Below are 71,819 nucleotides of genomic sequence, written 5' to 3'. Positions count from 1 at the left end.
GTCAGGAGAGCCTGCTATGTATTTCACATGTTGCAGAGTGTATCAGTTTATGTAGAACACGCACGCGTCGAGAGTGACCAAGATTATGTTAGGGTAGCCTTTTACGTACTTGATGCGTTGCGGAGTGGACCGAGTGGGTCAGTTCATGTAGAATATGCATCCCTCGGGATTGACCAAGGTTAAGTCAGGAGAGCCTGCTATGTATTTCACATGTTGCAGAGTGTATCAGTTTATGTAGAACACGCACGCGTCGAGAGTGACCAAGATTATGTTAGGGTAGCCTTTTACGTACTTGATGCGTTGCGGAGTGGACCGAGTGGGTCAGTTCATGTAGAATATGCATCCCTCGGGATTGACCAAGGTTAAGTCAGGAGAGCCTGCTATGTATTTCACATGTTGCAGAGTGTATCAGTTTATGTAGAACACGCACGCGTCGAGAGTGACCAAGATTATGTTAGGGTAGCCTTTTACGTACTTGATGCGTTGCGGAGTGGACCGAGTGGGTCAGTTCATGTAGAATATGCATCCCTCGGGATTGACCAAGGTTAAGTCAGGAGAGCCTGCTATGTATTTCACATGTTGCAGAGTGTATCAGTTTATGTAGAACACGCACGCGTCGAGAGTGACCAAGATTATGTTAGGGTAGCCTTTTACGTACTTGATGCGTTGCGGAGTGGACCGAGTGGGTCAGTTCATGTAGAATATGCATCCCTCGGGATTGACCAAGGTTAAGTCAGGAGAGCCTGCTATGTATTTCACATGTTGCAGAGTGTATCAGTTTATGTAGAACACGCACGCGTCGAGAGTGACCAAGATTATGTTAGGGTAGCCTTTTACGTACTTGATGCGTTGCGGAGTGGACCGAGTGGGTCAGTTCATGTAGAATATGCATCCCTCGGGATTGACCAAGGTTAAGTCAGGAGAGCCTGCTATGTATTTCACATGTTGCAGAGTGTATCAGTTTATGTAGAACACGCACGCGTCGAGAGTGACCAAGATTATGTTAGGGTAGCCTTTTACGTACTTGATGCGTTGCGGAGTGGACCGAGTGGGTCAGTTCATGTAGAATATGCATCCCTCGGGATTGACCAAGGTTAAGTCAGGAGAGCCTGCTATGTATTTCACATGTTGCAGAGTGTATCAGTTTATGTAGAACACGCACGCGTCGAGAGTGACCAAGGTTATGTTAGGGTAGCCTTTTACGTACTTGATGCGTTGCGGAGTGGACCGAGTGGGTCAGTTCATGTAGAATATGCATCCCTCGGGATTGACCAAGGTTAAGTCAGGAGAGCCTGCTATGTATTTCACATGTTGCAGAGTGTATCAGTTTATGTAGAACACGCACGCGTCGAGAGTGACCAAGGTTATGTTAGGGTAGCCTTTTACGTACTTGATGCGTTGCGGAGTGGACCGAGTGGGTCAGTTCATGTAGAATATGCATCCCTCGGGATTGACCAAGGTTAAGTCAGGAGAGCCTGCTATGTATTTCACATGTTGCAGAGTGTATCAGTTTATGTAGAACACGCACGCGTCGAGAGTGACCAAGATTATGTTAGGGTAGCCTTTTACGTACTTGATGCGTTGCGGAGTGGACCGAGTGGGTCAGTTCATGTAGAATATGCATCCCTCGGGATTGACCAAGGTTAAGTCAGGAGAGCCTGCTATGTATTTCACATGTTGCAGAGTGTATCAGTTTATGTAGAACACGCACGCGTCGAGAGTGACCAAGGTTATGTTAGGGTAGCCTTTTACGTACTTGATGCGTTGCGGAGTGGACCGAGTGGGTCAGTTCATGTAGAATATGCATCCCTCGGGATTGACCAAGGTTAAGTCAGGAGAGCCTGCTATGTATTTCACATGTTGCAGAGTGTATCAGTTTATGTAGAACACGCACGCGTCGAGAGTGACCAAGGTTATGTTAGGGTAGCCTTTTACGTACTTGATGCGTTGCGGAGTGGACCGAGTGGGTCAGTTCATGTAGAATATGCATCCCTCGGGATTGACCAAGGTTAAGTCAGGAGAGCCTGCTATGTATTTCACATGTTGCAGAGTGTATCAGTTTATGTAGAACACGCACGCGTCGAGAGTGACCAAGATTATGTTAGGGTAGCCTTTTACGTACTTGATGCGTTGCGGAGTGGACCGAGTGGGTCAGTTCATGTAGAATATGCATCCCTCGGGATTGACCAAGGTTAAGTCAGGAGAGCCTGCTATGTATTTCACATGTTGCAGAGTGTATCAGTTTATGTAGAACACGCACGCGTCGAGAGTGACCAAGGTTATGTTAGGGTAGCCTTTTACGTACTTGATGCGTTGCGGAGTGGACCGAGTGGGTCAGTTCATGTAGAATATGCATCCCTCGGGATTGACCAAGGTTAAGTCAGGAGAGCCTGCTATGTATTTCACATGTTGCAGAGTGTATCAGTTTATGTAGAACACGCACGCGTCGAGAGTGACCAAGGTTATGTTAGGGTAGCCTTTTACGTACTTGATGCGTTGCGGAGTGGACCGAGTGGGTCAGTTCATGTAGAATATGCATCCCTCGGGATTGACCAAGGTTAAGTCAGGAGAGCCTGCTATGTATTTCACATGTTGCAGAGTGTATCAGTTTATGTAGAACACGCACGCGTCGAGAGTGACCAAGGTTATGTTAGGGTAGCCTTTTACGTACTTGATGCGTTGCGGAGTGGACCGAGTGGGTCAGTTCATGTAGAATATGCATCCCTCGGGATTGACCAAGGTTAAGTCAGGAGAGCCTGCTATGTATTTCACATGTTGCAGAGTGTATCAGTTTATGTAGAACACGCACGCGTCGAGAGTGACCAAGGTTATGTTAGGGTAGCCTTTTACGTACTTGATGCGTTGCGGAGTGGACCGAGTGGGTCAGTTCATGTAGAATATGCATCCCTCGGGATTGACCAAGGTTAAGTCAGGAGAGCCTGCTATGTATTTCACATGTTGCAGAGTGTATCAGTTTATGTAGAACACGCACGCGTCGAGAGTGACCAAGGTTATGTTAGGGTAGCCTTTTACGTACTTGATGCGTTGCGGAGTGGACCGAGTGGGTCAGTTCATGTAGAATATGCATCCCTCGGGATTGACCAAGGTTAAGTCAGGAGAGCCTGCTATGTATTTCACATGTTGCAGAGTGTATCAGTTTATGTAGAACACGCACGCGTCGAGAGTGACCAAGGTTATGTTAGGGAAGCCTTTTACGTACTTGATGCGTTGCGGAGTGGACCGAGTGGGTCAGTTCATGTAGAATATGCATCCCTCGGGATTGACCAAGGTTAAGTCAGGAGAGCCTGCTATGTATTTCACATGTTGCAGAGTGTATCAGTTTATGTAGAACACGCACGCGTCGAGAGTGACCAAGGTTATGTTAGGGTAGCCTTTTACGTACTTGATGCGTTGCGGAGTGGACCGAGTGGGTCAGTTCATGTAGAATATGCATCCCTCGGGATTGACCAAGGTTAAGTCAGGAGAGCCTGCTATGTATTTCACATGTTGCAGAGTGTATCAGTTTATGTAGAACACGCACGCGTCGAGAGTGACCAAGGTTATGTTAGGGTAGCCTTTTACGTACTTGATGCGTTGCGGAGTGGACCGAGTGGGTCAGTTCATGTAGAATATGCATCCCTCGGGATTGACCAAGGTTAAGTCAGGAGAGCCTGCTATGTATTTCACATGTTGCAGAGTGTATCAGTTTATGTAGAACACGCACGCGTCGAGAGTGACCAAGGTTATGTTAGGGTAGCCTTTTACGTACTTGATGCGTTGCGGAGTGGACCGAGTGGGTCAGTTCATGTAGAATATGCATCCCTCGGGATTGACCAAGGTTAAGTCAGGAGAGCCTGCTATGTATTTCACATGTTGCAGAGTGTATCAGTTTATGTAGAACACGCACGCGTCGAGAGTGACCAAGGTTATGTTAGGGTAGCCTTTTACGTACTTGATGCGTTGCGGAGTGGACCGAGTGGGTCAGTTCATGTAGAATATGCATCCCTCGGGATTGACCAAGGTTAAGTCAGGAGAGCCTGCTATGTATTTCACATGTTGCAGAGTGTATCAGTTTATGTAGAACACGCACGCGTCGAGAGTGACCAAGGTTATGTTAGGGTAGCCTTTTACGTACTTGATGCGTTGCGGAGTGGACCGAGTGGGTCAGTTCATGTAGAATATGCATCCCTCGGGATTGACCAAGGTTAAGTCAGGAGAGCCTGCTATGTATTTCACATGTTGCAGAGTGTATCAGTTTATGTAGAACACGCACGCGTCGAGAGTGACCAAGGTTATGTTAGGGTAGCCTTTTACGTACTTGATGCGTTGCGGAGTGGACCGAGTGGGTCAGTTCATGTAGAATATGCATCCCTCGGGATTGACCAAGGTTAAGTCAGGAGAGCCTGCTATGTATTTCACATGTTGCAGAGTGTATCAGTTTATGTAGAACACGCACGCGTCGAGAGTGACCAAGGTTATGTTAGGGTAGCCTTTTACGTACTTGATGCGTTGCGGAGTGGACCGAGTGGGTCAGTTCATGTAGAATATGCATCCCTCGGGATTGACCAAGGTTAAGTCAGGAGAGCCTGCTATGTATTTCACATGTTGCAGAGTGTATCAGTTTATGTAGAACACGCACGCGTCGAGAGTGACCAAGGTTATGTTAGGGTAGCCTTTTACGTACTTGATGCGTTGCGGAGTGGACCGAGTGGGTCAGTTCATGTAGAATATGCATCCCTCGGGATTGACCAAGGTTAAGTCAGGAGAGCCTGCTATGTATTTCACATGTTGCAGAGTGTATCAGTTTATGTAGAACACGCACGCGTCGAGAGTGACCAAGGTTATGTTAGGGTAGCCTTTTACGTACTTGATGCGTTGCGGAGTGGACCGAGTGGGTCAGTTCATGTAGAATATGCATCCCTCGGGATTGACCAAGGTTAAGTCAGGAGAGCCTGCTATGTATTTCACATGTTGCAGAGTGTATCAGTTTATGTAGAACACGCACGCGTCGAGAGTGACCAAGGTTATGTTAGGGTAGCCTTTTACGTACTTGATGCGTTGCGGAGTGGACCGAGTGGGTCAGTTCATGTAGAATATGCATCCCTCGGGATTGACGAAGGTTAAGTCAGGAGAGCCTGCTATGTATTTCACATGTTGCAGAGTGTATCAGTTTATGTAGAACACGCACGCGTCGAGAGTGACCAAGGTTATGTTAGGGTAGCCTTTTACGTACTTGATGCGTTGCGGAGTGGACCGAGTGGGTCAGTTCATGTAGAATATGCATCCCTCGGGATTGACCAAGGTTAAGTCAGGAGAGCCTGCTATGTATTTCACATGTTGCAGAGTGTATCAGTTTATGTAGAACACGCACGCGTCGAGAGTGACCAAGGTTATGTTAGGGTAGCCTTTTACGTACTTGATGCGTTGCGGAGTGGACCGAGTGGGTCAGTTCATGTAGAATATGCATCCCTCGGGATTGACCAAGGTTAAGTCAGGAGAGCCTGCTATGTATTTCACATGTTGCAGAGTGTATCAGTTTATGTAGAACACGCACGCGTCGAGAGTGACCAAGGTTATGTTAGGGAAGCCTTTTACGTACTTGATGCGTTGCGGAGTGGCCCGAGTGGGTCAGTTCATGTAGAATATGCATCCCTCGGGATTGACCAAGGTTAAGTCAGGAGAGCCTGCTATGTATTTCACATGTTGGAGAGGGTATCCGTTTATGTAGAACACGCACGCGTCGAGAGTGACCAAGGTTATGTTAGGGTAGCCTTTTACGTACTTGATGCGTTGCGGAGTGGACCGAGTGGGTCAGTTCATGCAGAATATGCATCCCTCGGGATTGACCAAGGTTAAGTCAGGAGAGCCTGCTATGTATTTCACATGTTGGGGAGTGTATCAGTTTATGTAGAACACGCACGCGTCGAGAGTGACCAAGGTTATGTTAGGGTAGCCTTTTACGTACTTGATGCGTTGCGGAGTGGGTCAGTTCATGTAGAATATGCATCCATCGGGATCGACCAAGGTTATGTCAGGAGAGCCTGCTATGTATTTCACGTGTTGGGGAGTGTATCAGTTTATGTAGAACAAACACGCGTCGAGAGTGACCAAGGTTATGTTAGGGTAGCCTTTTACCTATTTGATGCGTTGCGGAGTGGGTCAGTTCATGTAGAATATGCATCCATCGGGATTGACCAAGGTTCTGTCAGGAGAGTCTGCTATGTATTTCACATGTTGGGGAGTGTATCAGTTTATGTAGAATATGCACCCGTCGAGACTGACCAAGGTTATGTTAGGGGAGCCTTTTACGTATTTGATGCCTTGTGGACCGGTCAGTTCATGTAGAATATGCACCCCTCTGGATTGACCAAGGTTAAGTCAGGAGAGTCTGCTATGTATTTCACATGTTGGGGAGTGTATCAGTTTATGTAGAATATGCACCCGTCGAGACTGACCAAGGTTATGTTAGGGGAGCCTTTTACGTATTTGATGCCTTGTGGACCGGTCAGTTCATGTAGAATATGCACCCCTCTGGATTGACCAAGGTTAAGTCAGGAGAGTGGGCTATGTATTTCACATGTTGGGGAGTGTATCAGTTTATGTAGAATATGCACCCGTCGAGACTGACCAAGGTTATGTTAGGGGAGCCTTTTACGTATTTGATGCCTTGTGGACCGGTCAGTTCATGTAGAATATGCACCCCTCTGGATTGACCAAGGTTAAGTCAGGAGAGTCTGCTATGTATTTCACATGTTGGGGAGTGTATCAGTTTATGTAGAATATGCACCCGTCGAGACTGACCAAGGTTATGTTAGGGGAGCCTTTTACGTATTTGATGCCTTGCGGACCGGTCAGTTCATGTAGAATATGCACCCCTCTGGATTGACCAAGGTTAAGTCAGGAGAGTCTGCTATGTATTTCACATGCTGGGGAGTGTATCAGTTTATGTAGAATACGCACCCGTCGAGACTGACCAAGGTTATGTTAGGGGAGCCTTTTACGTATTTGATGCCTTGCGGACCGGTCAGTTCATGTAGAATATGCACCCCTCTGGATTGACCAAGGTTAAGTCAGGAGAGTCTGCTATGTATTTCACATGCTGGGGAGTGTATCATTTTATGTAGAATACGCACCCGTCGAGACTGACCAAGGTTATGTTAGGGGAGCCTTTTACGTATTTGATGCCTTGTGGACCGGTCAGTTCATGTAGAATATGCACCCCTCTGGATTGACCAAGGTTAAGTCAGGAGAGTCTGCTATGTATTTCACATGCTGGGGAGTATATCAGTTTATGTAGAATACGCACCCGTCGAGACTGACCAAGGTTATGTTAGGGGAGCCTTTTACGTATTTGATGCCTTGTGGACCGGTCAGTTCATGTAGAATATGCACCCCTCTGGATTGACCAAGGTTAAGTCAGGAGAGTCTGCTATGTATTTCACATGCTGGGGAGTGTATCAGTTTATGTAGAATGCGCACCCGTCGAGACTGACCAAGGTTATGTTAGGGGAGCCTTTTACGTATTTGATGCCTTGTGGACCGGTCAGTTCATGTAGAATATGCACCCCTCTGGATTGACCAAGGTTAAGTCACGAGAGTCTGCTATGTATTTCACATGCTGGGGAGTGTATCAGTTTATGTAGAATACGCACCCGTCGAGACTGACCAAGGTTATGTTAGGGGAGCCTTTTACGTATTTGATGCCTTGTGGACCGGTCAGTTCATGTAGAATATGCACCCCTCTGGATTGACCAAGGTTAAGTCAGGAGAGTCTGCTATGTATTTCACATGCTGGGGAGTGTATCAGTTTATGTAGAATACGCACCCGTCGAGATTGACCAAGGTTATGTTAGGGGAGCCTTTTACGTATTTGATGCCTTGTGGACCGGTCAGTTCATGTAGAATATGCACCCCTCTGGATTGACCAAGGTTAAGTCAGGAGAGTCTGCTATGTATTTCACATGCTGGGGAGTGTATCAGTTTATGTAGAATACGCACCCGTCGAGACTGACCAAGGTTATGTTAGGGGAGCCTTTTACGTATTTGATGCCTTGTAGACCGGTCAGTTCATGTAGAATATGCACCCCTCTGGATTGACCAAGGTTAAGTCAGGAGAGTCTGCTATGTATTTCACATGCTGGGGAGTGTATGAGTTTATGTAGAATACGCACCCGTCGAGACTGACCAAGGTTATGTTAGGGGAGCCTTTTACGTATTTGATGCCTTGTGACCGGTCAGTTCATGTAGAATATGCACCCCTCTGGATTGACCAAGGTTAAGTCAGGAGAGTCTGCTATGTATTTCACATGCTGGGGAGTGTATCAGTTTATGTAGAATACGCACCCGTCGAGACTGACCAAGGTTATGTTAGGGGAGCCTTTTACGTATTTGATGCCTTGTGGACCGGTCAGTTCATGTAGAATATGCACCCCTCTGGATTGACCAAGGTTAAGTCAGGAGAGTCTGCTATGTATTTCACATGCTGGGGAGTGTATCAGTTTATGTAGAATACGCACCCGTCGAGACTGACCAAGGTTATGTTAGGGGAGCCTTTTACGTATTTGATGCCTTGTGGACCGGTCAGTTCATGTAGAATATGCACCCCTCGGGATTGACCAAGGTTAAGTCAGGAGAGTCTGCTATGTATTTCACATGTTAGAGAGTGTATCAGTTTATGTAGAATATGCACCCATCGAGACTGACCAAGGTTATGTTAGGGGAGCCTTTTACGTATTTGATGCCTTGTGGACCGGTCAGTTCATGTAGAATATGCACCCCTCTGGATTGACCAAGGTTAAGTCAGGAGAGTCTGCTATGTATTTCACATGCTGGGGAGTGCATCAGTTTATGTAGAATACGCACCCGTCGAGACTGACCAAGGTTATGTTAGGGGAGCCTTTTACGTATTTGATGCCTTGTGGACCGGTCAGTTCATGTAGAATATGCACCCCTCTGGATTGACCAAGGTTAAGTCAGTAGAGTCTGCTATGTATTTCACATGCTGGGGAGTGTATCAGTTTATGTAGAATACGCACCCGTCGAGACTGACCAAGGTTATGTTAGGGGAGCCTTTTACGTATTTGATGCCTTGTGGACCGGTCAGTTCATGTAGAATATGCACCCCTCTGGATTGACCAAGGTTAAGTCAGGAGAGTCTGCTATGTATTTCACATGCTGGGGAGTGTATGAGTTTATGTAGAATACGCACCCGTCGAGACTGACCAAGGTTATGTTAGGGGAGCCTTTTACGTATTTGATGCCTTGTGGACCGGTCAGTTCATGTAGAATATGCACCCCTCTGGATTGACCAAGGTTAAGTCAGGAGAATCTGCTATGTATTTCACACGTTGGGAAGCGTACCAGTTTATGTAGAACATGACACTGGCCGACCGTTGCGGTGCGCCGCTTGCGACACCCTGTGCCGACGCCGTTTCCAAACTGGCGCGCCGAGGGCCGAGGGAGGGCTTCTTCGCACTTATATTTTCATCTCATTGTAGCACTCTTGCGCAGTCGTACTTTTGTTTGCCTGCTTGTAGCGATCTTTAAAATTATTCGCACTAGCCTGTTCATGGTGTCAGTGCAAATAAAAATTGAATTTAATCATGCTGAACCTCACGGTTGCAAAATGCACACGGTCTGTTGTTGCTCTATCATGACAGCAACAAAAACAAAATGCTTTGACAATTTTTCGCAGAGCCACAGAGGCAACGCTGTGTTATAGCTCCTTTGCATAAATTTGTCATGCAAGTCTAAATGTGGCCAACATGTGACATGCTTTTAGACGTCTAACGGTAGACGTCTACTGCCAAACATATCTGCCATGTCTCGTAGACCACCCCTTCTTAGACGTCTAAATAACGTATAACGTTATGGACAGCTTCTAGACGTCTAAATTTATCCGTATCCCTAAAGTCTCCAGTTAGCCCATTTTTACACTATACTAGCGCATGTGTTACATGGGTTGTACATGGCATTCATTTCCCGGAAAAGACCTTCAGTACGTGCTCATTGTAGCTACTGTGTAATCGCCGACACGGCACGCTGCGAATGAGACAGTAGCTGTAGCTGTAGACAAGAGCTGTAGCTTTCACTGTCATTTAGAGTGTCAAGGTTGCGAGAGATTAAATTTCCACAAACTGTTGGAATCCGAAAGCGTCTCTCACGAGAGGTGCGTTATTTCCTTTGCAACCACGCGTTCACAACCACATGTGCACGTGGAATATAAAAGCTAAAACTACATTTGACATCAAGCGTAATGAAAATTACAAGGTTATGGCCATGAACGAGACAGGGATTCAGATTATATAGCGCGTAGAAACTGTTGCGTGGTGCATGGGTTCACAGAATACGCAATAAACATGTACGGGGGATGTATTTATTAAAACAAAGAAAAAAAAAGGAAGCATGAATCACAACATGTTATATTAGACAGAAAAAAAAGACTCGTCTTCCTTACTACGTATTCCAAGAAGAAGAAGTAGAAAGAAACAAGGATGGCAAAGTGTGAAATACGAAGCGACGCCGTGCAAAACTATGCGGTAACCTCATAACTGCGATGAAAGATGAAAGTCACTGAAAAGGTTAGCCAGCTGTAGGGATCGAACCCACATCTTCTGGATTGCCGAGATCAATTTCCGTCGTATGAATGTGTGTATGAGTGAGCAAAAATGTAAGAGTGAAAGGAGGATGACTGAGAGTGAGTGGCTGGTTTGTCGTCCCTTCAGATGACGCACCCCGAAAGTCACTGGAGAGGCGTGTTAGCTCAATAGACGATTTCAGAAATTGCATGGATGGCCCACCAGAGAGCGCTGCGTTGCGAAATCCCCGCTGCACCTTGGGATTTAGTTTTCATGAGTCAGAGAGAAGAAGAAGAGCGCAGACGGTTTCGGTTTTCTCTCTCCTTCACCTCCCGCACCTTCGAGCCCGAGCAGCAGGCAGAGGAGCACGAATGTAAACCATTTCCCACGACGCATTGCGCGATGCGCGTGACTTTGTGACAGAGGGCCCCCGTGCGGAGCACAAGGGCAATATCTGAAATCGCCTATTGGTAGAGCCCTGGACCGGCAATCCAGAAGATGTGGGTTCGATCCCTACAGCTGGCTAACCTTTTCAGTGACTTTCATCTTTCATCGTTGATTTCTTAGGCAATTTGAGGCTTTGTTTGTATCTGTCCCTTCTATGTTGTTCCAGCCTCAGAACATCAGTTTATCTCTCATAACTGCGGTTTCTCGTGTCCTGTTGTTGTACTTTCCGATGCATTCCCCATTCAAGTTAGGGAGAAGAAAGAAAAAAGGGTGGGAAAAGGGGGTAACTTCTATAGTTGACACCGACGTCAACATGGCGTCTAATAAAAGGTGTAAAAAGTGGTGGTAAATGAAATCATCATTTATCCAAATTACTACAGAACGGCGTACGCCCCCGTGGCTGACCGAATCAGAAGCGGGAAAACGTGCTATGCGTTGAAGTTGTTTTGAGAGTGCATGAGGTAGCAGCTAGAACTTTGCAACCTTTTAGTTACAACATATAGTGACAACTATTACCTTCTAACAGGTGTAGCTGCTCCACCCATTTTTCTAAGGGTGTAGGAAGAAAAATTAACGGCCTCCTTTTTGGTTCAACGAGGGATAACATATCAACTTGGAAGAAAAGGCTGGGATAATCTCAAATTGGGAGTTTATGGTTAGCAGGTTTGTGTCAAATATAGGAGCATAACTGCAATGAGTTATCATGTAATGCTAGAGGAGAGGACAACGTGCTGTGGTGTTTGGCCTAAGAACAACAATTTTGGCGACACAATGCGTTGTGGTCAGATTCTTTCCCTGAAATCAGACAACTTTCTCAAGAGACTGCACCGCTCATACGGTGTATCTCCATGGGCGCAGACAAAAGCTCTCCGGACAAACGCTTACGCTCGTAACTCTCAAGACGAACATAAGGTCACCGTTTTACTCGCTTCTTATTTTCTAGCTTTATTTATTACATTGACTACTAATAAAAATATTTAAGACATGTCAATCAAAGCCTCTTACATATTTTTGGGTAATTCCATTTTAAATTGACCAAGGTCCAGTCCAGCTCATACACGCCAAGGTCTGCGTCACCTCTGGGACTTCTTGTCATCAACAGGCCTCTCCACCCTGCTTTGATTACCGGACCCCTTATCATAATCATCATCATCTCTCATCACGTACAAGTGGCACTGGGGCAGCGCCCAGCCTGCTGGCCGGCATCAGCCCCATCTCATCATCGTATCTCTATTTGTGTGTGTGTGTGTGTGTGTGTGTGTGACCAAGGTCCGCCAATGACATTTTTTGATTTCACTGAAAAAAATATATGTGGTAAATGACCTTAAGTGAAGACGAAAGCAGTTTCCCGGAGCATCCTACGATCAATCAGTGCACAGATAGAGAGGGGGTAAGGTGGCGCCGTCTTCGCGACGTAATTGTTTCTCTGAAATAATCTGACCAAAACGCATTGTGTAGCCAAAATAGTTGTTCTTAGGCCAAACACCACAGCACGTTGTCCTCTCCTCTAGCATTACATGATAACTCATTGCAGTTATGCTCCTATATTTGACCGAAACCTGCAAACCATAAACTCCCAATTTGAGATTATCCCAGCCTTTTCTTCCAAGTTGATATGTCATCCCTCGTTGAACCAAAAAGGAGGCCGTTAATTTTTCTTCCTACACCCTTAGCAAAATGGGTGGAGCAGCTACACCTGTTAAAAGGTAATAGTTGTCACTATATGTTGTGACTAAAAGGTTGCAAAGTTCTAGCTGCTACCTCACTCTCAAAACAACTTCAACGCATAGCACGTTTTCCCGCTTCTGATTCGGTCCGCCACGGGGGCTTACGCCGTTTTGTAGTAATTTGGATAAATGATGATTTCATGTACCCCCACTTTTTACACCCTTTATTAGACGCCATGTTGACGTCGGTGTCTACTGTAGAAGTTACCCCCTTTTCACACCCTTTTTTCTCCCTGATTTGAATGGGGAATGCATCGGAAAGTAAAACAACAGGAAACGAGAAACCGCAGTTATAAGGTTACCGCATAGTTTTGCACGGCGTCGCTTCGTATTTTACACTTTGCCATCCTTGTTTCTTTCTACTTCTTCTTCTTGGAATACGTAGTAAGGAAGACGCGTCTTTTTTTTCTGTCTAATATAACATGTTGTGATTCATGCTTCCTTTTTTTTTCTTTGTTCTAATAAATACATCCCCCGTACATGTTTATTGCGTATTCTGTGAACCCATGCACCACGCAACAGTTTCTACGCGCTATATAATCTGAATCCCTGTCTCGTTCATGGCCATAACCTTGTAATTTTCATTACGATTGATGTCAAATGTTGTTTTAGCTTTTATATTCCACGTGCACATGTGGTTGTGAACGCGTGGTTGCAAAGGAAATAACGCACCTCGTGAGAGACGCTTTCGGCCTCCAACAGTTTGTGGAAATTTAATCTCTCGCAACCTTGACACTCTAAATGACAGTGAAAGCTACAGCTACTGTCTCATTCGCAGCGTGCCTTGTCGGCGATTACACAGTAGCTACAATGAACACGTACTGAAGGTCTTTTCCGGGAAATGAATGCCATGTACAACCCATGTAACACATGCGCTAGTATACGTCTAAAAATGGGCTAACTGGAGACTCTAGGGATACCGATAAATTTAGACGTCTTGAAGCTGTCCATAACGTTATACTGTTATTTAGACGTCTAAGAAGGAGTGGGCTACGAGACATGGCAGAGATGTTTGGCAGTAGACGTCTACCGTTAGACGTCTAAAAGCATGTCACATGTTGGCCACATTTAGACTTGCATGACAAATTTATGCAAACGAGCAATAACACAGCGTTGGCTCTGTGCTCTGCGAAAAAGCATTTTGTTTTTGTTGCTGTCATGATAGAGTGACAACAGACCGTGTGCATTTTGCAACCGTGAGTTTCAACATGACTAAATTCAAGTCTCGACGGGTTCATATTCTACATAAACTGATAGACTCCCTAACATGTGAAATACATAGCAGACTCTCCTGACTTAACCTTGGTCAATCCCGAGGGGTGCATATTCTACATGAACTGACCGGTCCGCAAGGCATCAAATACGTAAAAGGCTCCCCTAACATAACCTTGGTCAGTCTCGATGGGTGCATATTCTACATAAACTGATACACTCTCTAACATGTGAAATACATAGCAGACTCTCCTGACTTAACCTTGGTCAATCCCGAGGGGTGCATATTCTACATGAACTGACCGGTCCGCAACGCATCAAATACGTAAAAGGCTCCCCTAACATAACCTTAGTCAGTCTCGACGGGTGCATATTCTACATAAACTGATACACTCCCTAACATGTGAAATACATAGCAGACTCTCCTGACTTAACCGTGGTCAATCCCGAGGGGTGCATATTCTACATGAACTGACCGGTCCGCAAGGCATCAAATACGTAAAAGGCGCCCCTAACATAACCTTAGTCAGTCTCGACGGGTGCATATTCTACATAAACTGATACACTCCCTAACATGTGAAATACATAGCAGACTCTCCTGACTTAACCGTGGTCAATCCCGAGGGGTGCATATTCTACATGAACTGACCGGTCCGCAAGGCATCAAATACGTAAAAGGCTCCCCTAACATAACCTTGGTCAGTCTCGACGGGTGCATATTCTACATAAACTGATACACTCCCTAACATGTGAAATACATAGCAGACTCTCCTGACTAAACCGTGTTCAATCCCGAGGGGTGCATATTCTACATGAACTGACCGGTCCGCAACGCATCAAATACGTAAAAGGTTCCCCTAACATAACCTTGGTAAGTCTCGACGGGTGCATATTCTACATAAACTGATACACTCCCCAACATGTGAAATACATAGCAGACTCTCCTGACTTAACCTTGGTCAATCCCGAGGGGTGCATATTCTACATGAACTGACCGGTCCGCAAGGCATCAAATACGTAAAAGGTTCCCCTAACATAACCTTGGTAAGTCTCGACGGGTGCATATTCTACATAAACTGATACACTCCCCAACATGTGAAATACATAGCAGACTCTCCTGACATAACGTTGGTCAATCCCGAGGGGTGCATATTCTACATGAACTGACCGGTCCGCAAGGCATCAAATACGTAAAAGGCTCCCCTAACATAACCTTGGTCACTCTAGACGCGTGCGTGTTCTACATAAACTGATACTCTCCCCAACATGTGAAATACATAGCAGTCTCTCCTGACTTAACCTTGGTCAATCCCGAGGGGTGCATATTCTACATGAACTGACCGGTCCGCAAGGCATCAAATACGTAAAAGGTTCCCCTAACATAACCTTGGTAAGTCTCGACGGGTGCATATTCTACATAAACTGATATACTCCCCAACATGTGAAATACATAGCAGACTCTCCTGACTTAACCTTGGTCAATCCCGAGGGGTGCATATTCTACATGAACTGACCGGTCCGCAACGCATCAAATACGTAAAAGGTTCCCCTAACATAACCTTGGTAAGTCTCGACGGGTGCATATTCTACATAAACTGATACACTCCCCAACATGTGAAATACATAGCAGACTCTCCTGACTTAACCTTGGTCAATCCCGAGGGGTGCATATTCTACATGAACTGACCGGTCCGCAAGGCATCAAATACGTAAAAGGTTCCCCTAACATAACCTTGGTAAGTCTCGACGGGTGCATATTCTACATAAACTGATACACTCCCCAACATGTGAAATACATAGCAGACTCTCCTGACATAACGTTGGTCAATCCCGAGGGGTGCATATTCTACATGAACTGACCGGTCCGCAAGGCATCAAATACGTAAAAGGCTCCCCTAACATAACCTTGGTCACTCTAGACGCGTGCGTGTTCTACATAAACTGATACTCTCCCCAACATGTGAAATACATAGCAGTCTCTCCTGACTTAACCTTGGTCAATCCCGAGGGGTGCATATTCTACATGAACTGACCGGTCCGCAAGGCATCAAATACGTAAAAGGTTCCCCTAACATAACCTTGGTAAGTCTCGACGGGTGCATATTCTACATAAACTGATACACTCCCCAACATGTGAAATACATAGCAGACTCTCCTGACTTAACCTTGGTCAATCCCGAGGGGTGCATATTCTACATGAACTGACCGGTCCGCAAGGCATCAAATACGTAAAAGGTTCCCCTAACATAACCTTGGTAAGTCTCGACGGGTGCATATTCTACATAAACTGATACACTCCCCAACATGTGAAATACATAGCAGACTCTCCTGACATAACGTTGGTCAATCCCGAGGGGTGCATATTCTACATGAACTGACCGGTCCGCAAGGCATCAAATACGTAAAAGGTTCCCCTAACATAACCTTGGTAAGTCTCGACGGGTGCATATTCTACATAAACTGATATACTCCCCAACATGTGAAATACATAGCAGACTCTCCTGACTTAACCTTGGTCAATCCCGAGGGGTGCATATTCTACATGAACTGACCGGTCCGCAAGGCATCAAATACGTAAAAGGTTCCCCTAACATAACCTTGGTAAGTCTCGACAGGTGCATATTCTACATAAACTGATACACTCCCCAACATGTGAAATACATAGCAGACTCTCCTGTCATAACGTTGGTCAATCCCGAGGGGTGCATATTCTACATGAACTGACCGGTCCGCAAGGCATCAAATACGTAAAAGGCTCCCCTAACATAACCTTGGTCACTCTAGACGCGTGCGTGTTCTACATAAACTGATACTCTCCCCAACATGTGAAATACATAACAGGCTCACCTGACTTAACCTTGCTCAAACCCGAGGGGTGCATATTCTACATGAACTGACCGGTCCGCAAGGCATCAAATACGTAAAAGGCTCCCCTAACATAACCTTGGTCACTCTCGACGCGTGCGTGTTCTACATAAACTGATACTCTCCCCAACATGTGAAATACATAACAGGCTCACCTGACTTAACCTTGCTCAAACCCGAGGGGTGCATATTCTACATGAACTGACCGGTCCACAAGGCATCAAATACGTAAAAGGCTCCCCTAAGATGACCTTGGTCACTCTCGACGCGTACGTGTTCTACATAAACTGATGCTCTCCCCAACATGTGAAATACATAACAGGCTCACCTGACTTAACCTTGCTCAAACCCGAGGGGTGCATATTCTACATGAACTGACCAGTCCGCAAGGCATCAAATACGTAAAAGGCTCCCCTACCATAACCTTGGTCACTCTCGACGCGTGCGTGTTCTACATAAACTGATACTCTCCAACATGTGAAATACAAAACAGGCTCACCTGACTTAACCTTGCTCAAACCCGAGGGGTGCATATTCTACATGAACTGACCGGTCCGCAAGGCATCAAATACGTAAAAGGCTCCCCTAACATAACCTTGGTCACTCTCGACCTGTGCGTGTTCTACATAAACTGATACTCTCCCCAACATGTGAAATACATAGCAAGCTCTCCTGACTTAACCTTGCTCAAACCCGAGGGGTGCATATTCTACATGAACTGACCGGTCCGCAAGGCATCAAATACGTAGAAGGCTCCCCTAACATACCCTTGGTCACTCTCGACGCGTGCGTGTTCTACATAAACTGATACTCTCCCCAACATGTGAAATACATAGCAGGCTCTCCTGACTTAACCTTGGTCAATCCCGAGGGGTGCATATTCTACATGAACTGACCAGTCCGCAAGGCATCAAATACGTAAAAGGCTCCCCTAACATAACCTTGGTCACTCTCGACGCGTGCGTGTTCTACATAAACTGATACTCTCCCCAACATGTGAAATACATAGCAGGCTCTCCTGACTTAACCTTGGTCAATCCCGAGGGGTGCATATTCTACATGAACTGACCAGTCCGCAAGGCATCAAATACGTAAAAGGCTCCCCTAACATAACCTTGGTCACTCTCGACGCGTGCGTGTTCTACATAAACTGATACTCTCCCCAACATGTGAAATACATAGCAGGCTCTCCTGACTTAACCTTGGTCAATCCCGAGGGGTGCATATTCTACATGAACTGACCAGTCCGCAAGGCATCAAATACGTAAAAGGCTCCCCTAACATAACCTTGGTCACTCTCGACGCGTGCGTGTTCTACATAAACTGATACTCTCCCCAACATGTGAAATACATTGCAGGCTCTCCTGACTTAACCTTGGTCAATCCCGAGGGGTGCATATTCTACATGAACTGACCAGTCCGCAAGGCATCAAATACGTAAAAGGCTCCCCTAACATAACCTTGGTCACTCTCGACGCGTGCGTGTTCTACATAAACTGATACTCTCCCCAACATGTGAAATACATAGCAGGCTCTCCTGACTTAACCTTGGTCAATCCCGAGGGGTGCATATTCTACATGAACTGACCAGTCCGCAAGGCATCAAATACGTAAAAGGCTCCCCTAACATAACCTTGGTCACTCTCGACGCGTGCGTGTTCTACATAAACTGATACTCTCCCCAACATGTGAAATACATAGCAGGCTCTCCTGACTTAACCTTGGTCAATCCCGAGGGGTGCATATTCTACATGAACTGACCAGTCCGCAAGGCATCAAATACGTAAAAGGCTCCCCTAACATAACCTTGGTCACTCTCGACGCGTGCGTGTTCTACATAAACTGATACTCTCCCCAACATGTGAAATACATAGCAGGCTCTCCTGACTTAACCTTGGTCAATCCCGAGGGGTGCATATTCTACATGAACTGACCAGTCCGCAAGGCATCAAATACGTAAAAGGCTCCCCTAACATAACCTTGGTCACTCTCGACGCGTGCGTGTTCTACATAAACTGATACTCTCCCCAACATGTGAAATACATAGCAGGCTCTCCTGACTTAACCTTGGTCAATCCCGAGGGGTGCATATTCTACATGAACTGACCAGTCCGCAAGGCATCAAATACGTAAAAGGCTCCCCTAACATAACCTTGGTCACTCTCGACGCGTGCGTGTTCTACATAAACTGATACTCTCCCCAACATGTGAAATACATAGCAGGCTCTCCTGACTTAACCTTGGTCAATCCCGAGGGGTGCATATTCTACATGAACTGACCCGCCCCGCAACGCATCAAATACGTAAAAGGCTCCCGTAACATAACCTTGGTCGATCTCCGTGCGTGCATATTCTACATGAACTAACCTACAGTCACACCCACTCTCCAACGTGTCAAATATGTAAGGGGCTTCGATTGACCTGTCTTAAATATTTTTATTAGTGGCCAGTGTATAAATAAAGCAGCTGGAAAACAAGAAGCAAGTAAAACGGTGACCTTATGTTCGCCTTGAGAGTTACGAGCGTAAGCGTTTGTCCGGTGAGCTTTTGTCTGCGCCCAGGGAGGTACACCGTACGAGTGGTGCAGTCCCTCGAGAAAGTTGTCTGATTTCAGGGAAAGAATCTGACCAAAACGCATTGTGTAGCCAAAATAGTTGTTCTTAGGCCAAACACCACAGCACGTTGTCCTCTACTCTAGCATTACATGATAACTCATTGCAGTTATGCTCCCACATTTGACCCGAACCTGAAAACCATAAACTCCTAATTTAAAGTTATCCCAGCATTTTCTTCCACGTTGATATGTTACCTCTCGTTGCGCCGTTAATTTGTCTTCCTACACTCTTAGAAAAATGTGTAGAGCAGTTACACCTGTTAGAAGGTAATAGTTGTCACTATATGTTGTGCCTAAAAGGTTGCAAAGTTCTATGTGCTATGTGACTCTCAAAACAGAACTTCCACGCGTAGCAGGTTTTCCCGCTTCTGATTCGGTCAGCCACGGAGGCGTACGCCTTCCGGTAGTAATTTGGATAAATGATGATTTCATTTACCACCACTTTTTACACCCTTTATTAGACGCCATGTTGACGTCGGTGTCAACTATAGAAGTTACCCCCTTTTCACACCCTTCTTTCTTTCTTCTCCCTAACTTGAATGGGGAATGCAGCGGAAAGTACAACAACAGGAAACGAGAAACCTCAGTTAGGAGGTTACCGCATAGTTTTGTACGGCGTCGCTTCGTATTTTACACTTTGTCATCCTTGTTTCTTTCAACTTTTTCTTCTCCTCTTTGGAATACGTAGTAAGCAACACGCGTCTTTTTTTTTCTAACATGTTGTGTTCACGTGGCTGTGTGTCATCCCTCCTTTTTTTTGTTCGTGTACGTGTTAATTGCGTATTCTGCGAATCCAGTTTCCACAACAGTTTCCACGCTCTGTATAATCTGAATCCCTATCTCGGTCATGGCCATAATCTTAATTACGGTTGGCGTCGAATTTTTTTTATATCCCACGTGCACATGTGGCTGTGAACGCGTGCTTGCAAAGGAAATGCCATGTACAAGGTACTTACTGGAAAGTCAATTCTCGTCGAGGACTTTTCAGAAATCTCATTAAAAACCTACTGGAACGGTTCACGTACAGAGATTTATGAAGGACAAAAGAATCACGTACACCTGTATGGAGTGTCCTATAAAAGCCAGGCAGTTTCTGTAGTCTACACACATCTGCAGTATCCTCTCTATACAGGTAAGCACTTCTTTGAGAGATAACCGCTCTTTATTACTTCCTGTACTACATAGCATGGTTTGCTGTTTGCATTGCTTTGCGTTGATTATTATGTGGTGTAATGCAATTGAATACATCTAATCACTTCATAAGCACGACTCCTTTGGCACAGTTCTAACCCTACCACGTTTGTGATATGATAAGACGTCGGTCTGTTCCTCCCTCAAAATATCTCGACTCAAAGATGACTCTGAAAAGCGAGGGCGTTGGAAAAAAGACTCCTGTAATAGTGTCCATTTATCATCAGAAAAGCACAACAGGCGAAAAGCGTATTTTCAACGTCAACGTCAAAGTTTTAGAACCCTAACTTCAGATGCGAAACTCGCAAGTCATGTTCTGAGGCTGGAACACATATATCGAAGGACAAACACATACGTGTTTAATATTTCTTTAATCATTTTTCACTTTCGTTGAAACTACACATGGCTGTATCGGAGGAAGTGAGGTTTCTACCAAAACTATTTCTGAGGACTTCAAACAAACAAGTTCTTTTATTCTCTTTCTCCAGGAAAGTTTCAACGATCTCTTCGTGGACACAATGACGCCTCTACGTTTTACTGTTGTCTTCGTCCTCCTCTTTGGTAATACTAATATGGGATCTAATATAGGATACTGTGAAAGTTTGATCAAACCAAAAGCTTCATTATGAGAGCTGCGATTGTTTTCAACTGACAATTATTCTACTATAGCCGGAGGAGATGTCCTAGGATAGCACAAGAACCAGTAATTTATCAAGACCTCCTGCACCCCCCTAACACCGCCCAAATGTTCAGTGACACCCCCTAACTTTTTGACCTGTGTATCCCCTACAGGGGGTGCCCTTACGATTTCTGGTTTAGATACATGTCAGTGATGATATGTTATGATAACGTAACTATGATAATGACGCACCCCCACCCACTTTTTCCAACACCCATCCACGCTTGGAATTCTGGGTGAACCACTGAAAAGAACACACGGTGTTGGAAACACTGGCGGGTTCCGAACTACGGTTTTTGTCCCCGTCTTTTACCCCTAGCAGATTGCTCCAGGATAATTCAGCTTGAGTTAGGTTGAGACTTATTGCGAACCCACTGAAAAACGGTGATATACACCCCCCCTATCCTTTCCTTTTTCCTTGAACATGTCCTTCGCCCTAAGAGAGCAAAAAGTTTTCTACACGAAGGCTTTCCTCGTTATTCGGTAACTCGTTTAGAGAGATGAGGTAGTCACGTGAAGAGGTGCTCAGGACGCGTAACAAGCTGACGAAAGCGCGTGACGCAACAGCTCACCTGGGGAACTTGAGAGTGCGAGAAACTCAAAATTTCCCTTTCTTTTTAAGGTGTATTTGTCGCCAGTGAAGCTGCACCTGAAGGACACGAGCTTGAACGTAAGTTCCTTTGGAATTACTAACTATGTTACCGTATAGCCATCATTGTGAGGACTTTTCCCTTTGCAGGTCGTCAAGTTGCAGTCGACCTCTGCGCTTGTCTTCCGATTGTTTCCGATTCCGATTGCCCTAGCAGAAGTTGCACAAAGGCGAGCGGATGTATGAAATGCGCCGATGCGTCGCTATGCCTTTGTATTGATGTCGTTTGCACTGGGAACAGTTGCACATCGGCAAGCAAGTGTAAGACATGCTCCGCCCAAGGATGAACAACGTGGCTGACCGGCAACCCTTAACAACGAAACGATCAATTGCACGTATATGAAATAAGAGACTCTGGTCTTTTCTTTTACTAACATGGTCATAGGTGGCGGGAACTTTTGAGGGCAATAAATTGTACTAAGCAGCAGACATTGCGTTCGTTTATTTCTCTTTCGATTTCCTGTACAACTGCATTTACATGGGATCCCGTGCGCCTGCACAACTGCACGCCGTGCAGCGATAACAACACGTGCAGTCTGAAAGCCCAACTTTACTGCGTAACACTCTCGCCATCGACCATTTTTCCGAACGCTACATTTATCGGTTCACAGAAGAGTGGAGCCTTTTTCTAGGAATTATCGTATACATCCAGATTGTCCCGGAAAAACACGCGCAAATCCCGAAAAAGAACAAATCTACTGGTAAGAGGACAGTATCATATTCTGAACAACGATGATCCTGAGCGTAGCAAGGGCCAGTTCTCACTTGGCGACGCGGCGCAACCGTCGAGACTGACAATGTTATCTAAGGAGTGCCTATTTCACAAATTGGGGTGTGAGCCGGTTCATGTTGAATATGCGCCCGTCGAGACTGACCAAGGTCAGGCCAGGATTACCTATTAGGTATTACACACGTTGGGGAGTGTTTGAGTTTATGTGGAATATGCACCCGTATATCTGACGTATATACCCGTATATATATATGACGTATGTATATATGACGTAAGGAGTGCCTTTTATCTATTTCACAAGTTGGCGTGTGGGCCGGCTGATGTAGAATATGCACCCGTGAAGGCTGACAAAGGTTAGGTCAGGAGAGCCTTCACCGGACCTAACCTTGGTCAGCCTCGACGGGTGCATATTCTGCATGAAGTCACCAAATCCCCATCGTGTGAAATACATAAAAGGCTCTCCTGACAAAACCTTCGCCACTCTCCACGGGTGCACAGTCTACATCAACTGACCCACTACCACACGTCCAAATAACGTAAGAGTCTCTCAGGACCTAAACCTTGGTCAATCTCGAGGGGTGCATATTCTACATGAACTGACCCACTCCGCAACGTGTCAAATATGTAAAATATTTTTATTTGTGGCCAGTGCAATAAATAAAGCAGCTGGAAAACAAGAAGCGAGTAAAACAGTGACCTTATGTTCGCCTTCAAAGTGACGAGCGTAAACGTTTGTCCGGTGAGCTTTTGTCTGCGGCCAGGGAGATACACCGTATGAGCGGTGCAGTCTCTTGAGAAAGTTGCTTGATTTCAGGGAAGGAGCGGGTCCAAAAACGCACTGTGTCGCCAAAATAGTTGTTCTTATGTCAAACACCACAGCGCGTTGTCCTCTCCTCTAGCATTACATGATGATAACTCATTGCAGTTATGCTCCCACATTTGACCCGAACCTGAAAACCATAAACTCCCAATTTAAAATTATCCCAGCATTTTCTTCCAAGTTGATATGTTATCTCTCGTTTCACCACAAGGGAGACCGTTAATTTTTCTCACTACACTCTTAGAAAAATTGGTGAAGGGAATAGTTGTCACTATATGTTGTGACTAAAAGGTTGCAAAGTTCTGTCTGCTACCTCACTCTCAAAACAGAACTTCAACGCATAGCACGTTTTCCCGCTTCTGATTCGGTGAGCCACAGGGGCGTACACCTTTCTGTAGCAATCTGGATAAGGATTCCAGCAATCTGGATAATAATTTCATTTACCACCCCTTTTTACACCCTTTATCAGATGCTATTTTGACCTAGGTTGCAGCCATAGAAGTTACCCCTTTTCCATACCCTTCTTTCTTTCTTCCTATTTAGAATGGGGAACGTATCGGAAAGTACAACAACAGGAAACGAGAAACCGCAGTTATGAGGTTATCGCATAGTTTTGCACGGCGTCGCTTCGTATTTTACACTTTGCCAGCCTTGTTTCTTTCTACTTCTTCTTCTCCTTGGAATACGTAGTAAGGAACGCGCTTTTTTGTTCTTTTTTCTTCTGTCTAATATAACATGCTGTGTTTCATCCTCCCCGTTTGTTTTTTTTTTTCATTCATCTAATAAATATATCTCCCCGTACGTGTTAATCAACTTTAAAAAGAAGCATCCAGTAGGACATTCACTGCTTGTACAAATAAAAAAAAAACTAAGGCAAGCTGAAGTACGAAGTATTGCAGAAATTGAGGAAGCAATAAGAGGACCGATGAGCATCACCACCGCTAGCTTCCAAATGCGGCGCTGGGAAACTTGACGGAAAGACAAAAGGCGCAGCGGTGGAGATCGCCTTGCGGGGAGTCCAAGAGTCCACGACCCAGGTTGCAGACGTTGCAAAATATAAGGAGGAGTAATGCTGAGCTGGTTAATCCGTACCCGTTTACCGAGCTCCCCACATTTCATGCGAGTAGTCTCTAGACATCACGAGGAAACTGTAGGAAACGGGAAGTGCACTACATCTCGCTGCGTGTGGCTCGAAGGACGTGTTAGGACGAGTGTCGCAGTTTCCCAACTTCTTGCCGGTCAGTTGTTTGTACTGTGACCAGGGCCGCCGGGTATGGGGCCAGTGGCATCGCTAGGGCACGCGTCACCCTCCGCCCCACCCTTGTCCCATTAACGGATACCTTTCCGTACCAGGCGATCACCATAAATACACGTATTACACCACACTCAGAAAGCCTCGTAGAAGGCTCCTTATTTTGTTTTTGGCGTCATCGTGCCGCAGAGAACGGGAGGAAGCGGCAGTACTGGTACTGCGCGTCACCCCTTCCGTCGCTTCACCCAGTGCGGACCGCACCCCCTGCACCCCCCTAGTGACGCCATTGGATGGGGCCCCAGGGCCAGTTTAGGGGATTGACGGAAAAAGATAAAGCACCGGCTTGGACGCAAGAGGCAACAAACTTTACTCGTAACGTTCCGACGCGGGCATCCTCATCGGAACAAAATTGCACAGGTCCGAGCTCAGCTTTATGCCTTCGTCATGTTCCTGTAGCATTCCGGTAGGGGCCCATTGTGGCTGTTGCGACCACTGTTATCAGAATAAATATTCCAAGATTTCAGAAATCCCCCTCCCCCCACCTATATTCACAACCTGCTAGATATTATAATGACCGTGTCGTAATCGGCCATCCCCATGAGGATCCCGTCCGCACGATCCGCTAGGGGCGCTACTAACCGGACCGCGAGATCTGCATCAGGATTGGACGATGGAAATTTGAATTTTGAACGCGTAGAAGCGGACGTGGGACTACCGTCTGGGGTTTTTCCCGGGGTTTTCCTCAGACGCTTTCAGACATATGTCGGCACAGTTCCCTTAGAAGTCGGCCCAGGACGCACATTCCCCCTGGGCGTCAGTCGTGACGTTGCCCACAAACGTGAGGCCGACAACGGCAAGCCCTATCACCACCACCACCACCACCACCACCACCGTGGGACTACCGTAGCAGACGACAGCGACAGCTCCTATGAAAACGCGTAGAATGATGATGATAATCAACCTCTGAATGAAACATCTTCTGTGGAATATCCACCGCTTGTACAGAAATACTAAGGCAAGCTGAAGTACGAAGTATTGCACAAATTGAGGAAGCAATAAGAGGACCGATGAGTAACACCACCGCTAGCTTACAAATGCCGCGCTGGGAACAGGTGCCTGCGACATTGTACATGGTCACTGTAATAAACCTCTACCCGAGAAACGTCGTCATGACGTTGGTAGACACACCGAAACCAAAACAGATCGGAAGGGGAGAGCTGGGTTCCACGAATGGGCATTTGTTCGCTGCCTCCTATCGAAAGAAAAGTGGGACCGAAGGTCGCGTCCTTTTCAGAGACCATCGTAATCCCATCAAGACCGATGGCTTTCGGGCACGACCTTTTTGTTCGCCACTAGCTTTGAACGTAGTTCAACTCTGCCAAACTCGTGGCGCAAAAGCTATATTTAAAAGTGTACACGTCGGAAAATTAAGGGTATTCACCTTCAGAGAGTTTTTGCCGTTGCGCGAGAACACTTTTATGAATTTTTCGCTATAGGAAATTTTCTTGCCAACTTGTTGCCGTTCAGTTGTTTACACTGTGACCGTGTGACGTTGTTCTACGCTGTGGCAGTTGCGAGATGGACTTCTCCATGTGATTGAAAGCTTGCATTGCGAGTAATACCACGAGTGCGGCGAATGCTACAACGAACATGCATGGTTCGTGTGGGGGGGGGGAAGAAACTGAATGGTTTAGGTTTAGGTTTAGGGTTGCCTATTCCCTTTTGAGTCAGGGTCAGGTCAGTCAGGTTGAATTGGGTCTGAATCTATAGGTGTCTCGTTCGCAATACTCTTTCGCAAACATCGTGGCTGTGACAACTTTCACACAACTGAACTGAAACTGTCGTTGTCTGCCCATGCCCCAACTCTTTCTCTTTACAGAACAACATGACATTTAACGGCGCGGGAGACGCACGGGACTACGTTTCGAGCCACCCGGAAATCGCCGAGATCGCTCGACAAATTCCGTTCCTTGATCCCGCAACGGTGACATCAAGAATTTTCTCTGTGCGGAACGTCTTCAAACGAAAACGCGTTGACATCGCAAAACCCTGTTCCAGGAATGATGAGGCAGGATGCTGGTTGCTTGAGCACGTGACACTCTGCAATCGAATCTTATTCTCTGTTGATGTTCAGCTCCATGAAAGTAAGCCAGGAGAGCTGAATGTCTCGCGAATACCGTCAAATGATTGCACCTTATTATCTGAGGTTGCGTTGCTGGACTCTCTGTTTCTGATCTGCTGGCTCGTGAAACAACACCCCTGCATACAAGGAATAGATCTGTACGAGACAAGCCTATTTGTCCACTTCCCGACGGCCCTTAAACTTACCCTCGTACACGGCTCTAACATTAAAAGCGTCAAAGCAGGCACCCGAGAGCTAAGCGCACGGCACAACGTGTTTCTTGAGGGCATCAGACCCGAGAGCATGCTAGAGCATTTTGCTACCTCATGCTGGATATCGAGTCCGCGTCACGACTCTCGGAAGGACTCAAGAGGTCACCGCAGTTGAAATCTGTTGTCCTACACTACTGTGGCGTCAGCAAAGAGGGGATGAAGCTCCTGTTGAAAGCACTTCAGCAGTGCAACCACTTGACGTCTCTGCAAATCCGTGATTACAGCTTCAAGAATGCTGCCGCTGTGCATCTGGCGGAAATTGTAAAACGCAACAGATACCTGAAGGACCTCTTTCTCTATCACATGCCTGACGATGTATTGGAAATTATCGCGATTGCGCTCAGAGAGAATAACAGTTCGATGGAGAATTTGAAAATAAATGAATCTAATGATAGTGCTCGTAGTATGCCCCACATTTCTGAGGCCTTGAAGACGAACGGGACAAGAAGAACGCTCGAGCTTAATAACTGTGGTGTGGAGGAAAGTGATGTGGTTCAGTTTGCTCAGGCTCTCAAAGTGAATGTCACTCTCCGGAAGCTTCAACTTCGATGGAGCAGTTTCACAGACGCAGGTGCAAGGCATCTAGCACAAGATCTGGAGTCAAACCGTACGCTTCGTGAACTCGATCTCTCCTGTAACGACCTGACGGAAGTGCCCCTGGTACAGTTTGTGCAGACCCTTACAGTGAACACTTCACTGGAAATGGTGCATCTTGGAACGATCGCTTTCTCTGGCGAGGTTGACGAAGAGATTGCTCAGGTTATCAGAGCTAGCCACCAGTGTTACCACAGAATATCTACAAAGTGGAACACCCTCGCGCTGAACGAGTTGGCACGTCTCATTACGCTCAACTACGGCGACGTCAAAAAGATCTACATCTGGTGCGTTGAGGAGACACCCATATTGCGGGTGATCTCAGCACTAGAATCAAACTGTCACATCACGGAAGTGCATATCGAAAGAGCTGATCACGCGAGGCCCGGAGGCGAGATGGTTAAAGCTCTTGCGCAACTTATCGAAAAGACCAGGTCCCTCTTAAGTTTCTCCGCTGCACATGCCCTTTTGACGCTAACGCTACTTTCATCAAGGGCCTTACAAGCAACGACACGATCAACCGCGTCGTGCTCCTGGCCGCATGTTTTACTACGGAAGTCGCCCGAGCGTTCGCAGCCATGCTCGAAGCGAACACGACACTGCACGCCTTTGTCACGCTGATCTCTTGTTACGAAGCAGGGGCGATCAAAGTGATTGCGAGGCACTTCCCCAAGAACTACACGCTCACCACATTCTGGGGGGATTCGGTGGGTTGTAACTCACGAGCACTGTGCCAGATTTCCGACGTGCTCCGGAGAAACGAGCTGCTCCTCAATCGTGCCACGAGGTTTGCCCTGGGCACCTGCAGGGACTGTGATTGCAGAGAAGCATTTCGGATACTCTGGAGGTGCGATTCCGTGGTGCAGCAAGTTAAGCGTGTCGCAGAGTGTACGGAAGAAGAGGCGAGGCAGTGTGTAGATGAGGCGAAACTGCTGTTTCTGTAGAGAGGGTCTCTGCTTCCTTACGCAGCGCTTGCTGGTGCTTATACAAAACGACTCCGTGCTTCGTGGGACAGACGTAAAGTTCTTTTTTTTTTTGCTTTCATCAGTGCAGCATGGGAGCAGTCACATGCCAAACAAGAATCATAGCTCTCAGTTCTTGGAGCTTCCGTGCTTTCAGTTTTAATCGAGAAACATCGAATACAGAGGAACATTCCAAGACCCATGACAGGTAAATTGCTGCATATGCCAGGCTTGCCAACATGACCTTTTGTCCCGGATCGGGTGCGCTGGTCGGAATCTCATTCTTCTGCCATTGTAGGTGCCCCAACGCGCCTGTGAACCTTTTAGGGATGTGACGTCACGTAGAATCTCGGTCACGGGGTGGGGGGGGGGGGGCGTACACCTTTTTTGTAGCATTATGCTATCCAGTGCGCTCCCGGTTTTTATCAAATGTGTTCTCCAAGATCTGTTCGCACGGTGTTTTTCAGTGACCACGAGCGCTCGTACAATGATATCGTGGCGTGCAGCACACGTGTGTTAGGTACACAGCAGTGTACCCAATGGTCAGTGCATCCCGCGCTCAATCAGCGTGGTACCCTTGTGCCAACAAGTGTGGCGGTGATGTGTGTGTGTGGAAATTGAGACTGTGACGTTATCCCTGTGAACCCATGAACAAAAGCGAATAGGTGACCATGAATACAAGACGAGTCTGCCAGAACTGCGACTATCCAGCTTAGGAAACATTTTTTTTTATTGCTCTTAGCTATCTTTAGAAAGGGAGGACTACTGGTATGGCTTTCTGGTGACTCTTATTGATTTTTTTTTTTTTTTGCTGTAGTTGCTTCGGTCTTCCAAGTCGGCAGCGCTGTTGCCTGACGTCATTTGTTCGTAAACAGGGAGACGTCTGTTATCAGCTCTCTAAACTGAAGGTGCCCAATTTATGACTTCGTACGAGTTACGTAATACTCGGATTATCCTAAACACTTTTTTTGTGCAGGTGCAACAATAACCATTTGCCAACTGCATTCAGTGTCCAGATATGAATGTGTTCGGCTATGGCTGCTGACCTCGCCATCTCGTGAACTATGGGTCGACAGAGAAGGTATCGAAACTATTTTTATATAAAAAGGGGTTAAAAATGGGGCTGTTCGGTTTTCTAGAAACACGATTAATAGAGTTAAAACCTCCCAGTGATAGGAAGGAACAACAAGGCCTTGTTAGAACTCGGGATAAGGCAGACCAGTTGGAAGAGCGGCAACCTTAAGAAGATCAGGTTTAAGCGGGATTGAAAGATAATGAAGTTCTTGATTTGCCAGTCAGTGCAATGTGTTTTTGTCCGTCTTTTTAGCTCCCCGGCATTGGGGGGTTTTTAACGCTTGTAATCGCGATTATTTTTATAGACTTTGTTCTCCTTTCTGATAATAAAGTGCCACAGTCCAGAATGCTGCTAGGCTGTCTGGGATTTTCTGAGCTCTTTTACACACGCTTGTAAAATGCACGTAGAGGAACAACGTCTGCATCACCTGAGCGTAATCACACGCAAAGCCGCATGGTGAACGGTCTGCACACAATCGGCATAGAAGTGCGGTACCGCCCATTTTCAAACTGTCCGCCGGATTCATAGGAGACCTGCAAGGTTATAGTTACAGTCACTATATATAAGCTTAAGCTTAATATAGCTTAAGCGTATATAGTGACTGTAGTTATAGTGTTACAGATTGTTGCATCCACCATTAGAGAGTGCACGTAATCCAAACCGTACACCACAGCATTCTCAGCTGCAATTAGGAAGTGCTACGTGGCCTTTACCGTTTACGCTGCGAGCAACACACAAAGTATGCATTCGTGCTTCATGAAAGGAGACATGTGTTGTTTGCACCGATATTTTAGCAGGTTGTTGTGTGAATGTCCGTAGAACCTACATCTCGTCCCCCACACTACTGGAGCTGGTGAAAGTCCAACGTTGTTGCCAGATATTAAAGGACAACCCATAACTGCACGCTTTTTGAGTGTCTTATTCACCATTTCGGCAGTTTCTTCCCCGAAGAAATTTGTTCCGAGTGTATGTTAATTTCTCCATTATGTATCGTATAACGTGAAAGAAAAACAATGTGCAAGCTTCCCGCAATAACGATTCACAGGTAGAGTGAAAATGGTTGAGAGCACTAAACAGTTAAATTACGAAAAATGAGACTTTTGTTCAATTAAACTGTTTAATGCTCTCAACCGTTTTCGCTTTTCTCTGTTACGTAGTTGACGTAGTCTATACCTAAGGGTTGTCTGAGTTCCCAGCAGTTTCCTGCTAAGGCCCCTCTTCCTGTTTGACACTGCTGCCTCAAGGAGCGTAGATGAAGGTATCGCATCTAATTAATTAATGTTCTAGGCTAGTTCCTAAAATGTTCCTCTGGACACCTTGTGTGATCACTTTCGATAATGAGTTAAACCGACTCAAATCTGCACGGTTTGCCATCCACTGGCTAAGATCAGTGACTGTTGAAAAAGATTTCGCGTGACCCCCCCACCAAGTGGCAGATGCAGGGATGTATCCATACCCCCCCCCCCCCCCCCCATCTGTGTGTCTGTGTCTGTCTTTTTAGCTCCCCGCCACTGAGGTTTTAACGCTTTTAATCATGATTCAAGAAAACTGAACAGCCCAATTTTTAGTGCATAATGTAAAAACCTCGAGACTAGGGAACACGAAGGGACAGAGACAACACGAACCTTCGTGTTCCCTAGTCTCAGGGTTTTTACATTATGCATCATCTTCACCAGCTCGCTTGCTTCCTAGCCATTTTTTCATTGCCAATTTTTAACCCTTCTCGATCCCCAAAAATTATGCAATATTTCGTCAAAGAGCATAAAAATAAATGGGAGTAGCTGCATGTTATGATCTAACCCAGGGCCGGCGAAACGGTGGAGCAGCCGGGGCCCGTAATTTCTTTCGCCGGCCCTGATCGTGATCACTTTGACGGAGGTTTGAAAAGCGCGCGTCCACGAGGAGGACGAGCAAAAGGAGGGGGAGAGAATAAAAAAAGGAGGAAGAGTTGAAGAGTCACGTGGGGTAGGCTGATAGCCGGCAAAGAGACTCTCCCATTTGGGAACAGGCATATCGTTTTGTAATGCCGCAAATTCTTCCCTGAAGCGGTGACAGACTCTCTTCCTGAAGCTCTTGGTGCTCTCGAGCCATATCTTGCGCTAGTTTTACGGTTACATCGTTACATGGTTACATCATCATCATGGAAAGTTTGGGAAATATGGCCGCGCGCACACAGGGCAGATTCGGCGACTGAAAGCTTCAGCGCGGTTCTAGTAGTGGCAGAGCGGCTTCGAGTGTTTACTTTTCACTTCGAGCTATTTGAAATGAGGTACTCCGTCAATTAAGGGGCTATTGGGATCTCATTATTTTGAAAACACCCTTTGTTCCGTGCTCCCTTAGTGCACCAGCATTGTACAGGTACAGGACAACAAAACAATTTTGTGAAGAACGCAGAACAGGACCTGAGGAGCAAGACACAGGCCGCATGCTCGAGTGAGAGAAACAGGGATTCATCTACGGAAAATAGTAAGTTATATCTCGACGTATAACCACATTAGCCCGCATAATTCAACTTGGATGAGTAATGAAATGTTGGAGGAAGTGTCCAGAGTGGTGTTTCAACATCACGGTACTCCCGTGCGGGTCTTGACAACTATATGCTCGCTTTTGCCAAATGGGCGCCTAACTTGATGCATAATGATGAAGCATAATGCATCGTCTGGGCATTCTTTTGTTGGCGTCACCATTCCGCAAGTCGGCTTCCTACATGCAGTGTTGTGGTTGTTAGATTAGTTTAGGTTCCGTTAGTGTTCAGCTTATTCTAGTCAGGGTAGTGTAAGGTAGCTTCGTTTGCAACGTGAGACAATTGATGTCCTGAGACTGGAACACATAGAAAGGACAAATACATACGAAGACTCGAGTGCTTAAGAAATTAATGATGAAAGGTGGATAAGTCACTGGAAAGGTTAGCCAGCTGTAGGACTCGAACCCACGGTAATCCTGAAGATGCGGGTTCGAGTCCTACAGCTGGATAACCTTTTCAATGACTTCCATCTTTCGTCATTACTTTGCAAATTGGTACTGCTCTAGGTTAGGTTCCGTTAGTTTAGGTAACTGAGTCTGTATTTGGATAAGTCCAAGTTACCTTCGTGCAGCTTGTCCTATGCCTTCCTATGCACCTTCTGGACGGTGCCGGCTTCAGGCGCTCTACCGCGTTCCTCATGTCACGGACAGTCCGATGGATTTCACAGCATAAACCATTGGGTCCACCCGGCAGATGCTATAAGTCCCTGTCATTTATCACAAACTTGAGTAAATTTTTCGAGTGCTTCACATTGGAGGGGTAAAAGGCAGACCTTTACGTGACACATTTTTTATTTCCATTCGTAATAATTTGCTTAATAAAACTTGATTTAGGTGACAATCACATCAGCAGGCGGCAAAAAGCTAGTAAGAACAAATTCCATTGACCGTGTTATTTCTAGGTGGCGTAGTTTTTTAACTTTTTTTTTAGTTTTTTAAATTATAAATCAATGAGACATTTTCTGGGACACCCTGTATGTGCTCTTCCTACTTGGATGGTACTTTGTCATATACTGCAAATATATAAATTAAGCGAGTCTTCACCACACACACACATTGAGAATTCTATTTACATAGTCATTGTTATAAAATTGCTTGCCAGCTATGCAGGTGTTGTATACTGCACAAAACTGTCCATGGCTTCCTGGCGTGTAAGTGTTGGAAAGGGGGAAAATATTAAGCTCGTTCATCACACTTTATGCCTTCCAAATGTTACATCTTGAATCTGGAAAGTAGTTAAATACGTGTATCATGTTTCTTCGGAAGGAAAAAGAAGTCGTCGCAATATTTCGTCGGGAACTTCTCACCGGCACCTCTTCTGTCTGAACGTAGCTGACCCTCTGACAAACGGTGAGTCGCTGCTTTCACGAATACACTGTTCAGGGATTTCATGTTCTGTGAGCGTACGAAAACCGTCGCTGTATTTGTTTCACTTCAGGACCCAATTTTCCCTTTCCAATTTACGTGGGATGAGGACAGCACTCGGCATTAAAGAAGAGGCAAGAGATTCTTGTGACTTCGAGTCATCACATGCCAGGCCCTTTGGAATCACAACTCCATGAAAATGAAGTTCTCTCTGGAGTTCCGGGATCAGCCCGTGAGAGTGAAATCGGAACCACCTGATGTTGCATGCCTGCCACAACAGGGCCAGGTACATCAGCAGCACTGCAGCAAACATCCTTCAGGAGGTGATGCTTACGGTAAAATCCTCATAAATTATGCACTCAAGTGGGTAATGTTTGATAGATAGTGTCTGACCTTTTTCGGGTTAAGTGCCCAAAGCAAATTTGGGTGGGAAAAAATGTCCATTATCATTGTTCCCACTGGTCCTTGAAACACTCGAATACCCTAGAATTTCAAAATGCAATTTTCAACGTTTTGGAAGTCCCTGGGATTTTCCACAGTCCTTGAGAACCCTCCATTTTGCATCTTTTTCATATTCTCATGGGGCTGGTAGTGCGAATTCCACTTATGCTGAGCTATCCGTGGTTTTGAACTATACCGTAATTTCACGATTTTTTTTTCCCACGAGTGCTCTGCGGCTTATCCACCAGTGCGGCTTATCTGATGACTTTTTTTTTTCTGGTACCTTCCCCATGAGCCGGTCTTAACGAAAGGGCCAACAGTGTCTCTGGAACAGCACTGCCCTGCCGATGCACAAACAGTGCGTAACAGGGATGGGTCCTCATTCGAGTAGATTGATCTTCCTGGTGCATTCCCCCAAGCAGCTTTAATGAAAGTGGTGACAGTGATTCACTTCTTCTGGAAAACAACTGACCCATCAAGCCATGAAAAATGCCAAACAATTGCACAATCCGATCTTCTTAGAACTCTAGAGCTGACCTCCTTTGTTGTACACCATGACGACCCCAGAGTGTGGACCACAGTTAGGGTTGCCACCTTTCTGGGTGAAAAATACCGGATGAGGGAGAGGAGGTGGAATAGAAGGAAGGAGGAAAGGCTCATGGGAAAGGGAAAGTGGGTGAGGAACGTTCTAGCTGGCACGACACAACCACCAACAGCCTTGCACAACCACTGCTCTTGTCCCCACTGGACACAAGACTTGATAATATGAATAACAATGATAATAATAACAATGAATAATAATAAAATGATGAATAACTAAGAAAACGACTGGTGACTGCGGAGTTAAGTCTGTGCTCCTGATTTATTCAAGCTGTAGTGAAATGTTGAAGGGAAAGCCCCGTAAAAGCCATTATGAAAGGTCTTGAGCCACAAATACCGGCAAAACGTTGCCAGTACCACCTTCCTACGGGCAGCGCGCACAAATAACCGGCCTGGTGGCAACCCTAACCACAGGGTTTATGGCCTTCTCTAAGGCCTCCTTTGTTGCACAATTCAGTCGTCTCGAAACGCCTGTGGCTTATCTGCGAGTGCAGCTTATCTGCCAGAAAATTTTCAAAACGTCCCTAAAGATGCGTCCTGCGGCTTATCTGCGGTGCAGCTTATACGCGTGAAATTACGGTAGTTTCAAAACCATGGGGGTTAGCACTCTTTGCAGTAGGAATCTAGCCTAACAATTCAAACCAAATTAATTTGCACAACGTTACCACTTAGAAGAAAAACAGACTGAAAATAGATCCGTCTGTCAGCAACGAGTGGGATCCCAGAAAGGATGCAAAGGATGACATCCAATTAGACAGCAGGAGACGAGCACGCATCCCTATCGTGACTGTGCGCAATTGGAATGGGTCCGATCGTAGTGTTCTGAATGTGCACGGCATGACGCTACATTTTTCAATACCGCTTCACTCAACTGTAGTCCACTACAGTTCTCATAAATTTTCTACTGACAACAATTATCGTCCTGTCCTTCGGACAACGACGCCAGGCCACTTCGCAACGCACATTTTTTTTCACCAATCTGACACATGATTGGAATTTGGGGCAGGGAGAAATCTGGTTCAACAGGAACCAGCCATAAAGTGATTCTCGCAAGGGGATAATTGGGGCTAATCGGGTTTAACTCTAAAAACTAGGACCCTGTTTATAGAATGCTCTTGGGGAACATGACACGGTAATAATCTATAGATGTACCGTAATTTCACTCGTATAAGCCGCACCGCAGATAAGCCGCAGGGCCGATTTTTAGGAACATTTTGAAAATTTTACCAGCAGATCAGCCGCGGGCAATAAGACTCAACTGATTTACGTGACAAAGGAGATCGTAGGGAAGGCGATAAACCCTGCGGCCCATATTCTGTGGTCGACACGGTGTACAACAAAAGAGTTCTAGTGTTCTAGCAAGATCAGATTGTTCCCTTGTTGCGTGTTCTTCATGGATCGACGGGTCAGTGGCCTTGCAGAAGACACGAATCACTGTTACCAATTTCGTTGAAGCTGTTTGGGGGAAGGCACCAGGAAGGTCAGTCAACTCAAATGTGGACTCTCCCCTGTTTCACATTGTTCGTGCCCTGGCAGGGTGTAGCTGTTTCGGAGACACTGTCGGCCCTTTCGTTAAAACTGACTCGGCCACCAACACATTCTCGTAGAGTCCGGCGCAGGGAATTACTATCTGTCAAACTTTTGCTGCAGGACAACAGTCATGCAGATGATCGTTCCATGCACTTGTCCAAAATCATTTGAAAGTGACTGTTCAATGCATATATTACGCGCATATACGAGCAAAAATGTGTGCGGTCACACAAACTCAATGTGGATCATCAAGAACCATTTGTGCCCTAATCAATCAGCGAGGTATTCTGCTTTTCTCGTCTAAGGTTTTCACCGTTGGTTGCTAGGTATTCACTGAGCTCCGTGAGATAAGGTGCTAGTCTTTTTTCTTTGTCGGTCGATTATGCACCGTAATGTTGAAATGCCATTCATAATGAATCTGTATTCTAATGTACTGTGTTCTAACGTAATAACATGTACAAATAAAACGGGAAAGGAGGAGGAGGAGGAATGTCGTTGGGAGGAACCCGAGAGGTCTGCCTGCCTGATTAGGCGGCATGTTTCTCGGGAAGGGAAAGGTGGTGGAGAGGAGGAGAGGAGAGGGTGAAGTGGAAGACCGAGCAGAATCCGCTTGGGGGGAGGATAGCTGCGTCCATGGGCCGACTTCAGGGGAACTGTGCCGGCATACGCCTATTACACATCTGAGGGAAACCCAGGAAAAACCCCAGACGGCACAGCCGGCCCGCGGATTCGAACCGCGGACCTCCCAGTCTCCAAGCGCACGCGTTACCGCTGCGCCACCGGAGCTGGTCAAAACGGGAAAGCTGCGCAGATATGTCAGCATTGTGCCACGATTCTTTCCGTGTCTAAGAAAAATTCCGTAAGTGGGACCTTCACCGAGCATACCCCCCCCCCTGAAAGCTCGGCACCCCCCCAGCAGCGAACAAGATGATGAACAATTGTTGTGTGGTGAAATGTGCGTTCACCTATGAAGTGCTCCGCCTGGAACGAAATTTTCGTTGTTTCCTTGGCAGCCTCGTGAAAAGGAGAGAACACGGAAGCGCAGTTAAACGTACAGTAAAAACGTTGCAGTGAAACGTTTTCGCTTGCAGTGATGTTAACCACTGTCGGGATGCAAACTTCATTGATTGTTTCTTTTAGTAAAGATAGATCGCCGTGGATGCCCAACAAATAACACCGTTATATGTAATCACCATTTTGCTGATGAGGCTAAGTCAAATGATCCGAGAAGTACTTCGTATGTTCCGTCTATAAGATGTCCTTCTATAGGGACGTTCGCCTGGAGTTTGGCAGCGCGACACTAGCGCCGCCTTTCTCCCCTGGTGGCACAGGCAGGAAAAGTTTTAGAGTAGACTCGTTAGGCGAAAAATGCGATTACATGCGCTGTGCGCGATCTTCCACCTGTTTCCGTGCAATACCTGAGAATGTACAGCCCGGGGAAGGGGAAAAATAAAAGCCTGGACCACGTTACTGTTATAAAACGCACGGACTGCACGAAGAAAACCAGGGCGTACCTGTATCATATCTGTTTTTCTTCTCTTTTTTTTTTACATTCAAACTCAAGCTGATAGCTGCCTGATTTGCGAGCTTATAAACTTGAGCTGTTTGGCCTTTGTATCTTCTTCGTGCCCCACACTCAGGCATTTTTCATAATGAATTTCATCCACCAGCTCGGCTGCGTCTACGCCACTCTGTCATAGACGTAGACCTATGTCTGGGGTTGAGTAGTACTATGTGGAAAATCATGAGTATTGTGGATTGCGCATTTATTTTTTAAAATTCTTAGTTCAGTATTCTACAGATACAGGTGGAACAAATTACTGGATAGCGAGTGCTTGCCAGGCGTAGAAGAAGTATGATATGTCGTGAGTGCATGTGAATCCCAAAATATGGACGCATGATCCACCGGGAGTCATTGCAATTGGTCCTTGTATTATGAAAGTTGCGTTGTAGTGGAGACGTATCTCTCATTAAGTTAGTTCTCATTCACAGTCAAGTGTCACAAAGTCAGTAATCTCAGCCACAAAGGCATCTAAATCCCTGTTCTGATGATTGTTCTAATCTGATTTCCATATTCCTCTCTTCCGAAACAGTCAAGGATATGTGACAAGTGGTAGCTTGGGTTGAAGAAAGCAAAGAGGGAAAAGAAAGAATGTAACGCTCATAAAAAGAGCCGACTTTTGGCTGCTGACAATCATTCGTAGCGCTCGCTCCATTCATTTCATAAATCAGTACTCCACCGGTTCTCACACCCTCTTTGTAAACTTGACTAAAACGTTTGAAACCGGAGATATCCAACTCTATCCATTCAAGCTTTATTCTTCAGTCAGGTTTCGCTCAGAGCTAGTAGATCTACGGCAACTGGGAGGCAAAATTTACTCCTATTTTGAGCCTGTCCGATAACATTCTGCCATGCGCCGAAAACTCACCGCTGTTTCCCTTCTTCCGACTTGACGGGGGAACAATTCTCGGTCCGTTTTGCCTTATTCAAAAGCGCAACACACCTTGGCCATTCTGACACAGCACGTACCATGTGCGTGATGAGAGAGCACGCTACTTTGGAAAACTTAGCACAATCGCCACAAGTGGCGCTGAATGCCGTAATCAGGAGCGCCCTCTGGCCCATCCGAACAGCCCTATTGCGCTCCACTATGTCTATTTTTGCTTGGGAGTATTGACACTCCAGCTGTACATGTAGACGTCATACATCATTGTCTTTCACGATGACACCATCGGGCATGCAGAACAGCCATGACTGGCGCTCTAATATTACACACGTGCAACGTCTCTGGGCGTTACAGTCGTAGCTGTTCTCAAACTAGACGATAGCACACTGCTCCACGTACAGTCCATAGCTTACTGTGTTTGTGTTCTGAAGATTGATGTGCTTATGGTAGACGTGATGCAGCAGGCCGCATATAGGCAGCACCGCAGAGTGTGCTACGAGCCCAGGGAAAAGTACCCACTCCTCCCACTAGGGGATTCGCTTGTGACGCCCTCTATAGGCGTATGCCCCTTCACCCTTCCGAAACCCAAATCCTTTCCCCCAACAACCCTTTCCTACGCTTCTATTCGTGCACTATTGGCTATGGTGTAGCCCCGACTTTTCGTTACTGGCAACAGTGCACACCTCTAGGTGCAATATATAGTTAAACTAGGTTCAGAAAAAGTACGGAGGTGGTCGTCATGTGACCTGAAGCCTTGCAATGTGGCTTACTTCTCTCCTTTTTTTTTACTTCAGGAGTGACAGCTGGGATGTGTGACGTTAAAGAGGAACCTCGAGAGGAATCTTCAAAGGAACATCCAATCGTTGAAGTCAAAACGGAGCCTTATAACGTTACAATCTTGACTGGACAGGACCAAATGGGACGCAAGTGTGATTCAACATCAGAAGGTAAATACAAAATGGTCGAGGACATTTAGTCAACTACGAACTTAATAGCGTGACAAAAAGAGGAATACAACAGAAATGCACTTTAGTTTTCTGACAGACAGGTATCAGCTTTCATGCACACGTTCTGTTCAATGGAAGATTCTGAAAATTATGGAAAATAGACGTGGAGATTCTTTATAAAATTTCACTTCACCATTGAATCTCAATATAAGGAAATAGATAATGGCCAAGTTGCATTTTTTGTGCTCATGCGGCTCCGCTGTAATACAGTAGAATCTCGATGATACGAATCTCACGGGGTCGCGGAAAAAATTTGTGTCATCCGAAATTCGTATCAAACGAATTAAACCAAAATAAAAATTGAGGCAAGAAAATTGACAGTGACTGCTCATTTTCCATTACTGTGAATGAAAGAGGTCGGTTGTAACGCTTTTATGTCACTGACTTGCGGAATGGTGACGCGTAATGTTGCCACAAGTTGTCCTGATATTTTCCCTCCACGTGTCCTGGGGTTCTAGTAGCTGTTTTCCGCCAGAGCGATGTCACACCCCAAGCAGCACAATGTACTGAAAGTCGAGTGCAATAGGGGTGGACGGGTAGGTGGAAGGCTTTGAACAGAATTCTGAAACAGAAGAACATTGATAAGACACATACCGGCCACCCCTATTGCACTCGACTTTCAGTACATTGTGCTGCTTGGCACCCTCCCTTTTCAAAAGACGCAGCAGCATGACTCGCGCGCTGTCGTGTCACGGGGCTACGACCTCTGTCGCATCCTCTGCTCATTCGTATCATTCGTAAAGGGAACATAACGCGTTCGTATCATCCGAACTCTAATACATAGGAAGAAAAGGCATTCTGGCCGGGACCGGAAAAGAATTCGTATAATCCGTGACCTTATCATCTGTAAGAAGAGATTCTACTGTAGATGTCTTCCATGTGTTTTGCCTCTCTTTCCTAGTTACGCAGTTGTTAGGAATTCCTGTTAGTAATTAAGTATTATGTGTAAAAATCTGAGCTTTGAAAACTGCCATCGATTCTGAAGCCATTCCTGAGGTGTTCAGCTATGTTAGCTCTTCTGGATTTCTGATGCGTTTGAAAAATCCGCATTTAAAAAAGGGATTTCATTTGGCATGCTGAAAATAAATCTGGATTCAAAGGGATTTGATTTACTCAAATTTAAAGCCGGACCTGATTCGGATTTGATTTAAATCCGTTTTGTCTCCTCAAATCCCCCACACTGTACTTAGGTGGTTGTCATGTGACTCGAAGCCTCGCAATATGTCTTACTTCTCCCCCTTTTTGTTTTACATTCAGGAGTGACATCTGGGACGTGTCCTATTAAGGAAGAACCTCGAGAGGAATCTTCAAATGAAGATCCAATCATAGAAGTGAAAACAGAGGCTTACAATGTTCCAGTCTTGGCAGAAGAGGAACAGATGGGCTGTGACCCAATATCAGAAGGTAAATACAAAATGGCCGAGGGGATTTGGTCAACACCAGATTGAATGGCACGATATGGACAAAAAGTGGCATGCATCGGAAATGCTTTTCAGTTTTCTGTTCGTTACATGTCGGCTTTCAAGCATGTATGGAAGATTCTCAAACCAGGCAATATAGACCTGGTGATCCTTTATACAATTCCACACTACTGCAACTATTGCAGATTTTGACCGCATAAACAACTGCACATAACGATGTTTGTGAGCGAGAAGATAAGGAACAGTAGATGAAACCAGAGGAATCAAGTGCAAAATAATTCATGGTGTACAGTGTGTCTCCCTTCATGTGCTCCAACAACGTTCTAGCCCTAACAAGTATGCTCTACATCTTCTAGTGCTGCAGCATTGAAAAGTACAGCACTAGACAAAATTTTACTAAACATGCTTCGGTGCATTCCTTTTCCAGCCCTAGCAGCGAATAGGACCATGCGGACTTGCAAACAGGTGACTGGGTTACCCAGGCACATGTCTGTAACTCTGTACAGTCCAATAGACCTTATGCATAATAGCGTGACCCATCGATATCGACAGGAGCAACCCGCCATTTTACATTCTGCTCCTACGGACGCTATACGAAGCCCCATTCCAAGTCAAAGCTAGCTTGTTTAGCGCCTCTGTCCTCATCGTGTGCATGGTTTCGTCTGTTTCATTTCGTGTTGTCCCATCGCACTTTTGTCGTTGATGACAGCATGTCAGACACTCTGCTCATCTTTTCTTGTGATGAGGACTGGACGAAGAACTTGTCTCCGATACCCTTAATAACCGAGGTCACAATATGGGAGTACAGTAAACCCTCGTTAACTCGAACTCGCTTATCTCGAAATATCGGTTATCTCAAATTTTTTTGCATCCCGCTCCTTGTCCCAATGCTTCTTATGTATTTGGGCCCTTTTTAAGTGGAAGCTTTTTTTTGCCGGAGTACGGATATCTCGAAATTCCATCAACTGTATGTCAGCGTACCAACGTCGATAACGTGCATTCTTCAGTCCCCCGGCTAGGTCAAGGTCAAAGCCTTTCAGTCCTGCCCAAGCAGCACAATGTACTGAAAGTCGAGTGCAATAGGGGTGGACTGGTAGGTGGAAGGCCTTGAAGAGACTCGTGAAGCTAAAGAACGTTGATGAGACACATACCGTCCAACCCTATTGCACTCGACTTTCAGTACGTTGTGCTGCTTGGGTAGTGACTCGCGCGCTGCTAGCTGTGGCAGGCAGACCGCACTCCCCTTTCCACCCAAAGTCACTCCTCCTCCTCCTCTGCATTCGTCCGAACGTCTCGTTTCGTTCTTCGCGGCGTGATGGCTGAACAACGTACGTGGACGTCCCTGACTTTGGAGCGGAAGGTGGCACCTTTCAAAGGCCCGGCAGCAAGTTCATGAAGCCATTATCGTGAACTGTTTCGTCCATGCGGGTTTCTGGTCTTCCACCACCGTACCGGAGCCAGCAGACTAGTTCAGTGGCCGTGATGAACTGTGCAACGACGTGATGCGCCCCACATGTTGTGGGGAGAGTGACTTAGAGGACTTGAACTTTGAGCACTATGCGCTTTACGACGGCGATGTTCCAGTAGCGGTGAACTGGGTGATACTGAAATGGTCGAGGGTGCCCATGGTAGTGACGTGCCGGGAGGAGCGTCTCATGTGTTGCATTGAAGTGCTTGAAGATGCTTTCTTGTTCCGCTGTTTCTTGCTATTACGGAGTTATTCTGTCTAAGATGATGTTAAAAAATAAATGGCTGCGGAATTGTTCACGAGCCTTATTACTGTAGGAACGCTTTTTTTTTTTACGTTTCATAACATATTGCGTTGTGGTAATATCGTGGCAACGTAATTTTTGTTGTTCGCTTAACTCGAAACTTCGCTTATCTCGAAATTTTCCCCGGTTTTTACGACTTCGAGTTATCGGGGGTTTACTGTACATCGTTATCCGCGGGTTTCCCACTAGATGATCAGTATCAAATGGGGAAATAAATCCACAAAATATCGGGTGAAAATCGCCTTTATTGAAAGAAAAACGTGATCTTTGACCACTTTGCGCCGCTTGTTTGCTTCACAATGTCACGCTCTAGAGGTTCAAGTTGCGCTAAATAATGCGCGGAGAGGCCGCGGTCACTTACAGAGTCTTTCAATGCGGTCCACGGACCGAAGAGCGGTAGCGCACGACACAGAGGGAAAAATCTCTTCGTCCTCTGGCGCACTGCAGCAATATCTCCGGTTGTACGAATCTCCGAAAGTATGGTCTCGTCACTCACTTCCTCATTAGCCACAACGTCGTTGTCAACACTAACGTAGTCCTCCAGGGTTGTTGCAGTTGTTGTTGGTTGTTGAATCTTTGCAACCATCCTCCGCTTGGCTTTAACTCCTGGTCGAGAACGTCTGCAAAATGCTTTGCCTTTGCAGCGAATATCGGTCCGCTGATAGGAATCCTCTATGTCTTCATACGAGCGCTCCCGAATTTTCTTGCGTTTTCCAGACGCACTGTTGTTTGCATGCTCCTTTCGCAATTTCGGTTCCGCTTTAAAAATTGGGGAAACTGTTGACTGGGACAAACCGTACCTGAGGACGATGGATGACACCTTGGCTCCACGCTGGTGGTCGTCGATGATTGCGATCTTTGTCTCCAAGGATATCGCCTTGCGTTTGTTGCTGTTGGATGCCATATCCGACAGCAGTGAACGCGGACTGACGAATAAGGAAACCGAAGCGCTTCCAAATGTGGACAGCTTCTTGACAGGGGAAAACGAGGTTAGCTCCAAGGAAAGCACGGGAACAAAGGGACATAGCAAAAAGATGTAGGGCGGAATGTGCGTTCCACAGGGCAAGGGGGGGGGAGGGGAGGGGCACACGAGTCACCGAGGCATCATTGTCAGGGCCAATGGCTTCGACCTTTAGCAAGTTCGAGGGCACGTGGCGTTCATTTACGATGGCTCGCGGCTCTTCACGCTTTTGGGGTGTGAAAAACGCGACAATGGAGTACCAACGGCATTGCGTCTGGCATCATTATTCGAGTAGACGAGAGCGCTGCCTTCGTCGTTATGGACGGGCGCATTTCCCATAGAACTACCGTAAATTTTAATGGTCGGAACGAAAGTGATAGTTATGCGTATCGTTATTCGGGGGTTTTACTGTAGATGTCTTCCATAATTTTTGCCTCTTTTTTTTTAGTTACACAAGTGTTAGGAATTCCTGTTAATAATTAGGTATACTGTCAAAAAATCCGAGCTTCGAAAACTGACGTCTATTTTTAAGCCATTCCAGAGCTGTTCAGCTGTGTTAGTTCCTATTCCGAATTTTGTGATGCGTTTGAAAAATTCGCATTTAAAAAGCGATTTCATTTGGCTTGCTGAAAATAAATCTGGATTTAGAATGATTTGATTTACTCGAATACATTTAAATCCGGACTCGATTTGGATTTGATTTAAATCCATTTTGTCTCTGAAATCCCTCACACTCTACGGAGGTGGTCATCACATGACTCAAAGCCGTGCAATGTAGCTTACTTCAATAATGTTTTACTTCAGGCATGACAGCTGGGACGTGTGACATTAAAGAAGAAGCTCGAGAGGAATCTTCAAAGGAACATGCGATCGTGGAAGTCAAAACGGAGCCTTATAACGTTCCAGTCTTGACTGGACAGGACCAGGTGGGACACCACTGTCAATCAACATCAGAAGGTAAATAAAAAATGGTCGAGGACATTTAGAGGCAACACCAAACTCAATGGAATGATATGGACAAAAATGGGGATGCAAGAGAAATGCACTTTAGTTTTCTGACAGGCAGACACATATCAGCTTTCCAGAGCACATGCTCTGTTCTATGGAAGGTTCTCAAAGTGGGCAAAAGAGACGTGAAGATTCTTTGTCAAATATCGCATCATGCTTACTCTCGAATGTCGGGAAATCTTCATCAAGTACAAACGTCATTGCCGTACTTGCCATTCAGGAGCATGGAAAAGGAAAAAAAATTAAGTTTTGTGTGAACTGTACATTCCGATGAGGCGAGCACTAGATGTTCGTAAGTTACGGATGGAAATGTCGTTCTTCTTTTCGGCAGTCATCATCGCAAATTCCTCACCAGTTGAAAAAAAGCTTGATCACAAAACACTACAGCAAAACAGTAAAGAACGAATGTAATTGAGGAGCAATTGCAAAGTTCTTACAGCAGTGGTTATGCATCCAGCAATTACATCATTTCATATGACAACACCAATAACCGATCACACCGTTAGCATTACAGTAAAGTGACTTCTCCTTCCCTCCCCAGGGGAGCATGATTCCTCCTCTCTCACACGCACGTGGGATGCTGTAAATAGGCGTCAGCTACCTACGGGCTTCGTTAAATAGACTGTATTGAATGAAAGCACTTTGTTAAACTGAGTGCAAATATGCATTGTCGTTTATGTGGAATTGTACGTGCAACAGGAACAATACATTAAATGGAGGATTTTGTTAAATCTACGTTTGCATAAACAGCCACATATGCATAGAGTATAGTATAATGAATTCTCAGGGAAGTATGGGATGCCGCGAGTGCATCAGAATCCTTCCAGGTGTCTAAAAAAGGTCACGTATATATGCAGGATTCACTGGGAGTCGTTGGTTCTTTGGATGATGGGAGAAAAATTGTACTTGAAACATGTCTCTCATGAGGTTTAGATATGGACAGTTCTCATTGACCTTCAGGACCAGGTTGCTAACCCCGACGGCTGCCATATTTATATGTTTCAAAGGAATTTCTCAGGAGTACCGTAATTTCCCGTGTAGTATAAGCCGCACCTCAGATAAGATGGAGGGCCTGTTTGTAGGAATGTTTTTAAAGATATCCAACTGCACTTACCCATACTGATTGACGTTAAAATCTGGGCAGGTTGGTAATCCATTTAAAAGCGATAAAACCCCATTGCTAGGTAATGTGGTCATCATCATACTTGTTCGTCCTTTGTCCTTTTTTTACCCCAGCACTGAGGTTTTATTGCTTCTAAATGGATTCATCCAGCCTTCAGTCAGTGTTCGTTCATAGCTAACAGATCTACTGCTTCTGCGAGACGTTATAACTCGGGTCACAAGCTTATCCAAGAATCCAATCCAAATGCCTATCCAATCCACGAGCCTATAAAAACAGAGTTTGTTTCCATTCCGCAAACGTATGGTAAGGGAATAATAAATTGGTTTTAACTAGAGATGGGACGAATCCAGAATTGTACAAATCCGAATCCGGATCCGAATCCAACGAAGGTTCTGCGATTCGAAGAATCTTACGAATCTCGAATTTTTCGAATCCTTTCTTTAAAAAGAGTGTAAAAAAGCAAGCAAAAAAACTTCTACTGATAAGTGTTTTGAAGCAGAATGTGATATACATTTGCTTAATTGAAAACAAATTAAATAATAGTGCAGTTTCAGAAGAATAACGTACCCCCATGTAGTTCTTCTTAAACGTAATTTATTTAAAGCGTTGTTCAACGACTGCAAGATATACATAAAAGCTCAGGTCTGAATTAGTTCCATAAAACTAAGTACGTATCAAAAACAGGACCATGCTACTTTTAAACTTGTAATATCATACCAACAATAGCACACAAGATGCTCCGATATGTTCTGCAGGAATGTCTCTGTACTCACAATATTAGTACAGCAGCTACAGAAAGGCATAAAACAAGTTTTTGTATACATAATACCACTTGAATGCAACACAAGCTTCTACTGCAATGCCAGAACACAACAGCGGACAGATTTACCATACTTCACCTGAGAAAAAGAATGTACTGTTGCACACATGATGCTGTCTGAATGTAATCCTGAAACTTCTCGACAAACATAATTTATGACCGAAATACATCAACCGGCAGAATTTGATTTACTTTACTCAAAGCTGAGAAAAGGTATGTGCTGTTACACACATGAAACTGCTTGAACTGCACTTGAGGGCTCTGGAAGAACACCTTGTTTGTGACCAAAATACAACAGCTGAGCAAACATTTTAATTTATACCTTACTCAAAATACACAAGATGTGCTGCCATGCATATGATACGATGATATGTACTGCTTAAATGTACCCTGAAAGCGCTGGAGTAAGAACACAAACACCTCAGGCATGGTTGCTCTAAGCTAGGGAGCAACAGCAGGGGTATACGAACACAAGAAGTCGAGCACAAGTGATGCAATGCACTTGATTCATCAGAACATGAAATGTTTCAGTACCAGGTCTCAGTGTTCCGTCAACAAAAACAGATGAACTTTGAAGGGGCGTTTGGTTGGCACTGGTGGCAGCCTTCAGCTTGAAACCCAGACAGTGATAGTTGAAATGTGGAGTGCAAGCGTTTCGGTAGTGCCGGAATGCCTGCGAAATCATTTAACAAATAAGGCAATTCCAAATCTATACTGAGAATACACCCGCTGGGGCCTAATCTCTAAAGGATGAAGCAGTAACTGACAGATAGCGTATTTTTCTTTTCTACGTGATGGCATTCGCACTGCATGACGGACTTGTCTAACATTACGCGTCTTACCTTTATCTGCTGCCTAGTCCTGCCCCTGCAATCTCCTGCTGCAGATAAGGTTGGCACAGTACCCCGGACGAGACATCTTCGGCTTCGTGTGAAACAAGTTGCGCATTGCTTCCGTAACATTCGTATGAGCGAAATGAACAGATCAAATGGCTGCTTTCGAAGGTGGCACCCAGTCGGAGTTGTAACCGAGTGTTGCAGTCAATAGCTTTTTCTTTCGCCTTTCGGAAAGTTGTGGTTTGAAACATTGGAACAGCATGCTCAAGTGTTCTTGCAGACGGGAACAAAACGCTCACGCATTCTCGGCACGCAGCACAGAACATGAAACACACCTAAAGCTAAAAATTCACTTTTTCGAGAAACCACGAGGAGTTTGTGATAACTATTTTGCACACATAATCAGTGTTCCCTTATGAACACATCGTGTGAGTACCATTCCATTCTGTAACACTCGAAAATCGGCGTAGCTGAGCTTTAACGTTGCCCATCAACGCCAATCCCATTCTATAGTGTTCTTGGACACCTAAATATGAATCACATTCAGCGATAAAAGTGGAGAATTAGTAACCATGCACGGCACAATTCTCTGCACCTCCGTTCTCATCAAACAAGTAGCTGGAGGTAAAAGGAAGTGCAATTGTTCCGTAAAGCTTGCGGCAAAATTGGAAGTAGTTGGCGCCTGCAGCAACCTAACTACTGCAGTTAACTACTAGAAATAGTAGTTTAACTAGTAGTTGCCTCTACATTCCTGCAAGTACATTGTTGATAACTGCTTTTTAACTACAATCAGATAGTTTAACTAGTAGTTTAACTACATGTAATTAACTACTGGCCATCACTGAAGGTTGCTACTGCAATGAGTACAGAGGGCCATCTAAAATTTTCAGATTTAAGACGTTTGATGAAAGAAAGGTTTTGATGTGTGCAATTTGCTTCCCAGAAGAAAAGAAAAAGAACACACATAAACATGGTTCCGTGCGTTCACCATTAACCCGCAGCTCCGGGTACAATGACGAGGAGAAGTACGATGTTACAGGGCCCACGCATTCTGGTTCACTAGTCATTGGGGGGTCAGCGCCCTGTCCCTTTGAGTCCGTAAACCAGTTTTGCCAGTTCCCCTGGGGAAAGGAGCGGCCAAATCATGACCAAGCAGGGAGCAATGCTTATTTCACAGCTCCGAACAAGCCGAGTAGCAGATGACATTTCTCTGAACCAATCAGCGAGTGTGGACTCGGTAGCGTCAGCGCGATGTTTCAGGCAGATCACAGGCCGGTACTGCTCTCCACCACTGTTGCGCACGGTCACCTTTTGCGGTGTACTTTAAATTAAATTTCTACGATGATTATGACTCTGTTTCGTGAATTATTTCCAATGGTGCATCTTACTGGCCTACGTAACAGTTTGGTAGGAAGAAAATGTCGTCGGAGTTAAGCCTGAAAGACTGTGGGGCCTCAAGAATGCCGCTTCTTCTACCACAAAAAAAGAAATGAAAACACAAAGGCTGAAATGGGCCAAAGAACATGCAAAGTGATCTGAGGATTTTCCTTTTCCTTTTGAACAAAAAAAGATCCAAAATATATAGCGAAACCATGAAAGATGGAAGTCACTGAAAAGGTTACCCAGCTGTAGGACTCGAACCCACATCTTCTGGATTACCGGTCCAGGGTTCTACCACAGTCACGGTCCAGGGCTCTACCAGGGTTTTGTATATATTTGTCCTTTCTATGTTGTTCCATCCTCAGAACATCAGTTCTCTCTTGTCTAAAATATATGTTTGGTTTCCTTCCGGATCATGTAATTTTGTTTTGATTTTAATTTCGTTCCGGTTTCCCAAGTATGAAGTTTTCTTTTTGTTTTTGGTTCAGGTTTCATTTTGCTCGGTTTTCATAACTCTGCTCGTAGCTCAGTACCTTATGAAGTGCTTCAGTGGAGTTGCGTCAGCCCAGGTAGCAGATTTTGAGCGGCTTCTTTGAGACAGGTAAGAAAGAACACTGCTGGTGGGTAACTTGGACCACCTCAGTGAATTCCAACCATGAACCCAGCCTGCTGAGATGTAGAATATCCACCATCCAGGTGTTCTAAGCAACCATCACCAGGATGGTCGTGCGACAGGATAAGGCCACACACACCAACAGGCGGTTCAACAGCTCAGTCCCGGGTAGTATGAGGGGAATTGACTCGGGACGCGAGCCATCAATATTTCGAACCGAGACTGTTCTTCTGGACACCAGCCTCATGATTGGTATGGTACTTCAAGGGTTAGGTATGACGTGTTAAAGGTTCATGCGAATTGCGGGTCAACGGCCCGGAGGAAAGAAAGGGTCCGTTCAGGGTTTTACGGCCGAAGTGAATGGCCGCTTTGTTAGTGTGGAGGCATTTACTATGTGGATGAAGTCATGAACCTCCCATTTCTGTAACCGGTCTGGAGCAAGGACGACTTAATTCGCATAATCTCCTCCACACTCTAACAAAGCGGCCATTCACTTCGGCCTTAAAAGCCTGAACCTATAACACGTCATACCTAACCCTTTAAATACCATGCCAATGATGAGGACGGTGCCCAGAAGAAGAACAGTCTCTGTTAAAAATATCGACGGCTCTCGTCATGAGGCAATCTCATTCATACTTTTTACTTGTAACTTTAACTACTTTTGTGGGTAACTAGTTACATTTCCAGGAAAGTAGCCTTTAACTGTGGCTAGTTACTATTTCTGTCAACGTAGCTGCAAAATGTAACTAGTTACTCGAATAAATGGTCCTTCTGTTTTTTTTTCTTTACCCTACCTTACCCTACTTCCCCCTAACGGTGTCTTGGCTCCTCCTATAATGACCAGACCCCCTTTCGCATACACGGCACTGAGGGTCGCGAGAACTGTCGTCTGCTATCGGTCCGTCGTTTTCCGAATAGTTTCAAAATTTTTCAAATTGAAGTGCTCATTGCCACAACGCAAGGCTAAATTCTGCTTGCAGACGATGCTGCAGCTACAGCTGCTGCGTGCGTATCAAGTGGTGCGTATCCTGGGGATTTGGCGCCACCGGACAGAGGCCCCCCATACTAACGCGAAGAACGGGAAGCCCGCAGACTTGAAAGGCATAGAGATACATGAGGCACTGGTACAGAGTATCACATTCTTTTTCTGCGGCGGAGCCACCGTTCGGTGTCCGCGATTGGGCCGATCGTGTCACGTGGTTTCTCTTTCCAAGAACGCGCCATCCATGTTGAGTCGTCTCCATCCAAAACTGTTTTCCTCCGTTGCGATCTGGCTCGACTGCACGCTGTTCTCCGGCAGAGAAGGGAGAGATTGGTGACTATTTAGTGACTTTAGTCAGCCCACTTGCGCACCGACCAGTGCAGTGGCTAATCCTGCTCCGATTGCTGCTATCATAAGCTTCTGTGGACGGTCTATGAAGCAACCCTCGAGTTTTTATCAGGGGAAGGACGAGAATAATTTAATTGTAAAGTACAAACTATGGAATAAGACGTACTCGGCAAACAGGACGTCAACTTCAAACCTGAAAAAGCATCTCGAGGCGAGTTCCTTGTTCTTGTGTATGTCTCTCTTTACATGCTACAAAACGCGTGCGTAGCTCCGTGCTCTTCTTTTTCACCGCAATATGCCAGGTCATATGAACATGTCGTATTTTTCCGCGTATCGACTTATACAGCTTCTAGTTAAGCGCAATAAAACGGTACAAGTGCAAGAGTGCGAGCGAGCTGGTACATTGTAAAACGACGATAAAACCATGTCGCGTCAAAACGATGAAATCTCTGTAGATGAAAAAGAATAATCTGTCGTGTAAAAATGATTGAACGTGCATGTTGTGTTATTTCTCTTCCTTGTCTCGGGCTTTATCGTCGTTGTGCAATAAAACCTTTGTCGCACTTAAGCATATGTAAATAAATGTAAATAAAGCGCATGGCTTATCAGATGATTGTGATCGCGGGTTCCACGGCCCGAAATGTCGAGCTCTGGTCGTATCACAAGCAGATACACACGGGCGAGGAGCCACAAAAATGCGATCTCTATACCCTTCAGAGTTTAACAAGAGTACGAAGCTGCGCAACCACAAGTGGAAACACCAGGGCGTGAAGCCACACAAGTGCGATATCTGTCCTGCAGACTTCAGCCAGAACATGAGCCTGTCGTATCACAAGCGAAAACACACATGCAAGAAGCCCTACAAGTGCGAACTCTGTCTTGCAAAGTTGAGCTATGGCACGAACCTACAGTGCCACATGCTGGGGAGAAGGCATACAAAAGTGCTATATGTCTACTGCACAGAGTTCAGCCCGAACAAGAATCTGCTCGACCATAAGTTGAGAAACATGGGAGAGAAGCCGTGTACAAGCGCGCCTTCTGTCATGCAGTGTTCACCCACAGTATGAATTGTAGTGTCACAAGCATAGGGCACATAGGACCGAGGATCCATACACGTGGGATGTATGTCCTGCAGAATTCTGCCACAGCACGGGCCTGGGGCTTCACAAGTAGACACAGACAGGCGCGAAGCCATACAGGACCATTCTCTGTTCTGCAAACTTGAGGCAGAGCACGCACCTGAAGTGTTACAGGTGGACTTACATCCCAAGCAGCACGCAATATTTGTCCCATACTGGACCCATATGGGCTGCCCATATTGGCAAGCCCATTTTGCGCCAATATTTCTGTGGTAACGCCAACGTGGAATCCTCGTAATAAAAAAACATTATCCGGCTAAATATCCACCATTGATATTACTTCTCACTTCTTTTTGGTTTTTCATTTCTGCAGATCTCAATGATCCACGTTGCATACAATTACAAAAAGAAACACTGCATCGTCCGAAAAACGAAGGACGGGTTGTACGCCCGTCTTGTTGAAGGACACAAGCAGTCCCACGGAACTACCAATGCCAAACATCCCTCACAAACCTTCATTGGCATCGCAATACTCTGCGAACCAAAAATTTCCGAACTGCTGCGAGAGTACAAAGGAGCGAAACACTTTTGTGACGGTGACGGACATACGCCAGAGCAACTCACACTGCTTGCAGCAATTTGTAAGCACCTTACTTTACAGAAGAGCCATCCCTTCCTATCAAACATTGTGTTTTTTACTTGACCTGCTGCAGTTCCGTTATCATTACAGCAACCAGCGACATTATAGCCCATATGAAACGCCCGATCCGATTGTCGCGCATGGGCATTACTTGTAGGACGCGTGATTTTGTTGCCTCTTATTGAAAGAAAAGTACAGGGTCTGTGCAGAAAAACGTGACCCGCATTTAGGCACATAGCTTGTTGTCTACCTAACTAACGAACTTCCCTTGGCGCACGATGGCGCATTTATGCGTGCGAAATCTGCAGAAAAATTGTGGAAGCCATACTCAGCTTAAAAAATATACGAAACAACGAAAACGTCGGCTTCCGTACATCAGAATAGGGCAACATGGTGGACAACAGGGTGTATGTGAAAGGGCAACATGGTGGACGTAGGAGAGTTGTGTTCAAGTACCGCTAGGGGAGCTATCGATGCATAAATCGAAACAATGTCCCACATGGATGCTCATCGGCAGTACCCCTAGCGGTGCCTGCACATAACTCTCCTAAGACCGAAATGCACTACCATGCACTGTCATGACCGCCCTATTTTAATGCATGGAAGCCCATGTTTTCGCGCTCTGTTTATTTTTTTACACTGAGTATGGCTTCCAGGATTTTTTTGTAGCTTTCGCACGCATAAATATGCCGTCGTACGCCACCGGAAGTTCCTCGGCTAAGTAGACAGCGAGTTACATGTAAAAATGCGGGTCACGTTTTTCTGGAGATACCCTGTAGGATCGACTAAAGGTCTCGTCCCTTTCAGGGATCATCGTAATCCCCTCAAGACTGTGGCATTCAGGCGCGACCTTGTTCACCCTCAGCTTCCAGTATAGTTCAACTGTACCACATTGGTGGTGCTGTTGAATGCTATGTTGTAATTTCTTTACGGGGAGACCTCTAAGTGGGGGCACTTAAAACACGTATCTCAAAACGTGATATAGCGTATTATGCAGTCGCTGGTACAGCAGATTGAGAGCCTCCTAGGAACTGAACAAGCTTTGATCATATGAAATAATTTTCTGTGACCATTTCATTTTCGGTCTCTCATTTGTCATGCAGCACTGCACAAAACAGAACACTTGAGCCTCCTGTGTTGTCCTGATGGCCGATGATACAACGCTTTCCGTAGAATGCACGTCTTGCACCTATAGGACCAAATGGACATTTTAGTGAATTTTAGTGGCAACTAACTAGCACTCAGACTCATTGCTGGCAACCCCCATTTTATAATTGCCAATGTGCGCGCATTATCTGTACTGCCTTCCGTACTATGCGATCAGTTTCGAGCGCCACCGGCCTCTGTGGCTCAGTCGGTAGCGTGATCACCTTCTGATCCCAAGATCGCAAGTTCTAACCCGACCGAGGACGACAGCAACTTGGCGGCAGGGTACAAGTTGCTAAGACACTCCCTTTTCCGCGAGAGACGTCAAATACAGGGCGCTGTGTGGTGAGCTTTCATCGCACGTTAAAGAACCCCCTGGGTGGGCATAAGCAATCAACGGACCGACCGCTGTGGCATCGTTCATGATCTCGGTTGTCTCGTGCCGTAAACCCCCAATGATATAATATATAGATTCGAGCGCCAAGCACAGCACGTACGCACAGGTTATGCACAGCTCTGACATGTTCAAAGAATACGAAGATTACATAACATGCCATAAAAATAACATAAAAATTACATAACATGCCATACAAGTGCCAGCGGCTGGACCACAAAATAAAAATAAATACTCGCCCAAGGAAAGGATTGAAACAAGAAGCTGTGACTGTCCTGAATTGATCTCTCGGCCTTCCGTCTGAAGGTCTGACACCATAGCTCATATACCAGGCAGGTGAGAGCTGCTTTGAACTTAGAGCATGAATAGTACAAACGGGTGATTATCTGCAAAGTCTGACGTGAGCAGCGTGTCTGCATACGCAGCGCCATCAACTTGTTCAAAAAATCGTAATTCAGAGATGTGCCTGTACTGGTATGCTCTCTAAATACGCGATTTCCAAAATTTCAGGAGCGAGAGAAACCGCTGCTTTGCTCCACGTGAACGACCAGCCCAGAGGCACTTGTGATCACGAACCTTCAGGATGTACTTCTTCAAAGGCACAGTTCAAGATCTGCAAAATAACGGTTGAACCACAATTCGACAACACTCCACTAGTCACTACAAGCGATCGACCCACTGGGCGTCTTCCAGGCCAGAGCAAGCTATGTGCGCTTGAATACATGTCAAAAGACAGCCCGAGACACGACATGTGCGCACAGTGTTACAATGAGTCTGAAATGTGTCCAGCTACTCCGCTGGATGCTGAGATGGGAGATGAGTGCTTTAAGTATGACGTCTGTCCCCCTATAATCTCGCGATCTGGGAGCGACAAGAGCCACGTGTCAAAGCATACTGTCGAGACGTCATGCAAATCTGATCTCTCTTCTGCTCAGTTCCACCAGAGCAGGAGGCTGTGTTGTCACAGTCAAATGCTTGTGGGCGAGAAGCCGCACAAGAGTGATCTCTGCTCTGCGAAATTCAGCGGTATTGCGCACCAGCGGCTTCACAACCAAGCACATACTGGCAAAAAGCCTTACAAGTGCGATATCTGCCCTGCGGAATTCAAACGGAGTTCTCACCTGCTGAACCACAAGCGAACACACACGGGCGAGAAACCATACAAGTGTGACGTCTGCCCTGCGGAGTTCAGTCGGAGCGGGAAACTGCAGCGGCACAAGCGAACACACACGGGTGAGAAGCCATACAAGTGTGATGTCTGCCATGCTGAGTTCAGGCAGAGCGGGAATCTACAGCAGCACAGGCGAACACACACGGGCGAGAAGCCATACAAGTGCGACGTCTGCCATGCCGAGTTCAGCCGGAGTGCGACGCTACATAATCACAAGCGGACACACACCGGCGAGAAACCATACAAGTGCGACGTCTGCCCTGCGGAGTTTAGCCGGAATGGGAACCTGCAGCAACACAAGCGGACACACACGGGCGAGAAGCCATACAAGTGCCATGTCTGTCCTGCGGAGTTCAATGACAGAGGGCACCTACAGTGTCACAAACGGACACATACGGGTGAGAAGCCATACAAGTGCGATGTCTGCCTTGCTAAGTTCCGTTACAGAGGGTGCCTACAGCGGCACAAGCAGACACACACGGGCGAGAAGCCATACAAGTGCGATCTCTGCCCTGCTCAGTTCGGTCAGAGCGCGACCCTACAGGATCACAAGCGGACACACACGGGCGAGAAGCCATACAAGTGCGATGTCTGCCGTGCGGAGTTCAGCCAGAGCAGTAACCTACGACAGCACAAACGGATACACACGGGTGAGCTGTACAAGTGCGATCTCTGTCCTGCGGAATTCGTTCATAACTCGAGCCTGTCATATCACAAGCTGACACACAAGCGAGAAGCCCTGATCTCTGAAGGGACAGCTTAGAGAGTCATAAGCGGACACACACAGAGAAGAAGCCATGCAAGTGCAATGTCTGCGTTGAGGTCCTCAGCGAGAACGCAATCCTACAGCATCACAAACGAACACACATGGGCGAGAAGCCAGACAAATGTGATGTTTGCTGTGCAGAGTACAGACGGAGTTAGCACCTGCAGGGTCACAAGTGAAGATATACGGGCGAAAGGCCATACACGTGTGAGCTATGCCCTGCGGAGTTCAGTGAGAGAAGGAACCTACAAGAGCATAAATGCACACACACATGTGGGCAAAAAGCCATACAAGTGAGATGTGTGCCCTGTGGTTCAGCCTGAGTGGGCACCTGCAGCATCACAAGCGAACACGCACGGGCAAAAAACCATTGCACGAGCCTGTTGTATTTATGTCTCGGCATTTTGGGCCACAGAAGTCACAATCACAATAGACTTATAAATAAGGCCCATCGCTCAGCCGCAGGCTACGAACTTACCCGAAAATCAACATGGAATATCGCTGAGCTCGATGCCACATATTAGCACGCTCAAAGGTTAACATCACACCTATGACCAAAGCAAGAGTTTTCCGATTTTTGCTCAAAAGCGCGACGTTACATGGTGACTGCACTGTACGGCATGATCGAGCTGTGCCTAGCTATCGAGCCATGTGGACATACATGTTAGTCGCTCATGCATGAGCTTACAGCCTATCAGGTGATTGTTATCATGAGTTCCACAGCTCCAAATGCTGAGCTATGGTCCTATCACAAAAGGGATACATGCGAGTGAGAAGCCACACATATGTGAACTCTGCTCTTCCGTGTTCAATAAAAGCACAAAGGCCGCAGAATCACAAGTGGAGACACGAGGCTGTACCAGTGTGATATCTGCCCTGCAACCAGGGCACGAGTGCGGCATCACGAGCAAAAACACGTGCAGGAAGCCCTGCAAGTGCGAACTCTCTTTCAAAGTCCAGCATCACACGAACTTAAAGCGCCACACGCGGCCGAGAAGCCAGACACAAGTGCGGGCCTTTAAGGGTTAAATAAGTGAAATTAAAGTGCAGTGTCTACCGCACAGAATTCAACAAGAACACGAATCTGTATGACCGTAAGTGGACACACATGACAGAGAAGCCATGCGTGTACTGTATTGCAGGGTTCCCCCACAGGACAAATTGTGGGATCACAAGCAGACACATGCAACTGAGTACATCTAGAAGTGGGATGTGTGTCCTGCAGAATTCAGCCACAGAGACACAGGCGCAAAGCCACACAGGAGCGTTCTCTGTTCCGCAAACTTACTGCAGAGCACAAACCTGCCGTGTTACAAGTGGATGTACATAGGTGTGAAGCTCTACGAATGGAACCGCTGTCCTGCAGAGTTCAGCCACAGGATGAACAGGCACCAGCTGGACAACAAAATGGCTGCTGGCAGTGCGTGAACATATTCTTATTCTTATTCAGAAAGGTAGGGGACGGCCTGGCATTGAAACCGTACAAGTACAGAGACCACATACTCATATGCATGAAAGGGTATGTCCAATTAAAGGAAGACGGAAGCGAAAATAATCTGCAAAGCTGTTTGCCTCACCAGTCTGTGGTTGTTTTCGTTGCCGTATTGGCCATCGGCGCTCGAATGGTAATCGAGAGATGCGAAGTTCAGGTTTCGCCGATGTCTGACTTTTTTGATGACTGTCATATTTCAGTTGTTTGCGAAATACAGGAATCTTATTCTCGCCGCGAATTCGTCTATGCCTGCTTGCAGGCGGGTGAAACGAGACAAGTAGTGCACAGACATATTGTCGACGAATCGAACATCTTCAGGCTTTATTCGGAATTCGCCGTGTTCATCCGTTCACCTGGCAGCCGCATGTGGAGCTCGAGAGATATTTGACGTCACTCGCTCCTCAGATTCTCCCCCAATGCTTTGCGGCAGCGGGTGCGCTCCATGGGTGATTGTGTTGGGTGGGCGGCCCAGCGCGCTCGTAATCATCAAAAATATGCCCATCCGTACAGCGTACTCGCAAAATACTAGTGGCACCGTAATTCTGCGTAAGATTTACATCTCGTTCTGACCCTTTTTTACGACGGACAAATTTTGGTTTAAGTGACAGTTTTCATCAGTCACATGTCCTCAACATGGAGACACGAAGAAGCACGTGGTAATGCACAGAGTGTAAATGCTGTACAGATGCTGTCTCTATCCCATCACATTCTGTTTCTATTGGATATTTTAAAAGTCGCACGCATGAACAGACTGAGGCTCAAAAAGGGTTACATTGGAGGTTGGTTCGGTGGTGATGCATGGGAAACGTAAGGAGTGTGTGGTGATGTGGTGTAAGAAGTGTGAAGTGATGTGTGAGAAATGTTAGGAGAGGGAGTATTTAATACGGTTTTTAAATAAACACTCACTCCTTCTCGATGTACGTCATCAGCGACAGTTCATTCCGAAACATGATCAGTTTGCAAAGGGGAGTGTAATCGTTGGTCGGAGCTGTAATCGGACTGTGCGCGCCGTTGGCCGTCGACTTCAGATTTGTGAAGGAGGAGAGGAGGTCGTCCTGCGACTTTTAAATTGTCTCTGAGGATTTATGTAGCTGTTCAAAACGACCGTGTCGGCCATTTCTTAGAATGTTCTTCGCATGAAAGCCGAGTGAGAATGTACAGGAGGCGCCGCGTGGTCCCCAGTCGTTTCTGAAAGTGGACACGCACAAAAGCGGACGATTTCTGTATCCTGTCACAGGCTTTCCCGCAGGGCAACGTCGCCATTCTCATTGTTGCCAATGCAGATCGTGCCATGCTCTGCAATCTTTATCACTTTAATTTGGTTATTAATTATTATTATTATTATCAATTTATTCGGTTATCAATAGCTGTGACGTGCTTTGTCGGGTAAACTTGCGGTATCCCATCTTGAACAAAGTGCAATCCACTTTATCAGATGGGCAGGGGGTATGAGGCCGTCCCTTTACGTATACATTCTGTTGCAACTACCTTGCAAATAACGTTTAAGTTGCACTTCGGCGTCGATGTTTACGCGAAAAGATCGTGTCGTCGTCGTTACACCTATAGGAAAGACAGCGTCTGTGAGCAAATAGCAAGAAAAAAAGCAATTGATGGCCAAATATTTGCATTTGATAACAGACTTTTATTCACGTACACACTCTTGCTCGTTCTTGATTCAACCTTATATTCTGTCTTGTACTTAAAATAGATGTAATACCAGGATTTCTGTGATACCTGGAGTCTGTTCCTACACTTGGTTCTGCGGCCAGTCATTTCTGCTAGCAAACACTCCTGCCGGCTTCTGCTGTTCCGCGTCTTCCCGACATGCCGGCCTACATCCACATGTCGCTGATAATAGGGGACGCAGAATCTGTTATGTTGGCACGTTGTCTGGGAATATCCTCTTCAACGTGATCCAACCCTTGTTTCCCCAAAATGGCAGCGCCCCAGTGAATACAGGCAGAGATGGGCAAATGCCCTCACGATCTTTGCCTTCACCTCAGTTTTCGTCCCAGATGTTTTTCCTCACCTCACTTTTCCTCACAGAAAATACCGGAGGGAGTCACAAGGAGGATTATTTGCTGAGGCGGACGCGCATAGCTTGACCGCAAACGCGATACCATAAGGTTTTTCCAATAGTTGTGAATTAGAGATGCGCCCGTGCTGATAAGGCCTCTAAATGTCCCATTTCCGAAATTTCAGGAGCAAGAGAAACCGCTGCTTCGCTCCACGTAAAGGACCAGCCCAGAGGCATTTGCGATGAAGAATCATCAGGTTGCACTTTTTCAGAGACACCGTTCAAGATCAGCGCAATAACCGTTGAACCACAATTTGACAGCACTTCACGAGTCATTACAAACGGTCGAGCCACTGAACGGCTTCAAGACCAAAGCGAGCCATGTGCACTTGTGTACGCGTCGAAAGACAGCCGGAAACACCACACGTTTGCACAGTGTCAGAATGAGTCTGAAATGTGTCCCACTGTTCCTCAACTGGCTGCTGAAATGGAAGAGGAGGGTACTGGGTGTGTCATCTGTTCCTCCTCTCTTCCTGCATTCTCGCGGTCGAGTGACCAGCACATCGCAAAGTTCAACCGGATTGTGCACCAGTTGCGCCTTCGTAAGCGAGCGTGCACGGGTGAGAAGCCATACAAATGCCATGTCTGCCCTGCACAGTTCACCCGGAGTGCCCAACTGAAGTATCACTGGCGGACACACAAGGACGAGAAGCCATACAAGTGCAATCTCTGTCCTGCAGAGTTCAGCGTAAGCGGGAATCTACAGCAGCACAAGCGGACACACGCGGGTGAGAAGCCATACAAGTGCAATTTCTGTCCTGCAGAGTTCAGCCGGAGCGGCCTCCTACAACGTCACAGGCAGACACACACGGGTGAGAAGCCATACAAGTGCGATGTCTGCCCTGCAAGGTTCAGTCAGAGCGGGAATCTACAGGGTCACATGCGCACGCACACAGGAGAGAAGCCATACAAGTGCGATGTATGCCCTGCGCAGTTCAGATTGGGCGGCCACCTACAGCGTCACAAGCAGACACACACGGGCGAAAAGCCATATAAGTGCGATGTCTGCCCTGCAGAGTTCAGCCGGAGCAGCCACCTAAAACGTCACAAGCAGACACACACGGGTGAGAAGCCATACAAATGCCATCTCTGCCCTGCACAGTTCACCCAGAGTGCCCAACTGAAGTATCACTGGCGGACACACATGGGCGAGAAGCCATACAAGTGCAATCTCTGTCCTGCAGAGTTCAGTGTAAGCGGGAATCTACAGCAGCACAAGCGGACGCACACGGGTGAGAAGCCATACAAGTGCAATTTCTGTCCTGCAGAATTTAGGCAGGGCGGCCATCTACAGGGTCACATGCGCACGCACACAGGAGAGAAGCCATACAAGTGCGATGTCTGCCCTGCAGAGTTCACCCGGAGCAGCTATCTACAGCATCACAAGCGGAGACACACGGGCGAGAAGCCATACAAGTGCGATGTCTGCCCTGCAAAGTTCAGCCGGAGCGGCCACCTACAATGTCACAGGCAGACACACACGGGTGAGAAGCCATACAAGTGCGATGTCTGCCATGCAGGGTTCAGTCAGAGCGGGAATCTACAGGGTCACATGCGCACGCACACAGGAGAGAAGCCATACAAGTGCGATGTATGCCCTGCGCAGTTCAGATTGGGCGGCCACCTACAGCGTCACAAGCAGACACACACGGGCGAAAAGCCATATAAGTGCAATGTCTGCCCTGCAGAGTTCAGCCGGAGCAGCGACCTAAAACGTCACAAGCAGACACACACGGGCGAGAAGCCATACAAGTGCGATGTCTGCCCTGCAGAGTTCAGCCGGAGCGGCCATCTACGGGGTCACAAGCGCACGCACACAGAAGAGAAGCCATAGAAGTGCAATGCCTGCCCTGCAGAGTTCAGCGAGAGCATAAATGTACAGCATCACACGCAGACACACACAGGCGAGAAGCCATACAAGTGCGATGTCTGCCCTGCAGAGTTCACCCGGAGCAGCTATCTACAGCATCACAAGCGGAGACACACGGGCGAGAAGCCATACAAGTGCGATGTCTGCCCTGCAGAGTTCAGCCGGAGCGGCCATCTACGGGGTCACAAGCGCACGCACACAGAAGAGAAGCCATAGAAGTGCAATGCCTGCCCTGCAGAGTTCAGCGAGAGCATAAATGTACAGCATCACACGCAGACACACACAGGCGAGAAGCCATACAAGTGCGATGTCTGCCCTGCAGAGTTCACCCGGAGCAGCTATCTACAGCATCACAAGCGGAGACACACGGGCGAGAAGCCATACAAGTGCGATGTCTGCCCTGCAGAGTTCAGCCGGAGCGGCCACCTACAATGTCACAGGCAGACACACACGGGTGAGAAGCCATACAAGTGCGATGTCTGCCATGCAGGGTTCAGTCAGAGCGGGAATCTACAGGGTCACATGCGCACGCACACAGGAGAGAAGCCATACAAGTGCGATGTATGCCCTGCGCAGTTCAGATTGGGCGGCCACCTACAGCGTCACAAGCAGACACACACGGGCGAAAAGCCATATAAGTGCAATGTCTGCCCTGCAGAGTTCAGCCGGAGCAGCGACCTAAAACGTCACAAGCAGACACACACGGGCGAGAAGCCATACAAGTGCGATGTCTGCCCTGCAGAGTTCAGCCGGAGCGGCCATCTACGGGGTCACAAGCGCACGCACACAGAAGAGAAGCCATAGAAGTGCAATGCCTGCCCTGCAGAGTTCAGCGAGAGCATAAATGTACAGCATCACACGCAGACACACACAGGCGAGAAGCCATACAAGTGCGATGTCTGCCCTGCAGAGTTCACCCGGAGCAGCTATCTACAGCATCACAAGCGGAGACACACGGGCGAGAAGCCATACAAGTGCGATGTCTGCCCTGCAGAGTTCAGCCGGAGCGGCCTCCTACAACGTCACAGGCAGACACACACGGGCGAGAAGCCATACAAGTGCGATGTCTGCCCTGCTAGGTTTGGCCAGAGCACGACCCTACAGGATCACTAGCGGACACACACGGGCGAGAAGCCATACAACTGCGATGTCTGCCATGCGGAGTTCAGTCAGAGAGGGCACCTACAGGATCACAAGCGGACACACACAGGTGAGAAGCCGTACAGGTGCGACGTCTGCTCTGCAGAGTTTAGACGGAGTGACCTCCTGCAGTGTCACAAGCGGATACACACAGGCGAGAAGCCATACAAGTGCGATGTCTGCCCTGTGGAGTTCAGCCGGAGTGGGCACCTGCAGAATCACAAGCACGGGTGAGAAACCATACAAGTGCGACGTCTGCCCTGCGGAGTTCACCCGGAAAGAGCACGTACAGCGGCACAAGCGGACACACACAGGTGAGAAGCCATACAAATGCGATCTCTGCCCAGCTCAGTTTGGTCATAGCGCCACCCTACAGGATCACAAGCGGATACACACGGGCGAGAAGCCATACAAGTGTGACGTCTGCCCTGCGGAGTTCAGTCACAGAGGGCATCTACAGGATCACAAGCAGACACACACAGGTGAGAAGCCGTACAAAGTGCGACGTCTGCTCTGCAGAGTTCAGACGGAGTGACCTCCTGCAGTGTCACAAGCGGATACACACAGGCGAGAAGCCATACAAGTGCGATGTCTGCCCTGCGGAGTTCAGCCGGAGTGGTCACCTGCAGAATCACAAGCACACACACACGGGTGAGAAACCATACAAGTGTGACGTCTGCCCTGCAGAGTTCACCCGGAAAGAGCACGTACAGCGGCACAAGCGGACACACACAGGCGAGAAGCCATACAAATGCGATCTCTGCCCGGCTCAGTTTGGTCATAGCGCGACCCTACAGGATCACAAGCGGACACACACAGGTGAGAAGCCATACAAGTGTGACGTCTGCTCTGCGGAGTTCAGACGGAGTGGGCTCCTAAAGTGTCACAAGCGGATACACACAGGCGAGAAGCCATACAAGTGCGATATCTGCACTGCAGTGTTCAGCCAGGGATCGACCCTACGGGATCACAAGCGGACACACACGGGCGAGAAGCCATACAAATGTGATGTCTGCCCTGCAGAGTTCAAACAGAGAGGGCACCTACAGGATCACAAGCGGACACACACACGAGAAGCCATACAAGTGCTCTATCTGCCCTGCAGAGTTCTGCCGGAGTGGTCACCTGCAGAATCGCAAGCGCACACATACTGGTGAGAAACCGTACAAGAGCGACGTCTGCCCTGCGGAGTTCAGCCAGAGAGAGCACGTAAAGCGGCACACGCGGGCGAGAAGGCATACAAATGCGATCTCTGTCCTAGAGAGTTCAGCCACAAGCCTGTTGTACCACAAGCGGGCACACACAGACAAGATGTCCCACAAGTGCGATCTCTGCCCTGAGGTTTTTCAGCCAGAGCGGTCGCCTAAAGTGTCACAAGCAGACACACATGGGTGAGAAACAATGCAGGTGAAATATCTGCCCTGTGGAGTTCAGCTGAAGTGACAATCTACAGAATCACAGGCGGACACACACAGGCGAGAAAACCATACCAGTGCGACTTCTGTCCCGAAGGGTTCAATCAGAGACACTACCAACAGCAGCACAAACACACACAGGGTGGACGAGGAGCCATACAAGTGTGCGGCTTCATGCCCTGTGGTCCAGCCTAAGTGGGCACCTACAGGATCAATTCAACAAGAGCACAAAGGTGCGGAATAACAAGTGGAGTCACGAGGTCGTGAAGCCGTACCAGTGCGATATCTCTCCTGGAAACTTAAATCAGAGCATAAGTCTGTCGTGTCACAAGCGAAAACACACTTGCAAGAAACCCTACACGTGCAAACTTTATCACTTAAAGTTCTGCCATGGAACAAAGCTACAGCGCCATATGCGGACGAGAAGCCATGCTCAAGTGCTATGTGCCGAGTTCAACCAGAACACGGATCTTCACGACCATAACTGAACACACATGGGCAAAAAGCCATACAAGTGCAGGTGCTGTCCTGCAGGGTTCACCCGCAGCACGATTTACGGTGTCACAAGCAGATACATATGACTGTGGACCCTTGCATGTGGGATGCGTGCTCTGCAGAATTTGCCCACAGCACGGGCCTGGAGCATCACAAGTAGACACAGACAGGCGGGAAGTCATACAGAAGCATTGTCTGTGCTGCAGACTTGAGACAGAACACACACCTGAAGCATTACGAATAGACGTACATGGGTGCGACAGCCCTACAGATGCAAACTCTGCCGTGCTGGTTCAGCCACAGGATGAACAGACACTAGCCAGAGAACAAAATAAGTGCTTGCAGAGCACGAGCTAGTTCAGCCAGAGGAGGAACCTGTGGCTTCAGATGTAGCCACGAGACACTTGGTATTGAGGCTGTGCAAGTACAGAGGCCACATACTCCTACACATGAAGAAGCCTGTCCAAATGTAAAATCTGTTATGTCACATGTGCTAAACCCAGATACCTGAAGAAGCACATGGTAACAGAGAGCAAAGAGCGTACAAATACTGTCTGTATCCCGTCGCATTTTATTTCTGTTGGATGTTTTTACACTCGCACGCATGAACAGACTGAGGGTCAGAAAGAGTTGGCCGGGACCTGGGTTGGGTGGTGATCCATGTGAAATGTTAGGAACCCCACTGCTGGGGGAGATAAACCAACATGTTAAAGACGTCCTCACACAGGCTCTGAAGCAGCATGCTCTGATATTGTTCCTTTCTCCTTTTATATTCCTCTTGTCACGAATGCGTATCTTCTTCATGGGTGACTAACGATTCCCCAGAGGAACATAGACAAGAGAGGTAAGGGAAACGCAAGTGTTTGTGCTGTCTTACATACCTTGTCCTTGTTCCTTTGGCACTTGGTTGTTCAATCAGGGATAGTCACCAAGAAGCCCAAACCTCTACCATTGTGCTTATCTTCTTCGATTGTTCTATGTCCTACGTCCCGTCGGTTGGTAAAATGAACGAATAAATCAACCCAAAGCAATAAAAAAATAATTTACTACCACTTAGATGTGTCAACTTGTAATCAAAATCCCGAGATTTCCCTTTTGTGTCACGACCAAACTAAATATCAATTGTATACACGCAAAATAAATTAAAACCCTCTCCACTGTAGAGCACCTCATAGTGATGCGCTCGAAGAGACTATGCAGGAAGGAATTGACAGCACACAGTAGGCAGCCGTTCTCCATTTCGTTTCATGCCTTAGTCCGAAGAGACTCGACGGATTCCACACTGCAGTGAGGACTACAACTTTTTCCGCCGTTATTAATCCTTTTGTCGTACATTTTAATCCTTATACCATTCAATCCCTTTGCCATCTGAATTAATCCGCATTTCACATAGTTTAATCCACTTTCCATGCAATTTAATCCAAGTGACTATGTGTGGGCTACGTGACTTTTTTCTGTATTGTGGGACAGTTCCCATGTGTACAGGATTGCACATGCATTTTATTAATAATGTGGGTTTCTGCACCATAATGGGATACTGTGGGACAGTTAACCTGCATTACTGTATTGTGGGGCTATTCCCATGTCTACGGGTTTTACCCATGGTTTTCATTAAAAACGTGGGTTTCTGCACTGTAATGAGATACTGTGGGCCTGCCAATCTGGATTGCGATATTGTGGGACTATTTCCATGTCTACAGATATTACTGAAGCTTTTATTGAAAAAGTTGGTTGTAATGATATACTGTGGGACTGTGTATATGGATTACCATATTGTGGGACTATTCCTATGTGACGGGTATTACCCATGCTTTTCATTACTTATGCGGGTTTCTGCAATGTAATGGGATACTGTGGGACTGTTGATCTTGATTACGATATCCTGGGACTATAAGCAAGTCTACGCGTATTCCCCGGGCTTTCCATTAAAAACGCGTTTTCCACACTGTAATGGGATACTACGGGACCGTCAATCTGAATTACGATATTGTGGGACTATTTCCATGCCTATGGGTATCTCCTATGCTTTTCATTCAAGATGCGGGTTTCTGAAGTACAACGGGATACTGTGGGACTGTCTATCTTGATCAGGATATTATTTGAGCAGAGTTGATCCAACGCTCGATTTCCGCATGCCACGAAACACCTCTCGTCAAGATGCTGCGTTAATCCACCGAATGCGACTCGATGTGGCCTCTACAGCTCAGTGGCGTTACCGCTTGAGGCAAGTTGACTCTCCCACCTGCTGCCACTGTGGTGCTCTAGAGGATCTGGAGCACATTCTTCTTCATTGCCCTCACTACCAACCTTCCCGAACCGCACTCTCCGAGTCTCTTCGTCAGCTGGACTCTCACCCCTTCTCTGTCGAAATTGCTTGGTCCCTGGCCCAATCCAGCCCAGCAACGATCAGCGCTCAAAGCCCTTTTGACATTTCTGGGCACCATCGGACTCCGATCGTCATTGTGAAGGGGCTCAGTATTTCATTCCCCACATCCCCACCAGTAATGGGGTAGAGTATCGCCTCTGGCTATGAACCACCCCACTCTCCTTCTGAAAATAAAGTTGTTGTTGTTGAGAGAGAGAGGTAGGAAGGGGAGGGAGGGCATATGTGTGTGCGTGTGTCGCGGTTGTCTTTGTGCCACTGACACGGCGACCTTCTGACGTGTTCCCGTTCACACAACACAGTACACTTCGAAGCAGATCAAGATGTGAACGATTATTGATTGCCAATAGAGGAAACAATATAAAAAGCAAGTGAATCATAATTGCAATTGCTGCCTTGAAATTACAAAACTTGCATGTTACCGGTCTTTGTCTGATAATGCGTGCGTATCTTTGCATTGTAGTTGCAGAAGAAAATTATTAAAAAAATACATTCTGAGACCAACATTTTGAGACTGTCAACAGTGAATTTAGCTTTTCTTCGAAAGTGCTTCAAGACAAAAAAAAAATACTTTCGGTCCATTTACGATTTTACCTGGAATCCCAGTTGAGTACTTGGGATACTTGATGTAAAATAATAAAAGCAAAGATATACGAGTGTCCCAGATAAATGCGAACATATTTTTTAGAAATATGTCACTTTTTCCGTGATGAAATCAATTGGGATATAGCATATGCTGAAGGGCACTCCTTAGAAGAGCATTAGCAAACTCCTAAAGCAATTTCTTAATTAACTTACAATAATTAACTTGTTCATTGCAAAAGCTACGAAGTTGTCCCAATGAGAACATGTGGCCCTTCGGTCATCTGATGCCGCAGCCACTTTTAGAATAAAAATCCTTTCGATAGATCGTCCGCAAAAAAAACGTGAAAGAACACAATTTTTTCTTTATTTTGCTCCTTGCGCATCTTCAGAGACTGTCTTTCCTTCATCCCCAATGCGAATGGGCGAAAGAGCACACCATCGGCTATTGCGTCGCGGGAAAAGGTTAAAAGAAAACAGAAAATGCAACACAAGATAAAGGCAGTTCCGATACCCGGCAGCACCCTCTCACATTGGGGGCGAAGGAACGACGCGTCTCCGAAAATGCGCAATCAACAAAATAAAGAAGAAAAATCTGTTCATGAATTTTTTGCGGACGATCTATCGAACGGAATTTTGTTCTGAGAACGGCTACGGTATCAGGTGACCGAAGGGACCAGATGTTCTCAATGGGACAATTCCGTAGGTTTTATAATTAAAAAGGTAATTATTGAAAGTTAATTAAGACATTGACTTAGGAGTTTGCTAATGCCCTCCTAAGGAAGGCCCTGCTTCACATTCGATATTGCAACTGATTTCATCGCTCGAAAAGCGATATATATATATATTTAAAAAATATGTTCGCATTTAGCTGTGACGCTTGTATATACTTTTTTTTTTACTTTACATCAAGTATTCCAAATACTCAACTGGGGCTCCGGATAAAATCGTAATGTACCAAAAGCAAGTTTTGTGCCTTGAAGCACTCTTGAAAAAGAAACTAAATCCACTGTTTACACTCTCCAAATGTTGGCAAGAATTTATTTTTTAAATGTTCTTCTGCAACTCGAATGCAAAGATACACACGCATTATCAAACAGAGACCGATAGCGCGATAAGTTTTGCAATATCAAGGCCGCAATCGCAAGTACGATTCAACTACTTCCTCTATTGGCAATTATTAATCGCATTTAGCTGGGACATCCTGTATGTACCCCCCATGACTGAGATGATTCCACGGTTTAAACTCAACACGAAGGACGTAAGATAAACGCGAAACAGATATAGCGATAGACTGTGTTAGCGCTTAGATTAAAAGGACACGCACAGAGGTACACCGAATCCCCTTCACCTTTATTGGTTGTGCAAAAACACAGTGGTTACAGTGTTTTTGCATCAGCGAACAGACTTCTGGTGTACATGTGGAGTCAGTTGATTTAGGGATCCGAACTTGATTGACGAGTTTGGCGTCCATTACCCTGCCAGAGAAGGCACATGCTGAAGACGTAATATCCGATGACTGTTCCGCATATATTACAGAGTGGCAACGTCGTATCGTGTTTGAAAGCAGTAGCAACTTGTCTCTTACACGTAACGTGACTGCTACAACAAAGAGTTTCGCTCGACGATGTCCCTTGTTCTATGTCCGAGTTTTTGCAGATGAAAGTCTCTCCTGGGCGCATTCTTCTGTTTTGCCAACCGTTCGACGACATGTTCCGCGAGGACATCTTTGTCAACATTCCAAGTCAAATTGAGGAGGGTGGTATCGACGTTTTACTTACGGGAGCCGTTATAATGTCTTCTGAAGAGGTGACGAAACAAGAGGAGTATCTTCTGTGTCACTTCTTGGTCTCTGGTTCAACTGGAATTCTTGCAGATGAAATTCTCCTGGATACGTTCTTTGGCCTCAACTTCCGTTCCACTGGCATGTTCTGCGTCGACGTCATTTCCGCGTTCACTGCGAAGCGTCTATCATAATCATATTTTCATGCACCATCATGTCTTCTGAAGAACTGAATGAATAGATAGCGCTCATTTGATCTGTCTCAGTGTCTTGATCAATCTCCAACGACTCTATCGGCGAGAGGAATAGTTCATGAGCCTCCACAACGTAGATGACAACTTGGAAGGCTTTGACGAGGACGGTTCCATGACATGTGCTGTGTCGACATCATTTCCGCGTTTATTGCGAAGTGTTCGAAAGAAGTGACAGGGCGCTGACAAGCTGGTGCATGATCAGAGAGGCGGAACCCGAGACGAGGAGGGATGAAAGACGACACAACAAAAATTCTCGAACACAGCAAAGAATTTTAATTTTCAAGCTCTATATATTCAAAAACCTCCGGAGAGGAGGAAAGGGAAGAAGGGAAGGCTTGCTTAGGGGAAGCCGGTTTTCCCCGAAACCCAAGTATTGTGCAAAGAAAAGAACACTTGGCGTAGGTTGCTCAGGGACACTTGTGAGATTAGTACACGTGGCAACTGCGTAAGCAAGCCTTCCCTTCTTCCCCTTCCTCCTCTCCGGAGGTTTTTGAATATATAGAGCTTGAAAATTAAAATTCTTTGCTGTGTTCGAGAATTTTTGTTGTGTCGTCTTTCATCCCTCCTCGTCTCGGGTTCCGCCTCTCTCATTGCGAAGTGTCTATCATAATCTTATTTCCATGCACCGCCATGTCTTCTTCTGAAGAACTGACAGAGTAGATTGCGTTCCTTTGGTCTCTCTCTTTGCGTCTGGATCTCCAACGACTGTATCGACGAGAAGAATATTCCATGAGCCTTCACAACGTAGATGACAACTTCGAAGACTTCGACGAGGACGATTTTCAATTTTCTCTGGCCCACGACCCAATCCGCCTGCGCAGAGTCTTCTTTTATAATATCTGCGCAGACGGTAAAGACGTTCCATTTTTTGCTCCAACGTGGATGGCGAAGATGCAACTTTTTATGCCATACCACGCGGAGCTGTGTAGATGACCTCGGATTCCAGTGTTGCAATATATTGAAAGACAATATATGCTGCTGGCCACGTATACGTATACAGTTGAGTTTCATCAAGCGTAGATGTACACATATTTTACTCCATTGGGAGTAGCTAGGTAGATGATGACATTTTTGCGTTTGGTTTCGGCATTCAGAGCCTCGTTGGCCGGGTTCGCCGTGGTGTTTCAAACCCGTTACCAGCTCCCACCACGGGGAGGTGAGGTTGAATGCCGCAGTTGTTGGGAGCCAATGAATCCGAGGTCGTGATGGGGGTCCGGGGACAGGCAGGAGGTCAAAGTCAGAAAGGGAAATACCGAAGGACTCACAGAGCGTGGAGATGTTTAAGAAGGATCTCTATGAGGTCCTTCGGCATGGAGGTGGATGTGTTCGCGGAGGTGTGAACAATGCCGATGATGGTGCGGATGAGACGGATGGAATCTGCGGCAGTGAGGCGCCGGTGGTAGCGTTGGATGATGAAACTCACGCAGCCAAGGCCTTCGTCCCGCAGGCACAGGTTGTCCTGCAGGACATCGCAGATGAGATTAACGGCCCCCGTCAAATAGCCGGGGACCCGGTGACAAATGCGCAGTTCATTCCGGAGGATGTCGAATGCTCCGGAAGGCGTGATACGAGGCGTCGATAATGCAGTACCATTATTATGGGCACTGCATCGGGTGATGGTAGGCGCCCGAGGATGACGGCAACGAAATAGGTAGGTAGACTCATCGTCGAGCAAGGCTCGGCTCGGCACTACCTCCGTTTGCGTGCTCACATTCCCCGCCACCCGCTACTCAGGAAAATTCGATACCGCCCTGGAAGCGACTTCTGTCGAGTAGCGCAGAGGACACGCCAGGCTCTCACTGGCTTCATAACTAAGGACACTATACCGCCGGAAGCCCCCTGGTCTCTACCGGTCCCGCCCACTTTTGTACGCCTCCCAAACCTTCTGCAAAGAACAGATCAGGTCCCCGCTCAAGTCCTCCGAGCCCACTTTCATGCTCTGGTAGACGAGAAGTTTTCTACGTTTACGGCAGCATATACTGATGGCGCATCCCGAAACAACAAGTCCCCCTCAGCCTTCGTCATTCCATCCGAAGGCGTCGTGCACGGAAGACGCCTTTCACATCCAACTTCCTCCACAGCTGCGGAACTCTATGCCATCCTTTTCTTTCTACAACACATCGCTGATTTTCCACCCCGGGAATGGGCAGTCTTTACAGACTCCAAA

General features: G+C 46.6%; 3 protein-coding genes and 2 long non-coding RNA genes across 7 annotated transcripts; all 5 read left to right on the top strand.

The window, feature by feature from the left end:
- The first annotated feature begins 21,090 nt into the window (after positions 1–21,090).
- On the top strand, positions 21,091–22,388 carry LOC135376250 (uncharacterized). The gene is made up of 3 exons (XR_010417594.1): positions 21,091–21,194; positions 21,935–21,982; positions 22,052–22,388. It is a non-coding gene; the product is annotated as an uncharacterized LOC135376250 (long non-coding RNA).
- Positions 22,389–29,498: 7,110 nt separating this feature from the next.
- On the top strand, positions 29,499–29,972 carry LOC135376254 (uncharacterized). Its single transcript, XR_010417595.1, has 3 exons — positions 29,499–29,621; positions 29,690–29,794; positions 29,884–29,972. It is a non-coding gene; the product is annotated as an uncharacterized LOC135376254 (long non-coding RNA).
- Positions 29,973–31,929: 1,957 nt separating this feature from the next.
- Positions 31,930–61,579, top strand: LOC135376252 (zinc finger protein 271-like). 3 transcript variants are annotated; one of them, XM_064608859.1, is made up of 9 exons: positions 31,930–32,057; positions 32,129–32,254; positions 33,578–33,661; positions 33,750–33,999; positions 39,489–39,641; positions 40,959–41,105; positions 44,660–44,812; positions 54,735–55,793; positions 59,856–61,579. In XM_064608859.1, the coding sequence occupies exons 4-9, from the start codon at positions 33,870–33,872 to the stop codon at positions 61,562–61,564; spliced, it is 3,351 nt and encodes a 1,116-aa protein (XP_064464929.1). In that variant the 5' UTR covers positions 31,930–32,057; positions 32,129–32,254; positions 33,578–33,661; positions 33,750–33,869; the 3' UTR covers positions 61,565–61,579. The 3 variants fall into 3 exon arrangements, with proteins under 3 accessions (XP_064464929.1, XP_064464926.1, XP_064464928.1); XM_064608856.1 differs by having other exon boundaries at positions 33,750–34,011; XM_064608858.1 differs by having other exon boundaries at positions 31,930–32,254; positions 33,750–34,011.
- Positions 61,571–62,404, top strand: LOC135376246 (zinc finger protein 235-like; the record flags this gene model as incomplete). Its single annotated transcript, XM_064608842.1, is given in 1 exon segment — positions 61,571–62,404. A coding segment is annotated over 1 exon segment (834 nt), but the record flags the coding sequence as incomplete, so codon positions are not given.
- Positions 62,405–62,495: 91 nt separating this feature from the next.
- LOC135376245 (zinc finger protein 664-like) lies at positions 62,496–66,324 on the top strand. The gene is made up of 4 exons (XM_064608841.1): positions 62,496–62,642; positions 62,714–62,810; positions 62,873–63,222; positions 63,286–66,324. The coding sequence occupies exons 1-4, from the start codon at positions 62,496–62,498 to the stop codon at positions 63,895–63,897; spliced, it is 1,206 nt and encodes a 401-aa protein (XP_064464911.1). The 3' UTR covers positions 63,898–66,324.
- Positions 66,325–71,819: the final 5,495 nt, after the last annotated feature.

The sequence above is a fragment of the Ornithodoros turicata genome, unplaced genomic scaffold, assembly GCF_037126465.1.
Source record: "Ornithodoros turicata isolate Travis unplaced genomic scaffold, ASM3712646v1 ctg00001066.1, whole genome shotgun sequence".
NCBI classification, from domain to species: domain Eukaryota; kingdom Metazoa; phylum Arthropoda; class Arachnida; order Ixodida; family Argasidae; genus Ornithodoros; species Ornithodoros turicata.
Note: the sequence above shows the minus strand (reverse complement) of the source record. Positions and strands in the feature narration are given on the sequence as shown.

Bases quoted from the DNA above. Each gene is read 5' to 3' on its own strand.
- LOC135376252 (XM_064608856.1), top strand. From the start codon at position 33,870: ATGAAAATGAAGTTCTCTCTGGAGTTCCGGGATCAGCCCGTGAGAGTG. The intron at 34,012-39,488 runs GTAAAATCCTCA...TTTTTACTTCAG, and splicing joins TTCAGGAGGTGATGCTTACG to GAGTGACAGCTGGGATGTGT. The intron at 39,642-40,958 runs GTAAATACAAAA...TTTTACATTCAG, and splicing joins GTGTGATTCAACATCAGAAG to GAGTGACATCTGGGACGTGT.
- LOC135376245 (XM_064608841.1), top strand. From the start codon at position 62,496: ATGTCTGCCCTGCAGAGTTCACCCGGAGCAGCTATCTACAGCATCACA. The intron at 62,811-62,872 runs GTGAGAAGCCGT...GACCTCCTGCAG, and splicing joins TCACAAGCGGACACACACAG to TGTCACAAGCGGATACACAC. The intron at 63,223-63,285 runs GTGAGAAGCCGT...GACCTCCTGCAG, and splicing joins TCACAAGCAGACACACACAG to TGTCACAAGCGGATACACAC.